General features: G+C 41.6%; 6 protein-coding genes and 1 non-coding gene across 11 annotated transcripts; 3 read left to right on the forward strand and 4 right to left on the reverse strand.

Moving 5' to 3' along the window:
• Window positions 1–2727: 2727 nt before the first annotated feature.
• On the reverse strand, window positions 2728–12612 carry LOC120108830 (peptidyl-prolyl cis-trans isomerase CYP59-like). Of its 3 annotated transcripts, none has more exons than XM_039122557.1 (6): window positions 12169–12603; window positions 11762–11866; window positions 10596–10713; window positions 7620–7670; window positions 7437–7534; window positions 2729–2860 (listed from the first exon to the last, which is right to left on the reverse strand). In XM_039122557.1, exons 1-6 carry the CDS (start codon window positions 12264–12266, stop codon window positions 2752–2754), a joined length of 579 nt encoding a protein of 192 aa, XP_038978485.1. In that variant the 5' UTR covers window positions 12267–12603; the 3' UTR covers window positions 2729–2751. The 3 variants fall into 3 exon arrangements, with proteins under 3 accessions (XP_038978486.1, XP_038978485.1, XP_038978487.1); XM_039122559.1 differs by lacking the exon at window positions 2729–2860 and adding an exon at window positions 3503–3696; XM_039122558.1 differs by lacking the exon at window positions 7620–7670 and having other exon boundaries at window positions 2728–2860; window positions 12169–12612.
• A 3238-nt stretch (window positions 12613–15850) lies between these two features.
• LOC103706824 (formate--tetrahydrofolate ligase) lies at window positions 15851–21673 on the reverse strand. The gene is made up of 5 exons (XM_026804527.2): window positions 21430–21673; window positions 21186–21335; window positions 17574–18749; window positions 16638–16784; window positions 15851–16260 (listed from the first exon to the last, which is right to left on the reverse strand). The coding sequence occupies exons 1-5, from the start codon at window positions 21589–21591 to the stop codon at window positions 15985–15987; spliced, it is 1911 nt and encodes a 636-aa protein (XP_026660328.1). The 5' UTR covers window positions 21592–21673; the 3' UTR covers window positions 15851–15984.
• A 4199-nt stretch (window positions 21674–25872) lies between these two features.
• LOC103706764 (thioredoxin-like 3-1, chloroplastic) lies at window positions 25873–29230 on the forward strand. The gene is made up of 5 exons (XM_039122556.1): window positions 25873–26396; window positions 28329–28403; window positions 28635–28701; window positions 28872–28889; window positions 28976–29230. Exons 1-5 carry the CDS (start codon window positions 26083–26085, stop codon window positions 29072–29074), a joined length of 573 nt encoding a protein of 190 aa, XP_038978484.1. The 5' UTR covers window positions 25873–26082; the 3' UTR covers window positions 29075–29230.
• Window positions 29231–51486: 22256 nt separating this feature from the next.
• Window positions 51487–58955, reverse strand: LOC103706822 (E3 ubiquitin-protein ligase RZF1-like). 3 transcript variants are annotated; one of them, XR_005510008.1, is made up of 3 exons: window positions 57804–58955; window positions 55459–55541; window positions 52018–52261 (listed from the first exon to the last, which is right to left on the reverse strand). XR_005510008.1 is itself a non-coding variant. In XM_039122562.1 (2 exons), the coding sequence occupies exon 1, from the start codon at window positions 58884–58886 to the stop codon at window positions 57834–57836; it is 1053 nt and encodes a 350-aa protein (XP_038978490.1). In that variant the 5' UTR covers window positions 58887–58955; the 3' UTR covers window positions 51487–51949; window positions 57804–57833. The 3 variants fall into 3 exon arrangements, 2 of the variants coding, with proteins under 2 accessions (XP_038978490.1, XP_038978489.1); XM_039122562.1 differs by lacking the exons at window positions 52018–52261; window positions 55459–55541 and adding an exon at window positions 51487–51949; XM_039122561.1 differs by lacking the exon at window positions 55459–55541 and having other exon boundaries at window positions 51487–52261; window positions 57804–58951.
• Window positions 58956–59097: 142 nt separating this feature from the next.
• On the forward strand, window positions 59098–59179 carry TRNAS-GCU. Its single transcript has one exon. It is a non-coding gene; the product is annotated as a tRNA-Ser (tRNA).
• A 175-nt stretch (window positions 59180–59354) lies between these two features.
• On the reverse strand, window positions 59355–64214 carry LOC103706763 (DNA-3-methyladenine glycosylase). Its single transcript, XM_008790974.3, has 6 exons — window positions 63845–64214; window positions 63651–63722; window positions 63283–63406; window positions 61081–61151; window positions 59820–59877; window positions 59355–59729 (listed from the first exon to the last, which is right to left on the reverse strand). The coding sequence occupies exons 1-6, from the start codon at window positions 64133–64135 to the stop codon at window positions 59566–59568; spliced, it is 780 nt and encodes a 259-aa protein (XP_008789196.2). The 5' UTR covers window positions 64136–64214; the 3' UTR covers window positions 59355–59565.
• A 2970-nt stretch (window positions 64215–67184) lies between these two features.
• On the forward strand, window positions 67185–69205 carry LOC120108831 (activator of 90 kDa heat shock protein ATPase homolog). The gene is made up of 3 exons (XM_039122560.1): window positions 67185–68298; window positions 68404–68483; window positions 68874–69205. The coding sequence occupies exons 1-3, from the start codon at window positions 67393–67395 to the stop codon at window positions 68965–68967; spliced, it is 1080 nt and encodes a 359-aa protein (XP_038978488.1). The 5' UTR covers window positions 67185–67392; the 3' UTR covers window positions 68968–69205.
• The last annotated feature ends 644 nt before the right edge of the window (window positions 69206–69849 follow it).

Here is a 69849-nt window from a genome sequence, read left to right on the forward strand (position 1 = left end):
CTAGACTTACCCTTAAGGCGAGGTTACTTGTTTTAGTTGCTTTAGAACTCCATTGTTTCAAGTTTTAGTTGAACTTTGAGAGACATACTCATCCCTTTCAATGTATCAGACCCCAAAGTAACGTCCGCAATATCAGGACCATGTACCATATCGGTACAATGTCGGTTTGGTACGGTACGGTACACCCTTGTATCAAAAATAACTCTCTGACCATATTTCTCAATATTATCTTGGTACGCCTCGGTATGGGACTTGTACCGACTTGAAATTAAGTTTCATACAGATTGGAAACTCATACGGTATAGTACACCCCGTACCGAGCGGTATGGTACACCCCGTATGGGAGGTATGGCAGGCCATGCCCCAAAGCCCATAAATACCCCATGTACCCTTGTGTTTTACACATCAATGAAGCTAGTTTTCTCTGAAGTACATCCTTAACTCATGGCCGCTTCAAAATCCTTTTTGCATGGTGGATTCAGTGCAAGATCCGATGGATTCCGAAGCAAAGCTTGGTAGATTCTAGGGATAGCAACATGGTCATTGGAGGAGTCCTTGGTCATGGTGTGCTTTAAAGGAGCTTGGCAGATTCCGACAATGATGAGGCCTTATTAATAGGAAGTAAAGAGCTGCTACTTATCCTTAGCCTTTTGGTACATGGTTATCTTTCTACCTTTACTTACCAAAGTTAATTGCTTTCTTCTAGACTTAGTTTAATTTCTTGCTTAGATAGTTTGATATTCTGCTATGTCACTCTGATGCTCACGCTAGGCCCCCCAGCTTGCATCACATATGCATGATTTACTTGGTTTTGTACATGATTTCTCTCTTTCTATACTCCAACAAAACAGTTAAAAGACCAACTTAACAAGGCACTATCTCCTCCTGAGAAAACAAAGAGAAATTCAACTAGTGCTATGCCAAAATTACGCTTGGTCATGCTTGCCATAGGTATGTTTTAAATAATTTCACATGACACTAAAGTTGCACAAGCAAGTAGAAAAGCTACTCGCACTAATGATTTTATGCTGTAAAGCCACAAGGACAGAAAAGCTTGTGCTCATGTTTAAACAAGTGCATAGAAGTTTCCAAAATTGCAATTTATAAATTCAGAGATTCAAATATGAACCTTATTATGTCGAATATTAACGTTTTAGGCATTCTATGAGACTATGACATATTTTGTACTATATGTTACAGCCTGACCAAAAAGCTTAAGCTAGTAGGTGGATGACTCAAGAGCATATGACACTACTTAGTCCCCAACCTATCTGATTTGGACTATTTCTTAACACCCCATCTCATGTGTAGATCCCGAAGAGGAAGGAAAACATGAGAGGGGTGACATGCAGATTAATGAGTGTGGAGGCATCAGCAGGCAAAGGATAGGTGGCTCTGATATCATGTTAAAATCAGCCCAAAAGCTTAATCTGATAGGTGGATGGCCCATGAGTATATGAGACCAATTAGAGTCCCTTACCTATCTAATATGGGACTATTCCCTAATGCTATACATTCTAAGCAGGTAAGTCAACTAGAGTCCCTAACCTATTCCATGTGGGACTATTCCTCAACACTATACATTCTAAGCAGTTAGGTCTATTCATTGCTTACATTTTCTGATAAGCGGTGCCCAAAACATAAACCTGGACTTATTTTCAAAAGTACAGAGTTCAACCCAAGATCTCAAGGTTAGAAGCTTATTATCATAATAGCAAAAAAGTTTGACCAACTTGCCTTTATAAAACTTAGACCATTCCCTTTCAGACAAAACTTTGAACTTTTCAGATGTTCACCGATATAATCAATGAAAAAAACACCAATCAACCCCTTCCCTAGACAGCACAGGGCTAGCCCACACACACACACACACCCAAAAAAAAACTCCAATCTTGGAGTTTTGATGCAGCCTTATGCGACAACAGGGCTGTGTTGAAGACTTTATTGCACTGAACTAAACTTTAAGTTTCACATTAACAGATTTCAGCTGTAGGTTACAGCAATATACGCCAAAAAGAGCAAAACATTCTGTTAGAAAGGGGGATGAGCAAGAAGATGGAGAGACTTAGAGATTTATGGATGAAAAGGAGAAGAGAGCGGCAACAGCCCATAGAAAGAAGAACACCTAAATCATTTAAAAGAATCATAAAAACATAAAAATTCAGGCCACTATTTGTATATACCAATCCTTCAGAAATCTTAAAAAGGACTCCAAACTTACCATAAACACTTATCATGGTCCCTAGGACTATATAAAACATTTGACTCATAATATGACTCTTAATTCCACTCAATCAAAAAATTCTCAATTTCCTAAAGCATGATCACTTTTAGATTCCAAATTCTGACTAAAATCAAGCAATTATAAGCCTACTAGGACTATCTAAATGTCATTACATATCCAATAAATCAATCAAAATTCTTTTTTTTCCTCAGAATCAAGTTACAGTATATCTTTTATTTTTCTTTACCTAATCCTTACACATATTCTTATATTAGATTATTTTTAACAATAGTGCTTAAATCTAAGCTTTATAGAGATCTGAAAGTAATGAACTCCGCAGTATCTGAATGAAGTAATGAACATTTACATTATCAATTGAAAAACAGTATGCAAAAGAAAAATGTAATCGAATGAAATGTGATTGTTAACAAAGAACTAGGACCTAACAAATGAACTAGCATTCTTAGAGACAAGATAATGTCAAGATCTTATAGGCCCCAGGCTATTAATCAAACTGGTAGTAATATTCAAGTTACCTCATCATGTGGTTTTCCCTCCGGAGATTTCTCAGGAATAAATTCTGCCAGCTGACGTGGATCATCAAAAGGATCATCCAAAATATATGTATGTTTGATTCTGTTGATGGAGAACGAAGCAGGCAATGTCAATAAAAGAAGGGGGGAGAGAGATGCAAGGTTACCACATAAGCGCTCATTCAGTGAATTGTTTCAAAGCAGTACATAAAAATAAATAAAAAAACATTACCCAGTTATGTTCCTGGCAATTTGGAGTCCCGTTTCAAGCAGTACGTATTACTTAAAAAACTACAAAATAATTGCTTCTTGTTTTATGAAAAAACCCTTCAGATATGGTTTCTAAGATCTTTCTAGAAAGTAGCAAGACCAGATTTTATCAACATGAAATAGCGACCTACAGGGAATCACAAAAGATGATCGAGATCAAGCTTCAGCAAACCAGATGGTACATTTCAGCTAGATGTTGCCAAGACGGATCACAACTAGCATGGTATTTATATACAAATTAGAACTGGCCCATCATGGAAAGGCCAGCCAGCTCAGGCTGCTTTAGGCTATTGAAAATTATGGCGTGTATAACTGGTGTATGCTTCTTTCTGTTCAAGAACAAAATGTTATTCTCCTATGTGCCAAAAATTAAATGATAATGATAAGCATAGTGCTGTATGTTGACAGTTTTCTCATATGTTATACCAACAGCAGGTCCCTAACATTTTCCAGTGGCATACCATAAAGATTTTCAGCTATATTGTCATTTTCACATTGACATTACCAAGGAAACTGATGGTAATATCCTTATGCTTATAATAATTTCTTGTTCATATCCTCAGGACCTTCAGATGTCCTTACCAATTAGTATGTTTGCAAGAAAATGTTCCAGTGATCCTTTTTCAAAAAATTTCTTGCTCGGGATCGATGTAAGGCATTGGAGAAAACCTGTTTCCAGCAAAATCAAGAGTCTAGACCTTCAGTTTCTTTCAGAAAATTAAGCATGCCAGAAACTATTGGTCTCACATCCATGCATGAACACATTCTTAATAGTAAATTTCCAAAGGTTTTCCTTTTTAAAAATTAAAATTTTATGTTAAGTGGGACTCAATATAAAGTTAAATCAAGAATTGAAAGGAGAGTTTTAAAATGAATTTGCACCAACCGATGTTTAGTCTATGCATCCTTTCATATATAGATTTTGGGATAATGAAGGTATTAAAGAGAAGTTGGTTAGTTATGAATTTTATGTATGTGTGTGTCTATATATACATTACAGACATTTATGCATACATATATATAAGAGCCTACATACACAGATATTTGTGTCTGTATCACTTCCCCTTGGCAAGTTACAATTGGAGGCCTCCTTGGTATAAGCAACTTGATTCACCTTCCAAAATTACATTAATGAAGACCCCAGTCATCATCCTCAAGGTCTAAACAAGAACTATAGCCCAAACTTCTTGCATAACTCATGTAGGTAGGCCCAGATGCCAGTAGATTGAGCAATTATAATACTCTCCAATGGTGTTACTGGAAGGACTAAGATCTGCCAAAGACATACCAAAATTGATCGTGCAACTCAAAATCAAATGTATCTAATCTCAGTTCAGGAGCCCATTTTTTGCATTTTACAAATAATTTTTCACTCACAGTCCCAAGCAAGATTCAGAACAACAGTAACAAACCACAAAATTGTATTTGTTATAATTGTCTTAGTGTAAAGGTCAATTGATTCGATCTTTCATCAGAAAAAAACATTTTCCTTCCAAGTGACACAATTTAACTGTTCGTAAGATCAAATTCCATAAAACTTTTTCAAAGTCTAACAAAATGCACCCCGTACCGTCAATTAAAGACATCATAGATATATGAGGAACTCCAAGGTAGATCAAGCGGCCAAAGAAGTGAGACTAGATAATTGATCAATCATTCCTCCTCCTCCCGCATAGACTGTTATGTACCAGTCTTAGAATACAAGATGCTGCCAACCAACAAAGACTTCCACTCTAGGTGGAGTCCACCCACTCCAAATGAAAAGTTATACGATTTGGCATCAGAATCATGATGCAACAAACCAAAAGGATTCAAAGCCTATATCCCCCACGACAAAGATTTTTTCGACCCTCATGAAGAATAGATAGGGCTGTTAACGAGCCGAGCCGAGCCCGAGCCACCGCAGGCTCGGCTCGGCTCGTTTCACCAACTTCCCGGCTCGGGCTCGGGCTCGGGCTCGGTACCGAGCCCAGGATTGGGATCGGGCTCGGGCTCGGGCTCGGGCGGCATAGCTCTAGCTCGGGCTCAGGCTCGTGAAGCTCGTTTGCCCGAGCCCGAGCCCGAGCCCGAGCGGCGAGCCCGAGCCCGAGCGGCGAGCCCGAGCCCGCCCCATCCCCAGCCCCATCCGGCCATCCCCGTCCCTGTCTCCGTCGACCGTCGGAGAGAAGAACGAGCAGCCGCCAGCCGAGCTCAGTTCCGGCGGTTCGTCGGAGAAGAATGAAGGAAGGAAAGAGAAGAAGAAGAGAAGAAGGATAGAAAGAAATTAAAAAAAAGGAGAAGAATGACTCACCTTCTTCTTCTGAGACGAACGAAGGGCGGCGGAGGGAGCTCGGATCTGGAGAGCTCGCGGTCGTTAACAGCCCTAACGACCGGTGCCTTCTTCTGAGACGAACGAAGGGCGGCGGAGGGAGCTCGGATCTGGAGAGAGGGAGAGGGAGAGACGAACGAAGGCGACTCAGAAGAAAGAAATAAAAAAAGAGAAGACTCACCTCGTCGGCCGGTGCCTTCTTCTGAGACGAACGAAGGGCGGCGGAGGGAGCTCGGATCTGGAGAGCTCGCGGTCGTTAACAGCCCTAACGACCGATGCCTTCTTCTTCTGAGACGAACGAAGGGCGGCGGAGGGAGCTCGGATCTGGAGAGCTCGCGAAAGCGACGATCGCCGGTGGAGGAGTCGGCAAAGAGGGGAAAAGAGAGAGGGGAGAAACGGAACCGAGCTCGGCATCGGCGGCGGAGGGAGGCAGCGAGTCATCGGCGGCGGAGGAGAAAGGCGAGAGGGGAGGGGAGGGACACCCGGAGGGGAGGAGGGGAGGGACACCCGGAAGAGGGGAGGGGAGGGCACCGGAAGCTTCTGGAGAAACCCAGAAGAAAGGAGAAGAAAAAAAGAAAAAAAAGAGAGGAGGTGGTCAGCCAGTCAGGTGGGAGGGAAGGATTAACGGATTGGGTTTGGATTAACGGGCTAAGTCCCAACCCAAACCAATCCAATTCGATTTTGGAGCTCTCTTTTGGGCTCGTTTGGGCTCGCGAGCTGCTCGGGCTCGAGCTCGGGCTCGGGCTCAGATTTAAACGGGCCTCATTTTGGGCTCGGGCTCGGGCTCGTTTGACTAACGAGCCGAGCTCGAGCCGGGCTTTTACCGAGCCGAGCCCGAGCAGCTCGGCCCGTTTGACAGCCCTAAGAATAGAACAGATTAAGATGCCCATTTCTTCATTCCCTTATAATAATCTTTCTAAACTTGTTATATAATAACATGACTCTTACTCACAGCATTCCCAAACAAAAGATTACTTAAAAATCTTTCTATTACCACCTCCACAAACAATAAAATCTTTTAACTGAACATGTATATTGCTTATTAGCAGAAGAAGCATTGTCTTTTCCCTTGTAATGATTTCCACCCAAAAGGACAGCATAATTCTATTTTTTCCTCTCTTTTTTTTCCTTTTTTGCTTGAAACAAAGATGGGGCATCCTACTGCCTTTTCATTAAGTGCATAAAAAAGGAGTACAGATTGCTAGAAGGGCAGCAAGAAAAATTACAACCTGGCTCAGAGGACAGGTGAGAGAGAGAAACACGCACAGAGAAGCCAGAGTAGGATTGGGGGGGGAAAGAGCCAACATCCTAGGGGCAAGAGAGGTGTGACAGTAACAACCCATCCAGAAAGACCAGTTCTAGTTTCTGCTTGTCCTCATGCTAGCTCATCATTCACTCAGGGTTAGAGTTGGCATACCACTACATGTCATGAAGCCTTCATAACATCATGCCTTTCCCCAGAGAATAAATTGACATCCCTCCACTTTATACTCAACTGCAGATGGCATAAGATCCATTTTCAATCATGTCTAACATTTCCACAGGAATTAAGAAGTTGCAGAAGTTAGGTATACTTACTTTTTCTGGTTTATTAGCAATACTTATTGTATGTGACATCTAAACTCATTTAATTTAAAACACATCAACACATATTTCCAGTCTTGCTAAAGCTAGGAAGATCAAACTAAAATACGAATAAGCCTATGATTCGAATTCTAGACCTGAATAAATTTACAAGCATACTTAGAAACCTCCCATGATGAGATTCTGTCAGTTTAAAATTCAGATCTGATCTTAAATTCTGTTACCTTCCAAATGTGGTGTCCTCTAAAAACATATCAGTCTTCAAAATAGGACTCATGTAAAATATGAATTCAGGTCTCTCCATCAATACTTCTTGTAACCTTTCTAAGGCATCAAAGTAGTAAGGAGTCAAAGACCTTGCCACAATACCTACTTAATTAAGATAAATCAGTCATTATTACTCCTAATAATCCACATAAATTTAAAAGACTGGAGATTCAATTGGTGCTGTAATTTCATAAATAGGCAAAAAAAAAAATCCAACAGTACAATCAAAATAAATAAGATGATAACAAACCTAATGTCTTTAAATGGTCTGCCTTGATCATCAACATATGCTTCATTTATCTTTGCCAATGTGTCCAAGCCTTCTTTTTCTTCAACAATACCAAATACCTGCATCAATGAAGTAAATATGTTTCGCTCAAGATCACTGTTTGGCCTATGAAATCACAAGAAAATTGATCATAAGAAGACTCACTGTGTGTTTTTCATCAAGATAGTCAAGGTCATCACGTAGTGTGAAGTAAAACTGCAGAGAGAGAGAGCAGATGACTATTTTCATACAACATCTGAAAATGTTACTAGTAAAGGAAAAATCAAAACTCTGATCTCAGCTCTGTAAAAAATAATCAATATTCACATGTTTATAATAACATTCCTGGAATGAAAACCAGCACCAGCTTTATATAAAGCACTCTCATCTTGTTTGGCCTAATATACATTGTTGACCCATTTCCTAACAACTTAAGCTTTTGGAGTTAATAGGCTAGTTAACATGGTAGAAGAGCTCAGGTTTAATGGAGGAAATGAATTCGAATCCCTCTAACTTAAGCATGTAACTATAAGATTGCTTCATTGTGATATTGAGGTCATAGGTTTGAAATACGGAAACAGCCTCTCCACATGCGGGGTAGGGCAATGTACATCTAACCCCCTCGCCCCCCCCCCCCCCCCCCCTCTTCAAGATCCTGCAACAGCGGAAGCCTCATGCACTGGGTCGCCCTTCTTATATATTTTTTACAGTTGTACCCCAGCATTGTTACCTAGATGCAGGACACAGTGTCAAGTGTCTTTAAGAATCCGACACGACAATCATTAAAAATCTGGACATGATGATACAGCAACATGCATGCTGCATGCATGTATGCATATATAATACAATATAAGAATATATATTATTTGAATAATGTTGTATTGAAACAGGCTAAACACCAAATTTACATAGCAACATTAATGCAGCTGTAATTTCTTCTCAAAAAGCTGTGCTGCTACTGCTACAATGACAGCTAACAGGCAAGCATTAAAAGCTGCTACAAAAAGAGAAAGGTGGGAGGAAGATTGGACAGCTCAGGCTTTGACTACTAACTAGTGAGAGATGTAAAATAAAAAAGAAAAAACAATAGAAAAAACAATCTTCAACGAGAATTCTCTTTTAAAAATTTATATAGATATATGTAACTCTTCTATCTCACTGACTGCCAGTACATGACACTATGCATGCTGCCAGTGTACAGAGGAATTTGGATGTTGCACATCGTCTGTGTAACTTTGTGTGAAGTTTCTATGTTACTAAAGCATTTCTGCAAAAGGAAGATTAGTAGCATTGTTTTTGGGGGGGGGTGCTGGGGGCACAAGAGGATAAGATATTGATGTTCCCTGAAGAAAAAGAAAAAGAACAAAGAAGAGTAAGAGATGAAGGAGACAGGAGAGGAAAAAAAAATTGAAAACGCTGACGACAAAGTCAGGGAGCAAAGAGAAGTTACTTACATGCCCTATATCTCCTTCTGTTCTTCCTTTCTGCTTTCCATTTTTTATTTTAGATGATAGAGATGTAGAAGAGAGGAGAGAAAAAAAAATTCTCGAAGAAGCTGATGATAAATGCATGAAGCAAAGAGAAGTAAATTAGATGCCCTAATTCTTCTTCTACTCTTCCTTTAAAGTTTCCTTTTCTTTCTTTTTCTTTTGTTTTTCTATTTTCCCTTTTTCATGGACTTGTTGGACTATTAGGAGGTGGCAATCGGACTCTATAAGAATCCAGGTGAACAAGGACTCTCAAAAGAGGCGTGTCCCATGCATATCATGCCATGTCACAAGTGTTGTATCAAATCCCCACAGTGAAAAACTCAAAAATCATTGTGTCTAGGTAACAATGCACCATAGCCATATCATATCCTACTTTTTCAAGATTTAATGTATCAGCATATCCGTATCATGTCGTATATATATATATATATCCCTCATTATTATGCTCCATAGCTCTCACTAGACCTCATACACACCTGAAATCTTTCCACTATTTACTCCAGCAAGGTCCTATCATGGAATCCAAATATTCCGGTACATAAATCTGTTGCAAGCTACTTGACCTTGAATGCATCTCAGCCAAGCATGTTCACTCCAACAATCTTAAAGGAAAATTTGATATGGTGAAAGCCCAGATACACGCCTTCATATTGATCAAATCACCAAAAGAAAGTAAGCCTTAAACAGATAACTGGCAAACTCTCTCCCTCCCCCTCTCTCTCTCTCTCTATATATATATAATCAAGAGAGAACCAAACCTACAAATTAGATCCAAGCTCACCTTCACCAATTTACTCTTTACAATGAGATAAGAAGACGTAATACCCAGGTGATTGTTTGGAGGAAAGAAAGAAAATCCAATAAGATGTTATTTCTATCATGGTACTATTGTACTGTTGTATTTAATTTTATATGAATCATTTTAAGGTAGCTCATTAAGTCACACCAGGCTTGTCTTCCCCAGATGTAGTTTGCTAGTTAAGTTAGCTGAATTTTTTTTGTTTAACATACAATGGGCCTCTTAAATCTTCTCTTTCATTTCATGCAATGTAGATCATCATGATTCCACAAAAATATTTATTTCTACTTGCCTCACTAGAAGGTACTAAGGACATATTACTAGACCTCAATTATGAGGTGCACATGCTATAAAAACTTTAATGGTCTGCCATTAGATGATATACACTCTTCCTAAAAAAACAACAATTACATGATGCAAATTAATATGCCGTATCATCAAATAGCCAACCATTAATCAGATGATACAATTCTATTGCTTTTTCCTTACTTAGATTTTACACTGATATGCTTTTATCTTCTATAATAACTACTTTGCTTGATCAGGTGAATGTTTGATCCAACTTAATCAACCATGCCCCTATGAAATTGGAGGAAAGATTTTGCTAAGGTACCTTCACAACTTCCAGATATTTCACTTTACTGAACTTATACCAGGTAAGTTGCAAGCATATTTCCTACTAGTTAAATGGGGGTTCAGATAGGTTTAAAATGTCAGCACAACAAAAGAAAAATTTTACAGAATAGATCCCTCCCAAAACAAGAAATTATATCTTAAAAATTTTAAGCAGTTTCTATAGAAACACAAATTTAAAAAACAAAAAAAATGGTGTGCAGAAAGATAATAGCATACCTGGGAAGCATTAAGATTCTCTCCAGCACTAGCCATAGCTACAGTTCCAGTTTTAGAATGTTTCAGATCTGGATGGATTTCATCCTCAAAAAAGCGTGCCTGCTCACCATACAGAAATCTAAAAGTACAACACCAATGGTAAGACAAATATCCAATCACAAAAATTCTCATAAAGTTCTGACAGAGAGATAACATAGGTATACAAGTATCTAGGCAGATAAAATACATAGCTTAGGTGGATACATAGCTAGATAGGTAAAGACCTCTACACTGACTCAAACAGAAGAAACTACAACTGATATGATTTATTGCTACTAGTAGAACAAGTAAGTGTGAATGTGGTTGAATATTATCATATCTAGAACTATTTCCGCAAATAATGACAGACAGCAATCTGCAAAAGTTGCTGTTGAAATTAAAGGATCATTATGTGTAACAGAAAATAAGATGAAATGAACAATATGAGATCTAGAAGGGGCTCCAACTAGGGAAACATGCAAACAAAGGAATCAAACATTCGGTTCATTCTGGCCTGACCATGAATTGTCCCAAAACAAAACATAACGGATGGTAAATAAAGAAAATCAAATCCAGAATCTGATGGACAACTAAGATGAGATGAACACTTGGACATAGAAAGACCAGCTTAACACATGGGATAAAAGCAATAAAAACATAAAGGTGGCAGCTGATGATGGATCCAAGGATGCATTGCAAGCCAAGCAATGTCATGTCCTAGCAAAATTTCCAGCTTGCTGCTTGCACAAAATTTTGATGACACATGTGGACAGAATAGTTATTTCTTGGAGAAGTTAACAGTTTGTTTTGTTGATGCATATTAGTTATTTCTTCTAAGATGCAGCTGTAATGCATATTAGTAGATGCAGTAACTGGACTTCCAGAAGAACTATTATACATCGCACACCCTTGATATTAGTATATGACTATACGCAGATCCCCAGCACCCCTGGGCAATCTCAGCAACAGTCTAATTGTAGCCCTTTAATGACAAATCTGAAAGCAAATTTTATAACAAAACTAGGAGAATATAAATTCATCACATAATCGCAGCAATTCCCCAGCAAAAAGCATGTATACCAATACTAATTTAGTGATAATTTACAGTCTAGCAACACTAATGCAAAAGTGAGGAGAAAAATACTAACTTGTACACTGAATCACCTCCGGTCCCAGTCCCCGTGCGGTCTCCAGTCTGTGCCAAGAAGTCCTTCTCCACCTTGTGAAACAGGCATCCATTGTAATACTTCATCCTGCACGCACCCACCCAACAACAACAAGACCCCAAAATAAACAAAAATAAAAATAAAAAAAATAGACTCATCAACCAAATTACAAAAAGGGTGCCAAACATATCAAAAGCTTAAAGATGGAAGCACAAAGAATGTAAAAACTGGATGACTACATGGTCGAAGAAAAACAGTGCTTTTCTTCGTGTGATTGGAGATGGTTTCCTTCGGATTTGGAAGAATCCATGATGAGAATTTGATGTGCGAGATCAAAAATGAGACCAAAGATCTAAGAACTGAAAGAGAGAAAGGGAGACGAGGAGTACTTGCAGAGCTTGAGGAAGTTCTTAGTGGTGAGGGGGCAGCGATCGGTGTGGAGATCCACCACGATGTCTCCCAGGCTCGTCACGACGAGGACCGACATCTCTTCGATTTCTTCGACTTCTTCTTACTCGCGTCGTATCACCTCCCTCCTTTCGGTAGAGGCTTCGAAGCCCAAGAGCACTTCCCTACCCCCGACCGTGCCCTAATTCTATTTCCCCGCTTCGCTCGCGCGCCCTCTCTCGAAGATCACCGGACAGAAGAGGAAAAAAAAACAAAATAAGAAAAGCTCGGGACCCGCAGGATCGAATTGTTTCGGCCCCAAAATGTTTTGCTTTCGTATCTATAAAGACAAACAAATGGCTGAATCTCTAACCCTAGCTCTGACGCATCTCCCGAACCAAATTTATAATTAAGTTTTTAATTTCTCACCATTAATTATTTTAGTGTCTTTTCATCATTTTTATGGAAAAACAGACAGATCCTTCTCATGTCTCCTTTCCTATATGATTCTGTTTTAGAACATGTGGATTAATGGAGAGATCTGCTTCAAAGTTCGCACCTTGATACATGGTCTTTTTTTTCTTTTCTTTTCCCTTTTTTTTTTACCAACTTCTCACTACATGTGGCCGTGAGTATGCTCGGAATAGCCTTTAGTTACAAAGTGTTATGAAAAGAAGAAAAAATTTATCGGTTAAGATATGATTTCACTGTCCCTAAGAATAGATCGCACCGCTCTGAAAATGAATCTCGATGTAGCAGCGACACCATCGAACAGCCCAGAACCGCTCAGGAACATAGAAAATAGAGAGAGTATGAAGAGAAGGAAGATAAGATTTTTCGATTTGAAAAGAGAAGGAAGAGGTGTTTATAAAAAAACACAATATTTAAATTCAAAAAACTAAAAATCGGGCTCAACTCCTGCGGGGTCCCCTCCTGTGCGCAATGATCGAGCGCGACGCACCTAATTAACATGTTTTCGGATCAGATCTGCTAATTTTGCCTTGGCTCGTGCGCGTATAAACTACTTACTTTCTTTGCTTCCCCAAGTTAAAAGGTTGAAGACTATATAAAGATCTTTTGAATTTCATATCTTTCTAATGTAAGACTTAAAGAAAGTACACAAGACAAAAGACAAAAGAAGGGTAGGCTTCGAATTTTTGAAATACTCCAACACAAAATCTTTTGTAATATTAAGATAGATGGCATTTCCTCTTTTTTTTGTTGTTGTTGTTGGGGATTTAAAAGATCGTATTGTTTTCATTCTGATTTCCATCATGACCAGTTATGTCTTCATGAAATCTTGCATAGCTTATTGTTCTTGTAGCTCTAATTTTCATTTTTTTCTTGGTTATGGTTTGGTTTAGCGCTTATGGTCAGGCTTATTCTTCTTTTGCATTCTATTAGACTAGAAATTAGAGGTCTCTAAGGCTTATATTTTAATTTCAAGGATTTTCGTCCATTTGATTTATTGAGAAATGGTTTGATAATTAGTGTGAAGCTGCTTGAGATTTATTTGTCGATGCATTCATGTGCAACACTTAAATGTTTTTGGGCAAATGCAATCACTAAACTTGATCGCCAAGAAAATGTATTGTTGTTGCAAATAAGAGATGAGAAATATAAAATGCTTAGTTGATGATTGGGGTTAGATTATGTTCCATTATAGTCTAGCTTTGCCTTAAAATGGTAATATCTAGAATTGAATGCTATTCTAGTGCTTCTACTAGTCTCTTAGAGAGCCACATAAAATTCTTTAGCTATGGAATCAAAATCCTTCTGATATATATTTTCATTTGCTTTATCCATATTGTCACTGCTTTGCTTGTGGATCTTTGGTAATTTCCATGGCTAATTCCATCTTTATATAAACCTGATATTATTGTTGGTGGTGGTGGTGGTGTTGCTCTTACTATTGTCAATGTTATATTTGTTACTTCTACGTAGAATGCTCGAAAGAGGTATTCATGCAAATAGGGTAATATTATCATACCAAAATGCTCCAATAACATAAAGATATGTGGAGATGTCATGTGTCTTTCTATCATTGTTAGGAAGCTAATGAAACTTGAGTTTTACAGTTAGCACTCCTCTTCACAATACATGAACTAGATAGGTTTTCCTGATTTTGAAATTAGATGATGACATTTTCATTATATTTCTTTAAAAAAAACTTGGCATCTTTCCAATTCAGGAGAGATTGCTGCTCCACTCTCACGCCTTACTTCCATAAAATTTTCAATCATCTGTTCATATATGTGATGTTGAGGATAATCCATATTTATTTTTCTTTTTCCGAGCAACATAGTAGTAATATACTAAAATACCTCCACCAAGGTTTGAACTTTGTTTCTCTCTTGAGCGCAGGTCATTAGCATAGAATATCTACAATCTTTTAAAAGAATGCCAAGAGTATGCATAAGGATATAAGATTTTGTTTATAGTGAAAATTTGTTATTATTTTATGAAAGGGCATGAGAAGAGAGAGGTGACATGAAAGAAAAATTTATTTGGCATCACTTTTTATTTTTATTTTTTTTATTTTAAAAAATAAAATTATAAACACCTATAAAAGAATATATTCAGCTCTGTTATTTTTATTTCTTATTTTTTAATGTAGACCATCCATGAGCCACAACATTATCTCTTCCCTGGAAGGAAAGGGATAACAATAGGCACCATCCATGCTCACCAGCCTATCATTTGTTATCATTTGCTGGCTTCACTAACCATAAAGACAACAATTAATTGACGGAACCAACCCTGTTTCCTCACAAGAAAAGGTGATCCTCCTCCGCACCCTAGTGGCTGCAAATATTTCTTCCCTACCTCCTCTGCCGTTAATAGATTCTAGGCATCTCATCATTTCAATTGAGTTATTTTCCAATAGTTCCACAGTTTGATTTTATAAACATTTTACCAGGGTGCATTTGCAGCAAGACAACCTGCAAAAGTGAGGTGCACTGTAGATGTGTCCCCAAAAAGTGCCACCAAATCAATTCATTTATCTTACAGACATGTTAAATAAAATTTCAGAAATCTTCAACCGGTTTGCTATCAGTATTCAAGTATTTCGGAAAAAAAAACATCTTGTCATAAGATATGTTGTCTTAGTACCAGACTCCATATTTGCACCACTCTATCATTACGTTAGTATGGTATGGAGCCGGTTTTGCATACCGAATGTCGGTATGCCTCCATACTAATGTATATCGATACCGAATCTATACAATACACTATATCTTGTACCTTCTGATTCGATACGGTATGGTAAAGTGTGCCATGATTATATCATACAGTGAAATCCAGTATCTATAAACGAAGGAAATCTAAGAACACCAGGAGTATATTACTTGGCAATGCCCTATATAAATATGATATAACAGACAGTGAGCATTCGGAAATTTGAGCCTACAAAAATATACTGGCAATCAATTGTTATAAGCACTGTCAAAAACTGCTTGAAGTTTTGTACAATTCCACCGCATCATCTGTCACAAGAATTGGACCCTCCAGTTATCTATCCTCACGACTCCGAATTGACCATTCTTTTTCTTTCCTTCTCATCAGGGTAGGGATCTTTCCGTGTATTCTAACCATCATTAGATAAATGTTAAGACAGAAGGAGAACTGTATAAGCTTCTTGGTCTAACTAAAGTGATATAATTGAACTCAAATATATTATGCTAGATCAGAAAATAGCAGGCTTTGATTTTATTCAATTGAAAAATACAGAACGAGGTTCATTGGACATTTGGCAAACAACAAAGATTTGAAGCAGATGCACAGTGATAGAGGAAAAATACAACATACAGAAGATTTTAAGAGAGCCCAAGGACTTTCCCAGTGGCAATGTCAATATCAATGTCAAAGAAACAAGGTCGAGTCGGAAGACCGGGCATTGTACTCATTGTTCCCACAAGTGGATATATGAAGCCAGCTCCAATGCTAGCCCTCACATCTCTGATTGGCAGCACAAATCCAGCAGGAGCACCCTTCTGAGATGGGATGTGTGAGAATGAGTACTGGGTTTTCGCCATGCAAATGGGTAGACCTGAAAACCCTTGCCTGCTGTACATCTCAATCTGCTTCTCAGCCTTTCACAAAAGAAATCATGTCAAGGATAATGAATTTAAAGAACAAGAAAATTAATGTCTATGGTCATCTGAATAAAAGTTCTCATTTCTAGTGTTCAATCAATACTAATCCACAGTCAAGTGATAATTAGTGCCTTCATATTGACCCTTAATGGTTCTTGAGATGCTAGAACAGTAGTGATCAAGACTTTAAATAATTTTGCTTTGCAGTTGTTCACCATATTGCATTATTTCAAGTCAAATAATTTTGCTTTGCAGTTGTTCACCATATTGCATTATTTCAAGTCTAAAATGAAGATTTAGTTTTCCACACAATTAGATTCGGATAATTTATGCTATAAGTTATCATAATTGGTTAGTAGTAAAAAGAAAATTACCTGTTTTGAGTACTCAACACCACTGGCACCATAGGACTTGGCTATTGCCCCAATCTTTTCCTTAATACTAATGTCCACGGGATATAAAAATTTCAGATGCTGCGTCTGATTCTCACATGCCCTTTGAACTGCGATACCAAGATCAACCTGGAGGTTTTGGCAGAAAGCCACGGCAAATTCAGTGCAACCAGAAGTTGGTAGATGATTATCAGTTCAAATACATGGTCAGAAAAAGCCAGAGGAACTAAGCAAATGTATCCACACAATTAGAAGCATTTAGTTTTGCACATTAATACTACAGAACTTAAATTACATCTAACAATAAATAAATAAACAAAAAAGGACAGAGAAAAAAACATGGCACTGTGACATGAAACATCAGATAAAGCAAGCTACAAAAATGCTACACCAAGTGGTGCTCTGTTTTAATATTTCCTTTTTGCTTTTTTTTTCATTCAATCAGTACAGGATGTATATCTGACCAAACAAATGCTAAGTCCCAAGAATGTAGCTAATAGTTTCAAGATACAGCCATGTAGCTTCTACTCTCATAAAAAATGCAATGGAAAACGATAAAAGAAATCAAAAGAAAAATCATCATTATAAAACATGGACAAAGCGTCTCAAATATTACAGGCTATAGTAAAACATAAAATTACAGAAACAGATGCAGGAAAACGAGTGTTTAAGTGAAACATGCCATAGCAGGAAACAGAAAAGAGTCATATAAAACATGCCAGAAATTTGTTGGTATGACATAAAAATCCATAAAGAAAGCACTAAGAAAGCAGATAGCAAAGGTTTTCCTAATCAAAATTCGGCAACAACGATGTCCCACATAAAATATGCTACTAAAGTGATGCATAAATGACATGTTTTTGAGATAAAACAGGTACACTATAGACATGCCATATCAAAAATGGACGTAATACTAACCGCTCCTTTTCCACCATGAGCATGATGAGTGCATACAACCGCATCAAAAGCACCAGCTGCCAAAGCTGCACTTCTCACAACATTCATCTCAGCCTCAGAATCTGTTGCAAACTTATTGATTGCAACCACAACATTCACACCATAAGACTTTGTGTTCAAAATATGCCTGGCAAGATTCACGCAGCCAGCTTCAACAAGAGCCACATTTTCAGTCAAATAGGCATGGTCGAGAGGCTTCCCAGCCACAACCTCGGGTCCACCACCATGCATTTTCAAAGCTCTTATAGTCGCCACAATAACAGCACATTGGGGCACTAAACCACTGTACCTACACTTAATATTCATAAACTTTTCTGTGCCAATATCAGCACCAAAACCTGCTTCTGTGACTACAAAACCACCTTTTCCAACCAGTTTGAGAGCAATCTTATCAGCCACTATCGATGAATTTCCATGAGCAATGTTGGCAAAAGGTCCAGCATGAACTAGAACAGGGGTCCCTTCAAGAGTCTGCATCAGAGTGGGGTTAATGGCATCTTTCATCAGCACAGTTAGAGCACCACCAACCCCAAGATCATCTGCAGTTATTGGTTCACCAGCCTTGCTGTTTCCTATTACCATTCTTCCAAGCCTTTCCCTCATGTCTGAAAGGGAAGTGGTAAGAGCCAGTACAGCCATGATCTCACTAGCAACTGATATGTCAAAGCCTGTTTCTCTTACCATCCCTTTTTCTTCAGGACCTTGTCCAATTGTAATTTTCCTCAAGAACCGATCATTGACATCCATGACTCTCCTCCAAGTTATGGAATCTGGATCAATATCAAGCCTAGCAAATCGTTTGACTTCATCAGGTGTCAGCTCATCAGGATTTGTCTTTGAGATGCCAAGCTTCTTCAGACGCCTGAACATAACATCAGCAAAGGTGCGTTTGCCTTCTTTGTTTGGAGGGCACAATCTATTAAACAGAGCTTTGTCTGATTGAGATGCCTCATGGAAAAACCGGGTATCTATAGCAGCAGCAAGAAGATTATTTGCAGCTGTGATTGCATGAATATCTCCAGTTAGATGAAGATTGAACTCATCCATAGGAATAACTTGACTGTAACCACCACCAGCAGCACCTCCTTTAATTCCAAAAGTTGGACCTTGGGATGGTTGACGTAGACAGGTGGCAACCTAATCAGAGACAGATTTAGTTGGTAAAATACTATAACACTTAGAAAAAATATTAATAAGCAATCTAGGACACGGTTTTGTAATGAAGTAGGTAGGAAAAAAACCAAATAGTATTGCTAGAAATAAGTTGTAAAACTGATTCAGAATTATTTGCTGGCATTCTTCAATAATGTAACCCAATAAATTTAGGCCATATTGGTTTTATCCATGCGAAGGACAATACCAATAGTGTTCAATTGTTTATAATGATTTCGTTCAATCTTTACTGTTTAGACATGGTGACTTTTCATTACTAGTTTTTGCTTTTGGCAAAAAACTTCAAAAACAGTTGAAATAAGACATTCTCTACTCCACACCCCATTTTGGTTAATAGTTCATATTCTCAAATATTTCATTGATCTTTTTCATCTCAGAAAAAGGTATATGAAAACATACAATTATACAAATGAGGTATTGTGTGTTGAAATTGCTATAATCGTGTGAAAAGGACGAAGAAGAATTATTAGAAAAGTCGATGTGGTGACAAATAAATTTTCATTTTTTGTGAGCCTACAATGTGTCTGAGCCCATCTATCATTATTTTTTCACACATAAGCTTGCAGCTAATATTTAAGAGAAGGTGTCATGTTGTATGACGTTTGCAGATTTTAAATTACTAATGGAAAACAAAAAACAGAGTTGAGAGCAAATGTACGAAGGACGAATTAGAGGATAAGGTCTATAAAAGATAAACTGGAGAATATGTATGCAGTTTATGGGTATAGAGGTAAAAAATGAGGCAATGAGCCTATGGCCAGAATTGGTGGCCAATCGATAGCCTATTGAAAACATTTTCCAAAAACTTGAATGTATCATACAGACAATTGGCGAGATAAACATATCTTAAAACAAAGCCAAGTAAACCTATGATTTGCATGGGCCTCTTACAGATGGCACAGGGTAAGGAATAATGCATAAAAAATATGGCTCATTTATGTGATGTACTTTCCTAACTTCATTTAGCCTGGTCCTGAGTTTTAAGAAATATTTGTATAACTCTCCCTGAGGTGTGAAGCAAGCCAAAAAAAAATTGAGGAGCTAACTAGCACAAGGTTACAAATCCCTGAAAGCAGACTCAAGCAAAAACATACAAGCTCAATTTGCACCTTTGCTAATTTAAAATGAAAGAAGAAGAAATCTAGAGAGATAAATATTACAGAAGCTATAAAACAAAATTCACAGCAGTTTTCATGAAAGGAGTAAGAGTAAAATGTATCCAAACAATACGAATGCTCATAAGAAGTATATTTAAGGTCAAATGAAATAATTTTGGAATTATTAACAGCAGCATACTAGTCATATATGACCTTAAATAGCATTTATAAGACCAATATGATCAAGAAACGTAGTACAATCCCGGGAGATTATATGTATTAGCAGTTTAGCACCATATTTAAGCTCAAAGTTTATTTGAAATCTTAATTAGCTAATAATTAGTACTTGCACCTTTAAGTTCAAACATTAAAAGAACAATTTTGCAAACCAATGGATAAGCAAGTAAATAAATAAATAAATAATGTAAACAAGATCTGTTTGTGTGGTTTCTTTCAGTTGACAATATGGGTCATTGTCAGTTCCAATTTCATTTGATGAAGTGAATATATAAAAAAAGGGCTTGAAACTCAGGAAGACCAGAAAAGCACCAAAACAACATGAGTTAAAGAGTATGCTGATTTAACTCTCCTCTCAACATGAAGATATAAAAATCAAAATAACAAAAGCCCTTATTAACGTTTGTAGATTCACAAAATCACAATCTAGATTATGTTTTACATACTCCTGTGCGTGGTCCAAACATGATGAGAAAGTGAAAAATATGCACCTTTGTTCTAGATCTGCTCATGCGAGTTAAGATCATAGTAAATGATACTGAAATAACGTCTCCCATGGAATATTAACAAAACCACATTTTATAGTAAGATCCAAAAAAAAATGAAGCACGTCATCCAGTAGTCTATCTTAAAAGCAAAACTTTCTCCTTTCTCTCTTGTTCTAAATCAGGGGGGAAAAAAAAGAAAGAAAAGAAATGCGAACCATATCGAACTCCGAGTACTTCATAAAGATGAGAAAAATTCCACGCTCATTCATAAGTGATTCACATGGTCGAATGAAAACAACCCCACAGTCCAAATTGGGATGACCGACCAGACATCTGTAGCTAAATCATCAAAGAAGTTACAGAAAACCCAACCCTGATCGATACCCAACACATGATTAGATCTACAAGTACAAGAAACAAAGTAGAAAACCCCTTCAAACCACGAAGAAATACCAAAAGGAAGAGACATCGAAGCCAAAGGCGGCAGCTTTTCATCATTAAAGCCCTCAGAGTTTGTCAGAAAGCATCCAGAAGGTGGGGGAGGGAGACCGAGAGGAAGAGGAGTTCAAAGGCGGCACCTTTTTATCAAGGAAAGCACCCAAAGCCTGGCAGAGACCCACCGTGGTGGTCGACTTGCCTTCCCCGAGCGGCGTCGGGGTGATCCCTCCGACCACGACGTAGTACCCATCCTCCGATCCCTGGAGCTCATCGAGCGCCGACAAGAGAACCTAAAATCCCACAAACCACCAAGCCAATCAAATAAGAGAAGAGAACCTAAGCGAGAAGATCTGCGATTGAGTTTGGGGACAAAAGGGAGAAGACCTTGGCCTTGTACTTTCCATAGAGATCGTAGTGTTTGGAGTCGAGGTTGAGATCCTCGGCGATGGTGGCAATGGGGAGGGGCTCGACGGAGTTGGCGATGTCGATATCGGCGGGCACCGGAGACACCACTTCCAGTCTCCTTATCGTCTTTGATGACCCCATCTCTCTCTCTCTCTCTCTCTCTCTCTCTCTGTGACCAGAGCAAGAGGACAGGAGTGAGCCTTGGCTCCGTTCTCTCTGCGTCCGCGATTGTAATCTAACTTTAGATATCACGAAGAAATGGTTAAATAGACTTTGGATTGCAAGGTTTTGACCGTATGATTGTGATCGGATGGACCACGTAGGTGCAAAATAGAGTGGTATATTACTATATTTGAACAATTCATGCTACGGGTTTCTTTATCGTTTTTTATCTTTTGGGGAATATACACTGTACTTTGCCCTTGTTATACTCAAATCCTTGCACTTCAAAATTTAATAACTAGCGAGGAACGGGCAGCTTATGCCCCACGACATCCCAAGGCTCGTCGAGAGTTGTAGCTCCTTCCGAATCATTCATATTTATCGAGAAACAAATGGTACAGCAGGTTGGATGATCTTCTTTGCGGTGCATCACTTTGGTGGATTATTCTGAGTGAATCAAACAAAAGCTTCTTATTTTTTTCGCCAGTTTTTTTTTCCTAACTTTGTTGACTGTACTTACATATGTATTGTGTGAGGTGTCGGCGTACAAAAATAAAAACTAAAAAACAAAAAAACTCTCGAATCGGTCCATATCTCGTATGACACCATCAACAGCTCTGCTAGAATGACTAATTTACCCTTTATCAATACCAGGAAGGAGTTTTAATAGGTTTATAATTGTATTAGAGCAAGTCTAATTTGAATTAAAACGAATCCCTCCATCCTTCTTTTCCTAATTCCCTTATGTAGCGTTTGATGACCCAAATAGGATCACCAATGATTTTAGATCACTGATAATTCTTATTCCAAGATAATCCGATCTTCGATTATCTCATATCACCACGTTTAGTACGATACGTTTAAGTCATTAAATATTTTGAAGTATCCAAGAATAACCTGTTCGGTATTTCATAGAAATTCAAAATCACTGTATATATAATACCAAAACTACTTTAATATATTCCATAAAATATATTTATTAGTCCTATAAATCATTAATCCTATAAAAAAATATTTAATACTAAATATTTAATATTTATATTTATGTTTAATTATATTTTTTAATACTAATATTTATTTTTAATTAAAAAATAAAATAAAAGTAAAAGTAATATATTATATAATTTTATTATATAAATATAAAGTACAATAATTATTTATAGCCCGTTGCACCACAATGAAAAGCTTAAATTAATTCACCCTCTAACCAGCTGCCAACCAAGACCAATAATAAGCCTCTAAGGGAGACTGTAGCACTACAGATCCACCCCATTGCCATTGACACCTACAGTGATCATCCAAGAAGCCAACGAAGACCACATCAAACAGTTTCTCCTGGTTCTGCAACTCTAGAGCTCAATCTCAAGCCTCCTATTCCTCTGGGGGAGCCTATTGATGACCTCCATCTCGTGTGCACAGAGTTAGAAGTTAAACTCAAGATCTATGTTCTAATACTATGTTGAAATCACCACTTGTCCTAAAAGCTTATACTTATAGGATGAGATAGATTTATTCATATATTTTTTGCATAGCTCTTCTTCTATAGTGGCATAGATGGAAGAGATTGCTTAAGGACATATTGAAGCTCTGGCTCAATTACGTGGTAATCTGTCTCAATTTTTGCCTATATTTCTTTCATTGCCTCCTAGTCATAATGCTGGACTCCTTAGGGTTATCCCTACCGCGCTCTTTCTCCATTGTCCCAAATTGTTGGCTTAGAAACTCTTCGAACCCTAGTTTTAAGTGGGGGAGAAGAAAATCACATGAGATATATAATTGACTTTGCCTTGGCACTAAAATAAAGATCAGTTGATGAAGGCATGGACTGGGGCACTTTATGGATTTCATAAGTTTAAGACACACACTATAGTCTTGTAAGCCTTTTGCGAAAGCCTGATGATGGATTGAAGGGCCAATTTGGAATGGAAAAATACATGGTGGACCGGTTTGAGATTTTTAAAGAGAGGGAGTCTAAGTGTAACCCAGGCAAAGTACATAAATGTAATTGTGTTTTTCTGTTCTTTTAATTATTTATGAATTAGCAGCTAGTGATTGAAGTTGAGATCTTGGTGGAAGCTACATTGCTAGATCTAAATCCCAACCTAATTTGCCTCCATAAGGATTCCTTTTTTTTTTTTTGTTATCTTACTATCGAGGAATGGGACCAATCACTACTCTAGATGTGGTTTAGATCAAAACATAAGAAAATGACTATAAGTTTAAGTTGAGCTTGATTAAGCCTAGATCTGATCACGCTTGGTTTGAACTTATTCTTGAACCTAATTTTTAAGATCAAACATGATTTGTTTATGATCTGATCAAGCATGATTTGAACTTAATTTTGAATCAAGAGGAGAACTAGTCCAATCAATTAGCTTGATAACCTCAAAATTGAGCAAAAATTGGTCCAGGTTTCTATCAAGCTTGAATTGACAATTAACTGATTCCAATAATTAAATTTAAAATTATTTCTCACAATATATAAAGCTACAAAATTATTAAATACATTATGAAATACATGAGCACTTAATTTAGACTTTATATAGTAAAATATATGTACATGATATATATCATATATTATATTATATAATATTCTTGTGGAGTCAAGCGTAATTGAGCCTGATTAATTTCAAGCTTGGTTTAAGATTATCTTAAAGCTCATGAATCATGAGTAGTTTGATTTAGTTAAATTTGAGTTGAACTTAATTGAATTTAATTTGAGCCAAACTCAGGTCAAGCTGGAGCGTCTCCAATCAATTGATAGCCTAGTCATGGCTTTTCAGCGCGCGATAGCGATCTTAAACCACATCCCACCACTTTATTCTCAACTTTTTTTTTTGTTAATCATTTAACTTATTCAGCTTAATTCAACTTATTGTAGATTAGATTAATGTTCAATAAAATGGTCAAATTTGAATTTAAATTTTTAATCAATATTAGATTTGGATTAATAGATCGTTGATCTATCATGCATCTAATGCAATATGCATCCAATCTCACCCGATTATAAACTTAAAGCTCTTGGTACAATTTAAGACATAATTGATTCAACTACTAAGAAATGCCATTAGGGCCGTTTGGTTCGCAGGAAAAGAAGGGGGGAAAGTGTGGTCAACGGGAAAGCAATGAGATACCTCTTGTTTGGTTGGAGTTTTCAAAGAAGAGAGATGGAAAAGTTATATTCCTGTGGGAATATGATTCTCACATTTCATGGGAAAGTCTTTTCCCATGAGAAACATGGGAAAGTTACTTTCTCATGAGGCGGGAATAACTCCATTTTTATTTTTTTCCCAAAAGGCCCTTCAGTATTAAAGAAACATTAAAGAGGCATTAAAGACCTAATTTTTATTAAGAGTATAATAGAAATTATACATAACTTTTACAGGAAAGTGGATGTTCAACCAAACATAAGCACTTTGGAAATTTGTCACTTTCCCATGGTCAACCGAACATGCCAAAAGTATTTTCCTAGGTATCTTCTTCCTAAGAATCTGCTTCCCAAAAATTATATTCCTAGGAGGAAAAATGCTTCCCGCGAACCAAACGAGCCCTTAAGGTTGCCTTTTCATCTTCTTGCACCTATATATACTAGAGAAACTAGATTTTTCTTTTTTTTTTGGTGAAACGACTGCTCACATTTCTCTATTACGAGCACAGCCAGCTACATCAGCATCAAGCAAACAACACAAAGCAAAAGGAACAAAAGACTGCTGCATCCAGAGAAGGTCTCCGGAGTGGTGCGCAATGAAGGAGGCGATCTAGCCAGTAGCCTGGTTCGCCTTCCGCAAGACATGTCTTTAGAGAACCCGATACTCCCGCAGTATCCGACGAATATCGCCGAGAAGCAGGTGCTCCACCTCCTTCCGCGCCTCCTCTCTCAGATGCGCCATCAGGAAAGCTGAATCTGCTTCCAAAATGGTGCAACCAGCCTGCAGAACATATTCCGCATAATAAGAAAGAGCCTCTGTAAATCCCTAAGAAATCGATTCTAAATTATTGCCACGTAAGTGCCGTGACATAATGAACCAAGACCACAAAATCAATATCCGCTTCCGTATCGTTTCCGGAGAGACTTCGGATTGCTTCACTGTATCCGGAAACAATCCCTTTGCACGGTGGCGCAGCAGCCCCGCACGGATCTCAAAGCTACAGGAAGGTGACTCGGTCAGAATAAATCCTGGAACATCATCACCGTCCAATGACCAGCTACAAGACCATCAGGACCGTCCAATGAATCCGAAGATATTTTCTCTTTGTCTGGGCCCAATCTCTCCTCTCCTCTCCTCTCCTCTCCTCTGCTTCCAAGTCCCATCCGGATAAGTCTCTCTCTTTTCAATCGCAAATCCCGGTTCCCATCACTCCGTCTCCAGCCAAACGTTCAAATACCCAGATCTGATATCAGCTTAAAGGCACCGTTTTTTTTTTTTTTGCCCCACCGGAAAACGAAGCAACCGAGCTCCAGGGGGGAAAATGGCAGCCTCGGCAGCGAATCCTAACATTCTCTGTTCTGATCTCTGCTTCAGAGAACAGGGGATCCACGCATCCAACGGCGGCGGCGGCGGATGCTGCTCGCTGGTGGCGGTGAACGGCGGAGGATTCCCCGCGTCCTCCGGAGTGAGGAGCGGGAGAAGGAGGCCGAGAGGAGAGGTAAAGGCGGGGTTGTTCTGGCAGCAAGACGTGTCGAGGCCGACATCGATCGAGATGGAAGCCATCGCCGGAGTGGAAGAGCTGGATGAGATCCTCCGTTTGTCGCAGGAGCGCTCTCAGCCCATCGTCATCGACTGGTTAAGTAGTCTCCAACCCCTCTCTGTTCTTATATTATAATATTACATTTTAGCCTCTCAATCTGGTTGGTATGTTTACCGGGCAGTCACTGGATGCCGAGGTCATTAATGTTGGTCTAATTTATATGGGCCAAGTCCATGGAAGGCCTGATATAATCCCACTCTAATCCATCTTAATTTGTGAACTAGGGCTTCTATAAATGGTTATATCCCTTGACCTTTAGTGTAAATCTGGTAATTATAGTTGGACCAAATTTGATTTCACACTTCTGATAAAGTAATTGGGGAAATTTAGGTTTTCCCTATAAATTGACAACAATTGGACTGGAAATTTTATTTATAGTCTTTGTTTATTTCATGATTAATCCATGATCTATTAGTAAAACATGCTAACTTGTGTTTAGAAGTATGCCTAATTGCATGACAAAATACAAAGACCCAAAACTATGTATGATGGACTAAAATAGAAATGGTAACTAGGTCAGGACTGCTAAAGAAAGGATCTGGTTTTTAGGTTTGACAAAATAATTTCAACTAGAAATTGATAAAATATGTACTTGCATCAAAAAAATAAAAAAATTAAAGAGATGAATAGGATATTAAAATGCATGCATGTAAGAACCAAGATATAAACATAGAGAAGGAGATATTTCATAAATAATAAGTGATATAAAATAAAAGTGGAAAAATAAAATGAGCATATTTAAAAGCCTTTAAGTTCCCTTTGGAAAATGCACATAAGAAAACATAGAATATAGAATCAACAAAGAAGAAATAAAAACAAAACAGCATAAACAAGAAGAAAACAAGAATAAGTGATAAAATATAACAAAAGAAAATATTAAAAAAATTAAAAACATAAATAATTTTTGAAAATAAAGTAGAATAAAATAAAAATAGAAAAATAAATCGAACATGATGAAATAAAAGAAATTAAACAGTGTAACTAGAAATATGTTAAAATAAATACAAAGTGGAAGGGAGATAGATGGTTAAGACCTATGAGGGCTGAGGCCTTGGGGTGAGAGATAAAGAGTGTGTCAGTTGGGACAGGGAGAGAGACATGGGATGGGGTGGGATGGCTACATGGAAACGTTGAGAAAAATAATCAAGAGAAACATATGATGGCAAAATTGAGGCATTTAAGACAGGGGAAAGAATTGTGACATTTAAGATGGCAAGGAGAAAGGTAATCAAAGGATAACTTCTTATACCTGATAGAAGACCAACCAAATTCGAGTAAGGGTGGGATTTGAACCCGGGTCATTAGTATCAATGCCCAATCAGACATTTGGCACCCTCAATATTGAAATAATTTTATAAATAAATTTTTGGTATCTTGAAGAATTTTGGGATTGGGAGTTTAATGGCCCTCAGCCAATTATTCCCACACCTTATCTCTGTCTGCTATATAATTCTGGCAGTCATCGGATAGAGGGTGATATGGATAAGATGATCAGGGTTCGAATTATGTGCTAAATATGTGACAATTATATGATGGTAAATTAGGCTTTAGGTGTAGAAGAATTTATAATGGATTCTCAACCTTTACCAACTCTTCCATAAGTTGGACTAACATTTATTGTCTATGCTAGCTAGGAAGTTGCTACAAGTAAAAGTGTAACTCTTTTTAGCTAAATCAGATGTTAGAGGATGCAGTTGGATAATAGCAAAAACAAGATTAGATTAGTATCTAGCAAGTTGCATCTCAAATTCAACATGAGTGCAGTACATCCCCACCTGCCCAACCCAAATGAGTCTGTGAAAGTTTGATCCAATTTGCATCATTATTTCTTTGCTCTAACAACCACTGGATTTAGTATCGTTGATAAAATTACTTAAAATTATCTTGTGAATTTAACTCCTGCAAGCTAATTTATGTCACCACTGAGTGCAGTAACATTGAAGTTATTGATAGTTGTCTTGGGCCAGGATGGCTGCTTGGTGTCGAAAATGCATTTATTTGAAGCCCAAGTTAGAAAAGCTGGCAGCAGAATACCACCCAAGGTGAGGATTATTCTCTAATTCCAGTGTATTCTCCAATCAATGAAGTAAGAAATCTGAAAAATGCACTGCAGCAGAATGATCGCAAGATTTAGGTAAAGATAGCATTCAAATCAATCGCAAGACAATGTGGTTGATGGTGCAAAGGGAATATGTGAAAATTTAACTTTCTAGCAACTCTTTTATGATATATTGCTGTGAATTTTGTTGTACCTTTCTTGTTCTTGTTTGCAGGGTTAAATTTTATTATGTGGACGTAAACAAAGTTTCTCAAGAACTGGTGAAGCGAGGGAACATTTCTGTGAGTTAACCATTGACTCTGTTTATCTTTTTCTTGTCACTCTCTTTACAATATAATGGTTGTCCAATTACAACTACTATATATCTGCTTTCTAAGTTTTATGTTTTATCTTTTCTTTTCTTTTCTTTTTTTCTCATTTGATGGACTCGATACTTCTGGGAATTCTTCAGAAAATGCCAACCATTCAGGTGGGAATTAATTTTCATATTTATTTTTTTCTTAATTGAAATATTTCTTTTAAGGAGAAATAATTGGAAATTGCTGCTACATGCAGCTATGGAAGGATGGAGAAATGAAAGCTGAAGTAATTGGAGGCCATAAAGCATGGCTAGTAATGGATGAGGTCCGGGAGATGATTCAAAAAAATATTTGATATGTTATTTCTTTTCTTCCTGCTTTCTTTTCTTTTTCTTTTTTTTTTTCAAAATAGGTAGGCTATTATATGTGTACATATCAATCAATAATATTCTTGATTTTTATATTCCCCATCTATGCTGAGATTTTTCTGAAGAATAATACTTTTATACCATTTTCTTGTTGTATCGAGGACATGAGTGCTCTGCTTAACGTGATTGAACAAGATAAAATAAAAATCCTAGGAGAAACATTTTGATAATTTTATGAATACGAAGGTTATACCTATAACAGCCAAAATTGTTCTTAATTCATCATTGTTGTGATAGACAGAAGGAATAATGAAACAAAAAGCTAAAAAAAAAGAGCACAATATTTATATGGTAGGGTCTATTGATCCACGTCCATAGGTAGAGACGATGCAGATATTTTACTATAAAAATTGGAGATTACGGAGTATAAGATTTTCTTCCAAACCCTAGCCTTCAATATATTGGATCTTTAGAATACTCAATTGCTCTCTTTCCTTAGGGTGATCTGATCAGAGGAGGAAAGAAGTCTCTCAAACCATTGAAATTTAAAAGAAAATGAAAGAATTATAAAAGTGGGCCTTAAGTCTTCTTTTTCTTTTATCTCAATTGGGTAATGTAGAACTAAGTTATGTCTTCCGAAGTTTGGCTTGGGATTTGGCTTTTCGATGTGGTGAATCTTACTCCCGAACTAATCATTCTTGATTTATAAAGTTGATGCATAGTATTTTATTATTATATATGCTTCTTTCTAGAATATTGTATGATTTTTAATTGAACGTATTGATTTTGATATGAATTATGTTCGATTGATTTCGATATCGTATGAATTTATTTATCTTATGATTTGGAACACTGAATATGAGAAATGAATTTTTGCTTCAAAATAAATTTGGACTCGCAGCCAGACTGTATTGATACCCTGTCAGTGGGAGTTATTCGTCGGTATATCAATACTCTGCTAGTGGAGGTTATTCGTTGGTATATCGATATCCTGCCAGTGGGGGTTATTTGCTGCTATATCGATACCCCGCTAGTGGGGTTATACATTGGCATATCGATACCTTGCCAGTAGGGATTATATATTGGCACTTTGATAAGCTCATATTCTGGCCCAGCTATATTATATAAATGTTGTCTTATGGCTGTCGATATGAACTTGATGATTTGAAAAATAGTTGATTTATGAAACAAGATTTGAAATTTAAAGTGATTGGATAGCGTATCGATTTAGCTTTGAATCAATGTATTTTACACGTTTAATTTCAGTATATTATTATTGTATTATTGCTTGATTTATCTAATTAAAATATTTGTTGCTTACTGGGCTGTCTAGCTCATTATACGGTTTTTTACTATTTTTACATATCCAAATAATTAGCTCAACTCAGAGATTTACCATGAAAGAGCAATTAGAGACAAGATTTTGACATCTTTATTTAGATTAGATTTTGTTTTAGAGTTGATGCAAGTTTTTGGAATATTATTGGTTTTGCAAAACTTTTAATTTTGTTATTTAATTAGAATTAAATGTTATTATTTGAATTATTTCCGTTGCGGGATTTTGATATCATAATGAGATATTTTACATACTCGTGGAGAAAGTTTCCTATGAATGTGCGACAGTTCCGCAGCCTCCGACCTAGGCACATATTTATGTACCTTTTTCTCATATAGTAACAAATTTTTCGAAATACAACATAGCTCTCTGAACTTTAACAACAACTTAAGCAGCATACTGCCGCATCAACTTGGAAAAGAGTCGTCTTTAGAATCAAACATGAGGGGGACAATTTCCCTGTTCTCCATCGTAATCATAACAAACCCTAATTAAATTTTTTATGTACCAACTTACGTAGAAAAAACCATATGCATGCACGTAACTGTTAGGAATAATTCCTAAACGGAGGTAATCTTTTAAACCATGCCATGAGACATATTCATCAAAAATATTGCATGAAGGATCACTTTCAGTCATTAGTAGCCAGAAATTGTTAAATTAATACTCCAAAAAAGCACGAACTCAGCTATTTTTCATAAATCATATCACCTCATTTCATTACTTCAAAATTTAAACTCTTAGAATCCATAAAAGCATCAAAATCGTCAGGCCATCGACATCTTACAAAGAATTAATCTACTGGGTGTTTCAAAGAAGCCTCTCCAGCCGGGGAATTGGAAGGGGATGGCTCGTCGGCGCCAACGGGCACGTCGGAGAACCAAGCCAGCATCCGTCGAACGCTCATCGATCTCACACTCCGAAAACTGTGAGATCTCATTGTGGAAGAGGAGGAGAAGACATTGGATGAGTTGATGAGGATCAGATACACCAGAGCTTGGACCAACAAGAAGATGGCCAACTTTTTCAGGAGGTCCTCAAGGCCATGAAAGAAGAAGTCCTCTATCGCCATGGCTATGGCTGGGGGAACGAAATATGAAGGCAGAATGGGAATGGTATGAGAGAAGTTGAGAGACTCTTGGATGGGTTTATCAGGCCTCATATATAGTTTCTATGGTTTACTTTTAGCTAGTAGAAGAGTTCATGCTTCGGCTTGTGGAAAGAGTAAAAGGAGACAAAAATCTATTACTTTACTCATGACTTTGATTTTTTCCCCTCTTGGAAGCAATAAAATAATTTTTTTTTTTATTGTATAGATATGCCTTTGGTTCATGGCATCTTGGTGGCGTCTCTAACCATTCCTTTGATGGAGTAATTTTTTTAAAAAAATATTTAACACCCAATTCATTCTTTGACCGAGTTCAACACGCGGTTATTACTTGATCATGCATTATCATTTGATTTTTAATCACATATTTATTGTTTGTTCTTGCACATAGTTATATTTTATATATATATTTTTTTTTAACTGCGTAGCTATTATTTTGATAAATTTATATAATTAGTTTCGAAAACTTGGTCAAACTCTCCTTCAACATATGCGTATGAGGATGACAAGTATGCCACCTTCTGAATTTAAAATTTAACCATTGAAACTAATTGCAACAATCAACGATAATCTAAGCACCTAATAGCATAATTATAAAATGGCTATTATTAATATGTCACCATGATGATGATTAAGACTGCTGTTTTTTTTTTAATCAATATCTATAGAATATTATATTTTTATATTAATAACCTTGAAAGAAAATATTTTTATTTTATTTGAAAACAAAATAATATTATTAATATATAATTTTATAAAATTAGATTTTTGCTACTATTAGCTGTTATATTCTATCACAAAGATCATCAATGACTCTCAACGTGCCGAAATATGAAAATATGAAGGAGCAGTTTGGGAGTACTCAAATAAAATAATCATGAGGTAAGAAATTTGAGCATGGTTCTTGTGCACATAAAATGCTGCACAGCTACATATGGATGAGAATCAAGGTGTAAGAAAATATAAAAATATATAAATAAATCTACTTCAGTTTATAAGCTTAAGCTTTTAGAATAAGCGGTGATTTCAACATGGTATCAAAGCAGCACTCTTTAACCTCCATTAAAAGAAAAGTCCGGCTCACATGTGAGAGAGAGTGTAAGAACATATAAAAATATATAAATAAATCTACCTTATTTTATAAGCTTAAGCTTTGACTTCTGATGGCAACCATCTAGAGATGTATAATATTCTGTGGTGGATGGGTCGCACTGCAAGCATTAAGCTGCGGTCGTCCTGATCGAAGTCTAACTTCTTCTAAGCTATGCCTGTCAGGAATTTTGGGACCCCTTCTCGAATGTCGACGGCAATGCAGCCTAGCACTAAGGTTGATGGCAACGTTTGTCTTGCTGGAAAATTATATATCGGACTCGGTTAGGCAAACTTGCAAGGCTTCAAGAAACTAAAGGATCATGTGAATTGAAAAATATAGTTTCTAGACTCCCAAAATCAAAATAGTTTCCAAGAAGGTCGAACACTATTAACCAGAAATGAAAAACTAAAAGTGATCCAAATTTGCTACTTTTTTCTTCTTATGTAGGAGATAATTTACCAATTACCACCCAAGTGCCGCTTCCTGGCGTGGATGGAGGGCGATATTTAAGATTTAATGATGCCTACGTATGCATTGCACCAAGTCTGAGATGCAACGTAGAAGCAATCTATTGCGATGGCAGTCTCTAAACAAATTTCTGTCTATACTCCTACATGATCCAAATTTGAATTGGACGTTGGTTGAACTTGTAGTGCATAGATGTGCAACCCTACCATAAATTTTTCCTATATATATATATATATATATATATATATATATATATATATATAGAGAGAGAGAGAGAGAGAGAGAGAGAGAGAGAGAGGATAATAAAAACTCATCCATATTATTTAGACAATTTAAAATCTCACAACAAGAAAAGTTTAGCCACCAGGCACGGATCGTCTATAATGCGTGGTCTGCATCACAGAATATTATGTAACGCTCAATAGCCATCTTTATATGCCATACATGGCACATCACTGTTGATAACTGTCCATCTCTTATTGGTGGTCATCAACTGCTGTATAGCACTCTATACGCAAATTGCACACCATAGTCATGCATTGCATATAACGGGCTCTAATCAAGCACGCTGTTATTAGTTTGATTTAAGTGGTTTGAAGAAGCTCATAATAAGTGAACATCTATGACCTTGGTAAAGGAAAAAGGATTAAGACTATTAGGTATGCTCCTTAAATTTCCATATGTTCTTTAAATTTCTCATGGAAGGCTTTGTAGAGAAAACTGTTGAAATCACCACTTGTTCTAATGGGGTTAAAGAGTGCGGAGACAGGATTCGAACTCAGAACCTCTGCTTTGATACCATGTTGAAATCATTCCAAAAGCTTAAGCTAATAGAATGAGGTAGATTTATATATTTTATAGTTTCTTACGAAAACACTACTAATTCCGTTTCTACCGTCAATCTTTTTCTGAAGAGCAAAACAAGAAAATAAATGATTGCTCGATGTGTGAACTCTTAGATTCCTGTAGCAATACTAAAAAAATTTGCTATGCATTGCTTGAAAGCCTCATGGCATGAGAAGATTGTTTTGCACCAATTCTCTTGCGCCATGCGGCATTCCAATAGTACAGATCTGTTGCTGGTCAGAACCACTGCTCCTCCTTTTACATCAACAGTTAAAGAAATTGATGAATTCATGACCTCCTTTTGGAAGGCAATATGCACTCCCTCCGTTTACATCTCTTCAAAGAGCATCATCCCCCAGGATTTAGATGAGGTAACAGTTCATAACACAAACCGCAAACCAACCTTATTTTTTATTTACATACCAAACTTTTATTCAGTGATGCAGCTGCAGATATAATTCTTGTGGTGCAAGGACAGAGGGAAGAATATAAATAAAAGCTGGACACAGTTTTTTAATCACCAAAAGATTGAATCTATTCGATCCATTGATAAAACAATTCCACACCAATTAAATCACACGTATCATGACCAAAGAACCAAACTATAATTAAAAGAATAGCATTCCTATGTCTTCATGAACAACCAAAACCGAGGCCTTCCATCTTTCCTATAGGGAGAGGAGGCTCTAATTAAGATGTTGACACAACTAATTCTTAATATCAGAGCGCCGGGGCGATGGCTCGGTGCCTGCAGGCAAGTCAGAGAGCAAGTCGATCATACGTCGCAAGCTCAGCGATCGAATGGATTGGAAGCTTGAAGATCTCATCTTTGTATTGGAGAAGACACTGGAAGAGTTGGCCAGGATCAGATAGACTATAACTTGGACCAGAATGAACAGGCCTGCCTTCACCAAATACTCGCTTGATTCATCGAACGCCATGGCTGTGGTTGAATGGAACAGTACTAAGAAATCAGAAGAAGAGGAGGAGGAAATGTGTTGATGAGTGCTATGAGCTAACAATTGGGAGGAAGGGATTCTTTATATAGGATACTAGTCATCAGAGTTTTCCAGCCACCGCTTTGACTGTCACTGTATGAAGAAACTTCATCATGAGTTTCTCATGCCTTAAAAAATAATGGCTAAAATACTCTTGATGACTCGTTCATAGTTTGACTCTAAATCAGAACTTTTGATATTGATTTAAATCTTATCTTAGCCCTTAAAGCATCTACTAGGATTGCCTGAACCGATTACACGTCGACTTTAGAAAAGGTCTTCAAATCATCTCTTCATGGCTCTTGACCACTTCTTCTTGCTCATTCTAATCTTTAGGTAAGAGTCCATATCATCTATCTGGATGGCTGCAGATATGTGACACGCCATCCAACCGGCTCAGGACATGAAAGCGAATTCTAATCAAAATTTGAAGCTCCATATGTGGGACTTGGTTAGGTTTGAAAACATATAAAAATTGAAACTTGGCTTATCTTTGATTGGATGTAGGTCAACTAAATCTTTGTCTTCATTTCATTCTTTGACTGCTATGAGCTTGAGGCAGAGTCGGCTGTGATCTTGGGAATCATAGTGAGAGTGCTTTCGTGCTTGAGCTTGAGAGCTGGTAGTTCACTCTACCGTGTAATTAGTAACTAGTTGAAAGGCCAACCAGTTATCGATGTGGTAAGATGTCTTATACTAAAGTCTGATGGGAGAATGGCATGCAATGCGCATTCTTTTCGATAGCTTTCACATTTGCGGTAGACTGAACACCCACCCAATCTCGAATGGAAAAGACAACTACTACGTAGATTCGCTAGCGACTACGGCGTAAGCTTTGATGCCGTAGTTTGTTGGGCGTGGTCCAGTAAAGCCTATATCGCTTGTTTTTAGCCTACTCGACCGATCAAAAAAACCAATTCTTCTTGGAAAAGGTCGATCGATGAGTTCTTTCTTCTCCTTCATGAAGAGGAGTAGGGAAAGAGAGGAAGGTTCAACAACCAACTCATCGCTTAACCGGATACTGGTTTATTCCAGAATTCGGGATAAGTTAATTCCTAAATTTGTTCATCATCAAAAATAAGTCTTTCAACTATATATAAACCAAATTTAGAATTGAGATTGTCATAGACATGCTTGATGAGTGATTGACTTCCTAAGCACCATAACCAAACTGTTGCTGGGGGTCCAAACCGAGAACGATTGGCACAGCGGTGTGAACGGGGTTCCCTTTGAATTGCTTTGGTTGCGCTCCGCCCTCCGCCGGGAAACCTGCAAGCAAGCCTCGCACCACCTCCAGGGTAGTGGGGGCCCTCCGACGATCAAGTCAGGGAAGATCGAAGGAGAAGGAGAAGGAGAGGTAGCAGGTAAGATGATACTCTGGAAAATCTTTCTTACCCTCCCCCTTCCCCCCCAGCCCCATATATATCAGGCTGGGGGATTTTTCTGGGGGTTGGTCATCGTGTGGCACGATGGGGTTGCCACTGACGTGGCCGTTACAGGGCGTCGTGGGGCAGCGCTGGGTACGGCCATGGCAGGGCGTAGTGGAGCTCCGCTTTGTACGGCTGTTATAGGGGATTGTGGGGCAGCGCCGGATTCGGCCGTTGCAGGGAGTAGTGGAGCAGGGGGCCGCGGCGTGCCTCAAGGGAACAGTCTGTTGTTGTCAAGAGATTGCCGACCCGAGGTCGGATTGCTGGATCAAGGGGCAACCGACTCGGGGTCGGACTGCGGAGCCGAAGATATCCGACGCAGCCGACTCGGGGTCGGGCTGCGGAGCCGAAGATATCCGACCCGAGGTCGGATTGCTGGATCAAGGGGCAGTCGTAGTCTTCCTGGGCGCGCGTGCCGGTCACGTGGGGCATGGTGGCTAAGTTCCCCCGTAACAGTAGCCCCCCACTTCCGAGCCTGGAACCAGGAGGGGAACGGGTGAAGGGAGTGACGCTTCGAGATTGCCGCCATCCCTCGGAAAGGCGCGCGCGCTCCGAGCTCCCCGCCTTCTTTATGGCGTATGGCGGTTGTCGCTGATCTGGCAGTCTGCGGATTTCGGCGGACATCCTTCCTTAATGGGGTCGATTCGCCTTTGGGGCGTGAACGATCCTTCGGCAGCCAGGCGTCCTCTGGCGTCACCGAGGCGTCACCCACCTTTCCGCCTATTTAACCGGGGGCCCTCGAGAGGCAACTGTTGGAGGCTCAGGAGCAACTCAAGGTTGCCTCGGGTCTCGAAAGCGAGATCAGGAAGGCGGAGGAGCGAGCCGAAAAGCAGTCCCGGAAGGCTGCCGACTTCCGGGAGAGGTGGGAGAAGGCCCAGCAGTCGGCCGACAACGCCCGCAACCGAACCCGATCTCTTGAAGCCAAGATGGCCGAATTGGAGTCGGCCTTGGAGGGGACTCGTGCGAGCAACCAGGAGCTTCATTCGCGCCTGGAGGAGGCTGAGGCTGCTCGCGTCGCTGCCGAGGCGAAGCACATGGAGGCTCGGGCCGATCTGCTGAGGGTCTCCTCCGAGGCGGACGACCGGATTGTGGCGAAGGTCATGGAAGCGAAAGCTCAGATTACGGAGCGAGCAGAGGCGGCGCTGGCCGAGAAGAGCGCAGAAATCGGGCGTCAGGCGGTACAGGCCTATCGTCAGTCCGCCGAGTTCATCCGTGACATGTCGGATGCGGGGTCCGACTCCTTTGCCTTAGGCTTCGATGAAGGCCTGGCAAGGGTGTCCACTAAATACCCCGGAATTGACCTGAGTGGGGTCTCCCTCCTCGACTCCCCTCCGATGCCATTGCCTGCCGGTTCTCCAACCGTCTCCCTACCCTTCGCGGACGTGCTCGCCGTTCCCGATCCAGGGGTTCCTCCAAGCTGACCCTCTGTACTTTTTCTTTGTTCTTTTCTTTGTATGTTGGCATTTTGCCATGTTGTATGGGTCTCGGCCCTGATGCAACGAAAGTTAATGCAAACAAAGTGTTTCCCCATTTCACTTTCGTCCTTCCTCTTTTTAACTCTTGGTAGCGTCTCGCCGACTCCTGACTCTTGAAGTTCCTCCGGCACTAGGCCAGGCATCCGAGGGTTAGGCCTCAGGAAATTCTTCCGGCGCTAGGCCAGGCATCCGAGGGTTAGGCCTCAGGAAATTCTTCCGGCGCTAGGCCAGGCATCCGAGGGTTAGGCCTCAGAAAATTCTTTCGGCGCTAGGCCAGGCATCCGAGGGTTAGGCCTCAGGAAATTCCGCTCATTGGTCGGCCAAGGCTGGCGCAAGCCGAGGCGACCGGTCGGGGCTTCAGGCTAGTCTGCTCCCGGGATGATCATTGGGTTAGCCTGGCATCCGAGGACTGAGCCTCGGGGAATTCCGCTCGTTGGTCGGCCAAGGCTGGCGCAAGCCGAGGCGACCGGTCGGGGCTTCAGGCTAGTCTGCTCCCGGGATGATCATCGGGTTAGCCTGGCATCCGAGGACCGAGCCTCGGGGAATTCCGCTCGTTGGTCGGCCAAGGCTGGCGCAAGCCGAGGCGACCGGTCGGGGCTTCAGGCTAGTCTGCTCCCGGGATGATCATCGGGTTAGCCTGGCATCCGAGGGCTGAGCCTCGGGGAATTCCGCTCGTTGGTCGGCCAAGGCTGGCGCAAGCCGAGGCGACCGGTCGGGGCTTCAGGCTAGTCTGCTCCCGGGATGATCATCGGGTTAGCCTGGCATCCGAGGGCTGAGCCTCGGGAAATTCCGCTCGTTGGTCGGCCAAGGCTGGCGCAAGCCGAGGCGACCGGTTGGGGCTTCAGGCTAGTCTGCTCCCGGGATGATCATCGGGTTAGCCTGGCATCCGAGGGCTGAGCCTCGGAGAATTTCGCTCGTTGGTCGGCCAAGGCTGGCGCAAGCCGAGGCGACCGGTCGGGGCTTAAGGCTAGTCTGCTCCCGGGATGATCATCGGGTTAGCCTGGCATCCGAGGGCTGAGCCTCGGGGAATTCCGCTCGTTGGTCGGCCAAGGCTGGCGCAAGCCGAGGCGACCGATCGGGGCTTCAGGCTAGTCTGCTCCCGGGATGATCATCGGGTTAGCCTGGCATCCGAGGGCTGAGCCTCGGGGAATTCCGCTCGTTGGTCGGCCAAGGCTGGCGCAAGCCGAGGCGACCGGTCGGGGCTTCAGGCTAGTCTGCTCCCGGGATGATCATCAGGTTAGCCTGGCATCCGAGGGCCGAGCCTCGGAAAATTCCGCTCGTTGGTCGGCCAAGGCTGGCGCAAGCCGAGGCGACCGGTCGGGGCTTCAGGCTAGTCTGCTCCCGGGATGATCATCGGGTTAGCCTGGCATCCGAGGGCCGAGCCTCGGGGAATTCCGCTCGTTGGTCGGCCAAGGCTGGCGCAAGCCGAGGCGACCGGTCGGGGCTTCAGGCTAGTCTGCTCTCGGGATAATCATCGGGTTAGCCTGGCATCCGAGGGCCGAGCCTCGGAGAATTCCACTCGTTGGTCGGCCAAGGCTGGCGCAAGCCGAGGCGACCGGTCGGGGCTTCAGGCTAGTCTGCTCCCGGGATGATCATCGGGTTAGCCTGGCATCCGAGGGCCGAGCCTCGGGGAATTCCGCTCGTTAGTCGGCCAAGGCTGGCGCAAGCCGAGGCGACCGGTCGGGGCTTCAGGCTAGTCTGCTCCCGGGATGATCATCGGGTTAGCCTGGCATCCGAGGGCCGAGCCTCGGGGAATTCCGCTCGTTGGTCGGCCAAGGCTGGCGTAAGCCGAGGCGACCGGTCGGGGCTTCAGGCTAGTCTGCTCTCGGGATGATCATCGGGTTAGCCTGGCATCCGAGGGCTGAGCCTCGGGGAATTCCACTCGTTGGTCGCGCGCCTATCACTTGCCGCTCGACGGGGTTTCTCCGTGGCCAGCTGCGATCGTATTTCTCCTCCTCTCGAAGCGTCGCCTGGGGAACACCAGAAGGCTATTAAATGCTAATTGAGGCGTTACCTGGGAAATCGGATCGGCCAGTTGCTGCTTGCGAGGAGTGCCAGTTAAGCGGCCGCGATACGCGCGTTCTTCGAGGCGGATGCGGCCTGGGCGCGTGCGGAGATACGTGGGCCGTGGGATACACGCCGCCCGGAGTGTCCTGCATGAAGAATGCAATTAAGGAGAACGACGCTTAGGAGGTCGTGGGAGGATACGCCTCGAGAGCCGGAACGGCTCCGGATTCGATGCGCCCGCATTTATTGGAGCCACCCGCATCGGAACGACCGGGGGGCCACAGTTTGGCTATAAATATAAGTGCAGGTGCGGTGGAGCCTGCCAAGCCGAAGCTGTTCAGGTTGCCATGGATCGTGGACCTCCTCTCCGGTGCGTGGCTGGGAAACCCCTGCCGGAGGAACGGGAGGCGCGCCCCTCGCGACTTCCGCCAACTAGCCGTTTCATCTGGGATCAACAAGAAGATTCTCCCCGGCGGAACTCCGCTCTAGGCGTTTCATCCGGGATCACACATCCCCCCTCTTTTCAGTCCCACCTCCCGATTGAGCTCTGCGCTAGACGCTTCATCCGGGATCGCGCCTCCTCGCGCTCTTCTCCCTTGTATTCCTTTCCTCCCCTTCTCCTGGGGAGGACCGGAATATCCCTTGGAGGTGGCGTTCCTCTAGAAGCAGTGCGAACTTCTTCTTCGTCCGCGCCGGCTCTTCGTCTTTTGCGTGAGGCGTCGATGGCGCCTCCGGGGGGAAGCACCCACGCCCGGTGGGATTGCAGCTGCTTCGGATGGAGGGTTCGGGATCCCAGATCTTCAGCTTAACGGAGTCCCCACCTCTTCCTTACTTTCTTTACTCCCCAATTCCCCTCTGGGAATTCTTTGTAATCACACGAACACGCCATTGTAACCAGGAATTATTGAGATGAAAAGGACTATACATTTTTTGAACTGTCTTTCTGGCTTTGTCTTTCTACTGGTAATACACCCGTAGGTTAGCGGAATTCCAGCTCCTTGGAATTTTTCGACAATCTAGGGCCTCCAACTGGTAGGAGCCAGGTCGGTTTACCCAGCGAACCCTATACGGGCCTTTCCAATTTGGCGCCAGCTTCCCACCTTCCGCGGGTTGAGATGCTTTGGCTCGCCTTAGCACCAGATCTCCGATTCTGAAAAGTTTTGGTCGGACCTTGGAGTTATAATATTGGGCCACCCTCCGCTGATACATCGCCATCCGAACCTGCGCCATTTCCCTCGCTTCTTCCAAGAGGTCCAGGTTTCCTCGGAGTTGCTCCGAATTAGCCTCGGGTCGGTGCGTAGCCACCCGGGGCGAGGGGAGTCCGAGCTCCACGGGGACAACCGCTTCCGTGCCATAGGTTAGGCTGAAAGGCGTCTCCCCGATAGGGGTCCGATGCGTGGTCCGATACGCCCAAAGGACGTTCTCGAGTTCTTCGACCCAAGCTTGCCCCGTCCGACCGATTCGCGCCTTAATTCCTTGGAGGATTGTCCGGTTTGTCACCTCGGCCTCACCGTTGGTTTGGGGATGCGACACAGATGTGAACCGATGCTCGATCCCGAACTCCTCGCAGAAGTCACGGAAATGCTTGTTGTCGAACTGTCGACCATTATCCGAGATGAGGACCCGGGGTACCCCAAATCGGACAATGATGTTTTTCTTCACGAACTTCCGGACTTGCGCCTCCGTGATAGTGGCCAGCGGCTCTGCCTCCACCCACTTGGTGAAGTAGTCGATTGCAACAATCAAGAATTTCCGCAGGGCGGAAGCGACGGGGAATGGTCCGAGGATATCCATTCCCCACTGTGCGAAGGGCCAGGGTGCGGTGATTGGTGCCATGGGGACAGAAGGGACTCTCTGGACGCTGGCGTGGCGCTGGCAGGCGTCGCATTTCCGTACGTGATCCTTTGAGTCCTTCAACAAGGTAGGCCAATAATAGCCTTGCCTCATGATCTTGTGCGTCAAGGACCTAGCCCCCGAGTGCGATCCGCAGACGCCCTCATGGACTTCGCCGAGGACGTAGGCCGCCTCCGAGGGGCGAAGGCACCTTAAGAGGGGGGCGGTAAACGAGGTCCGATACAGCCTCCCTTCATAGAGTACGTAATGGGCGGACTTCCTGACAAGTCGCCGAGCTTGATCTTCATCTTCAGGGAGGATCCCTTCGGCGAGGTAGGCGACGAGCGGGTCCATCCAAGACGGCTCCGGATCAATCGCCATCACCGCTCCAGCCTCGCCGATGCTCGGGGCATCCAGGGTCTCCAGGTAGATTGCCCTTGACAAGTTGTGCGCCTCTGCGCCCACCAAGCGGGACAATCTGTCGGCCCTGGCATTTTCGCTTCTGGGGACCTGCTGGATGCCGACACTGCCGAGGTCGGGAATGAGTGCTTGCACCTTCCGAACGTAGTTCTGCATGGTCGGGCTCCGGGCCTCGAACTCCCCACGGACCTGCACGACCACCAGCTGGGAGTCGGTGAAGACCTTCAAACGCCGGATGCCGAGCTCCCCGGCGAGTTTGAGTCCCGTGACTAGGGCCTCGTACTCCGCCTCGTTGTTGGTCACTGGAAATCCAAACCTCAAGGCATACTCGGCTATCACTCCATCAGGACTGGTAAGGACCAGCCCGGCCCCTCCACCCTCGGGGTTCGACGACCCATCGATGTGAAGCGTCCAGGTCGGGAGGTCGAGGCTGGGCGTTTCCGGTGGACTAGGTTCCGCCTCCTGCACCGTGCACTCAGCGAGGAAGTCCGCGAGCACCTGGGCCTTAATGGCGGGTCGAGGCTGGTAGCGGATGTCGAACTCACCGAGTTCTACTGCCCACTTCACCAGCCGTTCCGCATTCTCGGGGTTGCTGAGGATCTGTCGTAGTGGTTGATCAGTTAAGAGGGTGACAGAATGGGCCTGAAAATAGGGGCGGAGCCTCCTGGTCGCGGTCAGCAGCGCGAAGGCGATCTTTTCAGCCTTCGTATACCGCGTCTCGGCGTCCCGTAGGACCCGGCTGATGTAGTACACAGGCTTCTGGAGCTTTGCCTCTTCCCGAACCAGCACCGCACTAACCGCGGTTGGGGAGACCGCCAGATAGAGGTAGAGCATCTCCCCTTCTTGCGGCTTGGACAGTAGGGGAGGAGACGCCAGGTATTCCTTGAGCTGGTCGAATGCTGCTTGACATTCGGCCGTCCAGAGGAAGTCTTTCGGGCGTTTTAACACCTTGAAGAATGGTTGGCAGCGTTCGGCCGATTTTGCCACAAATCGTCCGAGCGCGGCGACCCTTCCAGCGAGCTCCTGAACTTCCTTTACTTTGGTCGGAGGGGACATACCTTGGATGGCCTTGATTTTGTCCGGGTTGGCTTCGATACCCCGCTGGTTGACAATGAAACCAAGGAACCTCCCGGCCGAAGCGCCAAAGGCGCACTTCGCTGGGTTCAGCTTCATGCGAAACTTCCGTAAGGTGGTGAAAGTCTCCTCCAGATCCACGATGTGCTGGTCTGCCTGGCGGCTCTTCACCAGCATATCGTCCACGTACACCTCCATGTTCCGGCCGATTTGCTCTTTGAAGATTTTGTTGACGAGGCGCTGGTAAGTGGCGCCAGCATTCTTCAGACCGAAGGGCATTACCTTGTAGCAGTACAGCCTCCGGTCTGTTATAAAGGCAGTTTTCTCCTCGTCCTGTGGGGCCATCATTATCTGGTTGTAACCGGAGAAGGCGTCCATGAAAGACAGCAGCTGATATCCGGAAGTCGCGTCGACCAGTTGGTCTATCCGCGGAAGCGGAAAGCTATCCTTAGGGCACGCCTTGTTCAGGTCGGTATAGTCGACGCACATCCTCCACTTCCCGCTCGCCTTCCGGACAAGTACGACATTTGCCAGCCACTCGGGGTAGCTTACCTCCCTTATGAATCCTGCCTCCAAGAGCTTGTCTACCTCCTGGTCGACCACCCGGATCCGATCCGGGGCACAGTGTCTCTTCTTCTGCTTTATTGGTCGGTGGGTCGGGTCGACGTTGAGGGCGTGAGAAATGACCTCCGGGTCGATCCCAGGTACATCGGCCGCCGACCAGGCAAATACATCGGCATTGGCTCGGAGGAATTCCACCAACCGGGCCCGAGCTCCCGGGTCGAGATTGGCGCCGACCCGGACCACCCGGTCCCGGCGGCCTTCCTCGAGGGGAACTTCGACCACACCCTCGGCCGGTTCTCCCTGCCGCAAGGCCACCTCGTCTCTAGCATCAAGGGACTCGACGCTTAGGGCTTCTGCGGGCTTCTTCCCTTTAAGGGTCGCTAGGAAACATTGCCGTGCGGTCGGTTGGTCGCCTCGGACCTCCCCGATCCCGACCGCCGTGGGGAACCGCATGAGCAAGTGGTACGTAGAGACCACCGCGCGAAGGGCGTTCAGTCCGGGTCGTCCGAGGATAGCGTTGTAGGCCGAGGGAACACGGACGACCAAGAACCCGAGTCGCACCGTGGCTTCTGCGGGTGCGACGCCCGCAGTCACAGGCAGCTCAACGACACCTTCCGCCGGGACAGCGTCACCGGTGAATCCTATGAGGGGGGTGGATATTTTGTGCAACAATTGTCTGGACAAGCCCATCTTTTGGAAGGCCTCGTAAAACAAGATATCAGCTGAGCTTCCACTATCCACAAGAACACGCCTTCCACCATGGCGTCATCGTGGGGGGTCTGAACCCCCTTTACATTCTCATCACAAAAGGTGATTACATTGCCGACCCTCTGCCTCTTTGCGACGGCTGCCCCTGACGCCTCCGTCGAGCCCCCTGCGTTCCTCACGGGCCGGGGGCAGCCCCCAGTGATAGTGTGGATCACCCCCGCAACGGGTCGATTCTGCTCCCGAGGCTCCGGAGGAGCCGGGTCGGCCGGACGCGGGTCTGCGGGGGGACGTCGGTCGCTCACATATCGACCGAGACGCCCCCGACGGATGAGAGCCTCGATCTCGTCCCGAAGCTGGAAGCAGTCCTCTGTGTCGTGGCCGTGGTCTCGGTGGTACTCACAGTACGCCCGGGAGGGCCTCTTCCCAGGTATCCTCCGCATCTGTCTCGGGGCCGGGAGGTCCTCCCGCCCCTTGATCTCCATAAGGATCTGGGCCCGGGGAGTCAGGAGAGGGGTGTACCGGTTGAAACGTCGGGGCGGAGAACGAGGGCGTGGGGCGCTGTGGTTCTTCGCCGGCGACGGGCTTCTGCGCCGACGCTGGGGCGTCGGGCTCCTCCTCTGGCGTGCCTCTTTCCGCCTTTTCTTCCCAAGCTTTGGAGGGATCTCGACGGCCTCCTTGCTCCGGTGGGCGGCCGCCTCCTCGGCGTCCGCATACTGGTTCGCCCGGGACAACAGCTCTGGGAAGCTCCGCGGCAGGCGTTTGTCCAGGGAGAAGGTGAGTCTGCCCTTCCGGAAGCCACGCTTCAGGGCTGAAAGAGCTACCTCCTGACTCAGGTTCCGGACCTCCAGCGTAGCCCTGTTGAAGCGGGTAAGATAATCCCGCAGGCTTTCTCCCTCGTTTTGCCGGACATCAAAGAGGGAGTCGGAGACCAGTCGCCGCCGGCTACTGACGGCGAAATGAGTGATGAAGAGGCGGGTGAACTGGTCGAAGGACCGGATTGAGTCAGCCTCCAGCCTGGCGAACCACGCCCTCGCCGGGCCACGGAGGGTTGCCGGAAAAGCCTTGCAGAGAAGGGGATCTGATGCTCCGTGGAGGAGCATAAGGGTCCTGAAACTCTCGACGTGATCCCGCGGGTCCGCCGCCCCGTCATAGGGCTCGATCGCCGGCATTTTGAACCCCGGCGGATTCGGGGTCTGCAGGATCCTCGAGGCAAGCGCCGGCTGGGAGGAGATCTCTAAGTCGGCGAAGGGATCTTTGGAATGGCCCTTCAGGACCTGGAGTTGTCGGTGGAGATCGTCCACCCGCCGGTCCAGGGAGCGCGACCGGTGGGTGGGAGACAAGGAGCGGCGAGAGGGGGACCGACTGGAGCGCGGGTTCCTCGAGGACTGGGGGGTCTGGGAACGCGCCCGGGCCCGCCTCTCGTACCCCGCGCAGCTCCGGTGGGAAGGTCCCGGCAGAATGGAGCGTGCTCGAGAATCCTCCTTGCGCCGGCGCTCCTCCCCATGGGAGAGGAAGGAGCGCGGGTTGAGGAGGACAGGCGAACGCTCAGGCAGCAGCGGCTCCTGAGCCCACTGCGGCGCCCGGGACATCGCACCCTGCAGATTCTGCAGATTTTTGTTCATCATCAAAAATAAGTCTTTCAACTATATATAAACCAAATTTAGAATTGAGATTGTCATAGACATGCTTGATGAGTGATTGACTTCCTAAGCACCATAACCAAACTGTTGCTGGGGGTCCAAACCGAGAACGATTGGCACAGCGGTGTGAACGGGGTTCCCTTTGAATTGCTTTGGTTGCGCTCCGCCCTCCGTCGGGAAACCTGCAAGCAAGCCTCGCACCACCTCCAGGGTAGTGGGGGCCCTCCGACGATCAAGTCAGGGGAGATCGAAGGAGAAGGAGAAGGAGAGGTAGCAGGTAAGATGATACTCTGGAAAATCTTTCTTACCCTCCCCCTTCCCCCCCAGCCCCATATATATCAGGCTGGGGGATTTTTCTGGGGGTTGGTCATCGTGTGGCACGATGGGGTTGCCACTGACGTGGCCGTTACAGGGCGTCGTGGGGCAGCGCTGGGTACGGCCATGGCAGGGCGTAGTGGAGCTCCGCTTTGTACGGCTGTTACAGGGGATCGTGGGGCAGCGCCGGATTCGGCCGTTGCAGGGAGTAGTGGAGCAGGGGGCCGCGGCGTGCCTCAGGGGAACAGTCTGTTGTTGTCAAGAGATTGCCGACCCGAGGTCGGATTGCTGGATCAAGGGGCAACCGACTCGGAGTCGGACTGCGGAGCCGAAGATATCCGACCCGAGGTCGGATTGCTGGATCAAGGGGCAGCCGACTTGGGGTCGGGCTGCGGAGCCGAAGATATCCGACCCGAGGTCGGATTGCTGGATCAAGGGGCAGCCGTAGTCTTCCTGGGCGCGCGTGCCGGTCACGTGGGGCATGGTGGCTAAGTTCTCCCGTAACACAAACCTTCTTAAAAGCATGCGGCTGCGAATTTATGCATGACTTTTTTCTTATTTGAAAGCATTATTATATGGCAAAACCACTGAATAACTTGAATTCTTTTTCAGAGAGAGACAAAGAGAAAGGGAAGGAGATCCATTTGAATTATAATTATTCATGAATGCACTATTTAAGAATTGAATCCACAACCTCTAGTTTCTAAACACAGGGGTGAAACCCCCGGTCACAATTTATAAGTTAATATATTCTGAACTCTACCAGTAACCAAGGAAAGATGCCATGGATTGACATCCTAAAGATCACTCGTTTAGATAAGAGAGATTTGGCCCGGTTTTGGAATTATCCGCTTGACGAATGAATGGATGCCTGGTGGCCGTACAAATTGGACCCTCTTTCTCCCTCTAGTCTAGCGGTAACCTTTCGCGAAAGGTGACGTGGCATTTGATGCGTTTGACGTCGACGGATGAGCCTCCACCAATATGGCACGAGAAAAATAACCAAAAAGTTGCACTTATCCCCTTGCACTTGCCTAGTAGGACTTGAGTAATTCAAGCACTTCATCCTCCAACTTTGGCTTTTTTTTTTTTTTTTTGTTGCAGAATGTAATACCTGCAGCATCTGCTCGAAGAAGATGAGCTAGATGAGGAGAGAATTCATCCTCCAGCTCTATTTTTAACATGCAGACTTGTATAAAAAGAAAGAACCCCCTAGCTGAGGTTGCATGAATAGGTTCATTCTTTCGTGCGAAAGATGGATCAGTCTTTCTTCGCACAAATTTATTGTCGATTCATTTGTTGAAAGCTTTGAGATCTGCACAGATGGATGAATGATGGAGTTTGAAGTGCTTTGAGATCTATGTGGTGGGTGCTCCGATGGTGAATTTGTGTGAAGAAAAGTAAAATTCTTATAAAAACCTCATCCTACACTGATATATAGGTCCCAAGTTTGCAGCCATGCTGTTCTTGGAACCTTCAACCTTTTGATGAGGGAGAGATTGAGATATGTATGGACATCCTCAAAATTCAAATATTGGTGCTAATACCATAATTAAGCACTAATTTTTATGTTCTAATCTAAGATAGAGAAGCCAAGCAAGCTTTTTGGCATTTTTGGAATTATATTTGTTGGTGCTGCCTTAAAAAGCAACATCATTTATTTATTTATTTATTTATTTTTTGGTACATCGGCAACTCACACACATCGGACGTGAGTATAGCTCAAAGAATCAGACAATAAAAGACAATGCAAAGGAGCTAAGACAGAAGCGTGGTTCTCTCAGATAAAACCACTGGAGTGATGAGCCGCATAAGAGTCGATGAATGTGATGAAGTAGTTGCATCCCCCTGACAGCACTCATGAGGCCTTGGAACTCCTCGATCACCATCGCGGAATCTTCCTCAAGGATGAACAAGTCACAATCATAACCATCCAATGTGTATCACTTCTTATTATCTACAGTGATAGAGAGAAGCATTGGTAAAAACAAATTAAAAGTAGAGATGGTCCCAAACAACAAGGCCAAAAAAATACAACGAAATTTCTATCACCTAACCCTATAACCTATGCTAAGAGAATACAAAAGAAATCAATTAAGGTTGCAAGAATGAAAACAAATAAGCTTTTAATAAATGATTCTCTTCTTTTTCTTTACTAAACCTCCCAGCCTGGACACTCTCCTAAAGATTTCGTTGCTCTAAGATTTTGGAGAGCTCCAATGTTCCATCCTTGGTCGCCGGAAGAAAACTAGAAGTCTTTCTACACATCCATGAAGGATATTTGGTAAAACTAACTAAAATTAAAGAAGGCTCTTAACATTATTTAGGGTTCTTTTATGCTTCCTAACTCATTTCTAAACAATGAAAATAAGTAGCTGCTATTCAAAAGTTTGCCTAAAAATTGGTATAAAAATTTAAAAATACTAAAAATAGAAAAAATATATCACATGCAGATAGAAGGTGAAAGAAAAGGTTGGGGAATGGGAAACTCTTCCATCAATGAAAGGAAATAAGTCTTCTTGCATATAGGATAATCTAGTTTGGATGAAGAAGGGATGTTTAGGTTGGCAAAGGAAAGGAGTAGGCATGGCCCCATATACGGTGTTGGCCGAAGGAGGAGAAAGGTGTAAGATCTCAAAATGGTGAAATTTTCCCTAGCTTAAGCAATTTCTCCTTTATTTTCAACTGGATTTTGGGGATATTTATAGTTGTGAATGAGAGGATGGATAGTTGTGATTACATATTTTGGAGGATGCCTTAAAACATGCAAATAAGATTAAAAATGTCAATATGATGGGTTGTTGTTGCTTGGCTTAGTTTGCGCGAGTGCATTTGTTGTGTTTCTTTTGTTTCAAAGGCTTGGGATTAAAGTTGGCACCTCTCTTTTATTTGGTATTTTAGATGTTGATATCTAAGTATATAAATTAAGTACAATCAAGCACTTGAATTTGAAATAAATCACTGTGCGATAGGAAAATCCAACTATGGAAACATTCAAATAAAATCCCCTCGCTAAAAGATTCCCAGCATATCCAAACACTAGATAGAAATTTCATTATTTTGAAATCTTTTTTTCTCTCTGGCTTTTTATGCCTTCCTTGCTTCATAGAGTCTATCAAGATAAACTTTCTGGCTAATAAAATTCTGGTTTTTGAGATATATGGAGTTTATCAAAAACTCCCCATATCTCACTGATGTATCACGGATCAAGATAGGGAACGAAATTCACAAGTTACGCACTGATCTTAATATTTGGTGCTAAAAGAGCCTGTCCTAAAATAATAATAATGTAAAACAAGATACCCAATTCTTTTATGCACTAACTAGTGATAACATGTAGAAAGCCAAAGAAATCTCGCCTAACATATTAATATTGCATTAGCTGTTGCCGCGGGACGGTAGTAACAAAAGCAATGAACTTCACAAAGAAAAGTTAATCCACTGATGCATCACACTTAGCTAACACCCTGTTTGGATTATTTGGATGGAGAGGAGGGAGAGAAAGCAAGCATTCCCTGTTGAATTGAAAGAAGAGAAAATCAAGCTCATTTCTCTTATTTGGTTAGAAATTTATTCCGAGAAGAAAAGAAAAAAATTAAAATCTTTATGTTTGAATAGATAAGTGGGGAGAGTCAAAAATGGAGAGAAGTGTTTCCTATCCAGATCTCTATTTTAATCTCTTTGGAAATGGAGAGATTTGAAGAGAAGCACCTGCTTATTTTCGTTTCCCTCATGTCCATGGTTCTCTTCCCTTCTCTCCTCTCCCTCATATTTGACAGTTATCTTCTCTCACCTTCTCCGCTTTCTTCTCTCTCCTTCCCAATATATCCAAACAAAACATAGAAGTTCAGATTCTCATACTACACAGACGGGGTACGTTTTGTCCACAGAGGCAACTAGGAGCTTAAAAGCACTTGGCCATGGCTGTTACCGTCTTCCCAACAAGTGCATCACAAAATAAATCTGTAATTCATGCAGGCAAACTACTGCAAACTAACATTTCAAGTAATTTCATCCAACAAATAAAAATTTTCAACATGATCCGTATGCAACTTGCCTTGAAAAGAATGCTGTAAGTTACAATCTATTACTATCATTTGCGCAAATTTCATCAAGCAATATTCACAAATAAGCAGCTATCAGGTAAATTGGTTCAATTACAGAACATCAATCAACTAAAGGGGGAAACAAATTGTCACAGAAATACTTATTCCCTGGGAAACATATGTTTAATCAACATACAAATGGCAGTGGTATCATTATTGCAGAAAGTGCACTAAGGAAATCAGTGCATAAAATTGCAAAATTACAACATCTAGTCAGAACGTTATAGTTGCAGACTGCACTCATCCAAATATATTTAAAAGTCTTTTGAGGCTGGTGGTGGTGGCTCTCTGGTAACTGTTACTATACATGAGCGGCAAAAATGACTATTGAACCAAATTCTTAGGACCACCGATGAAAGGCTGGTAAAAGGACTAATATAAATCATCAAAATAAGAGTTGAAAAGCTGTAAAAATCCATCCAAGTGGCGGTTTCAACTTTTAATAGATCATAGCAAAACAATAATCAGTGAAGCAGTCTAAACATATGCAAACCATTGGCAGGACTAACAAATGTGTCAGAATAAAAATGCATAATCTTAAGGAGCTCCTCAAGTACAACATTATTTTTGTCTATTTTAGCAACGGTAAATTGGACACAGTGCCGGTATCATGATTTACCCAACAAAGTGATGTGTCCAAGTATCGTAATAAAAGCAGCTACTCAGATATATCAAAGTTTCTTTCGTCTATATTAGCAACAACAAAAGCTGGGCAGATAGTGCAGGTAGCATGATCTAGCAAACCATGTGATATGTAAGCATCCTAATAAAGGTATTGCGCCTCAAGTCGGTACCCCTGTTCGGTGTTATGCACATACCAAATAATAGTGGGCTTCCTGGGCCTGCAACAGAAGACTGATCATTTGTGCAAGAAAACAAGGAAGCATAAAGCTTTGGAAAAAAATAAAAAAAGAATGAACAAGTGAGAGCACAGAGAGCCAGATGACACTGATAAGTGTTAGCTGGAAAATGCAACTTTGGTTTTTTTTTTTTAAATGTTTCCAAACACTTAGATACTTGCACATTTCATAACACACCATATGACACTTGTAAATCAACAAACCATAATGTCATCACAGTTAGATATAACCTGTGGACGTCATACCTAATTCAACTATAACAAAACACTTAGTGAAGCTTCTGCAAGCTCTGTTGAATTACAAAGCAATTGGTACAAAAAAATTATTCATCATAAATACATTTGTACATATCTAAAATACATCTATTTAACATGGGCCTGTCCCTGATATCTGATTTTCTTTTTTTAAGTTTCCTGTGTCCAAATCCTATGGCACTTGGACACTTGATACCTGTGTCACGTGTTGGAGAAAAGTTGATACTGGGTCAAGCAGTCAGTACATTACCTGATTATGGTCCAGGTAATCTGAGGTTCTAAGGAGGTAATGTTACGCCCTGAATCCAGAGCGTAACAGACGCCGCATACCTGCAAGGCAAACCATACAAGCATGCAAGGCTGCTGATCAAATCATAATCATCTCCAAGCAGCAATAATAATTCTTCAATCTTCAAAAATTAATCTAATCAAGATCTAAACAAATCATTCTCATAATCAATTATCCCAAAGCAACATAAATCAAAATATTATAACTAATTATTATTATTATTCAAATCAAATAAAATATCCAAACTAAGATTAATTAATCTAAACAAAGCTGAGCTAGAAATCCATATAATCACGAATATCTCCAAAAGATCTAGCGCATTCTCCCAAGTCCCAGCAATCATGATTCAGGATCTGAAATATAGAAAAGAAAGAATAATGAGCTACACTAACAAAATAAGCAATATAACACATCAAAGTGGGATTTAAGCATACCAAACAAATAAATAATCAAATAGCTTGATGCCGACTGGAAAAAAATTAAATCTCGAATAATACATATATTTTTTAAAAAAATTATTTTTCATAAACTGATACTAGACCCAATATCAAACTATAGTAACATAACCCAGTGGCATGAGTCAGATGATAGATACAAGGTGCACAAAGTGCCAAATAATAGTTACCATTATCCTAATCACCAATGGCTCGGTATCGAATCTAGTTTCTTAGATTACAAGTCGACAGGCCAACGTATAATCCTGATTGACATGGCCAGACCATAGCTACGCTGAGAATACACACATATAAATTACCTAGTCATATTTTCCAAAATTCATCTTACAAAAGTATTAAAATACACAACATATTTTAAAATAATTATTACCGTAATAATAACATGCTTGACCCGTTTAATCAAACATAAAATAAAAATCACAATCAAATTTAATAAACTAATTATAATTTTACCAAATGTCAGAAAATACACTTTGAATCGTTAGGTTACTTACCTTGCGAGCGAAACCAAACTACAAATCCAATTAATTTCGAAAATCCCTCTTAAAATCTAAGACTCCAATGAGCACTCAACCAAAATCTCCGATGAGCTTTGTGAGCTACGGCCATTGGACGCCAAGAGGAGAAATAGAAGGAACCAATGGTGGTCTAGTGGTGGTAATCAGCAAAACCTATCGGCGGTGAGGCAAAAAAAGGTATGGGATTTTAAATAGCCGTTGGAGGCTAGGTTTTTAAATCCCGTAGAAAATCAAGATGGAGGATGAGTCCGTCTCCTACTTCAAGTCGAACAGGTATCTTTTTTTTCCGTCTCCTACTCCAACCCATACATATAGGCCGGTCAAGTGGACTAGGCCCAGTTCCTTATTAACTGAGTTGGGTGTTATAGGCAAATTGGAGACAAATCTAACTTTTTGCATTTCTTTGCACAAAAATGCTGCCCCAGGACTCGAACTTTCGTGATTGCACTTGTCATCCCAAGACTTTTATAATTGCTGATGTATTTGATGTATTATAAAGTTAGAAGATATTGTTTGTATGTGAGTATCTAACATAATCTTCATTTTTCGACTTTTGAAATGACCCAAGCCCACTGTGCACCTAACTACTAGAATCTCTAGAACAAAAAATGTAGTAGTGATTCTATCCTTGTAATAGGAGACCTTGTAGAGAACCTAAAAATGCCAAAGACAGTTGGGGTTCATCCTCAACGACTGCTGGAATCATCTCAATTGGCAGCTACTCAGGACTACATATATACTTAAATTAAAGGGATGGGCAACCGAATTAACTGTGCACATGTATCGTGGTTAATCAAACCTAGTGAGAAGTCTTAGCATCTAAAATTAAAGCAACTGATGAGTGAGAAGTTTTAGTATGCATGTTCTCTATATTGCTTGTTCGAGCCTTATATGCTGCATGAAATGAAATGCAAGAAATTAAAAAAAGAAATGATAACAAAACCTCTTTTAACAAGTGGAAACAAAATTAAAATAATCAACCATGTCATTAGAACTTCACCAGAAAAGTTGAAAGAATTTCTCTTTCTTCTTGTCCCCCTTTTGGTAAACCTTCTCTAATTCTGTTTAATATAGGTATATAATCTTCCAAGAAGACGGACTTTGGTGCAATGGTAACGTTGCACTATTATGACCTAGGTATCGTAGGTTTGAAACATTGAAATAGCCTCTTTATACGTAAGGTAAGGTTGTGTACATTTAACCCTCCTCAAACCCCGTATTAGCGAGAGCCTCATGCACTGGAATGCCCTTATAAGTATAATCTTACAAGGAACAATATTATTTGACACTAGATCTATAATGCATTATTACTCACCTTCTCTCATGAGCTTATTTTGAAGTGCTTACACCCATTTACATCTTACAACCATCCACACAAAAAGTCCAAGCGGCATCCACTTTTGTTTAAGTGCACAGATACTCGAGGAGAAATTAGATACTAGCTTTTATTTGTTTCTCTATCTACATATCATTTTCTGATTTGTTGAAGAATCCAAAGGTTGGTGGCATTGCCCTCTTTTAGTTGGCTCCATCCACCAAAGGACATTTCTCCAAGAGGAGAAATTTATTTTCTTAATGTTTCCAGGAAACTGCCTCCTAATGACAAATTCTGTATGCTATCAACTATTGCATCACCACAAAAATAAAAGTTAAAAGTTAAAAATTAAAAGTAACTCTGAACCCATCATATCAGACAATGACTCAATATGCTATTGCAAAATGAAGGGACAAAAAACTGATGACCATCCAACTATTGATATCTGTGGCTAACTAACAAAATGACTCCATATATGCCAAAACATTTAGCAAAGATCAAATGGTTATTATCCAAAAACTTCGATTATTCATCTTCTACAACATTATGTGCAATCACATGTTTAGATTGCATATTTGGAAGGCCATGAGTAGGGGCGGACCAAGATTCATCCCTTTTTTTTTCTTTTTTGTTTTTTTTGGGGGAGGGGGAGGCAATGTACTTGTTCAACTAATTTAACAGCCCTGATCTAAAACATATTGTTTTTATGTTATTATTTTTTCTCCTATAAGACATTACTTATGATGTGAATCACCATAATGTATTTCCTATACACACAAAAAATTAAGTTAGAAACTAAAAAGCAAAGAGCTATATATCGAGTACTTTTAAAACTAGAAGGCTAATCTATATTATAGACAAAAAATGAATGTTAAGGACTTGCAATATACTTGTTTTTTTATTTTTTTTAAAATGCACAAAACTTTGATCAAAAGGAACCCAAGTAATATTTGCTAAAAAAAGAAAAAGAACCCAGGTGACATATCCAATTAAATAATGTCATTAGAACTATTTTGACAAATAAGTTCATATGTGCAGGGCAAGGATCTCGTGGTCAGCTTATTGAAACATTTTCTATAAAAACTTTAATAAGTAGGAATTAGGAGGACAGGTAGAGACACATTCCTCATGGGAGGCAAGTCATAGCATAGCAGCCAACTTCAGGTCACAATAGAGAGAGAGAGAGAGAGAGAGATGATCCCCACAAAAGAGCAAGAAATTTGTTATGATGAGAAAGTAGGCGTCAGCGTAGGAGGGCCAACCTGGTGAACCGTCATAATAAGTAAACAAGTGTAAGCTTCGCTGCCCGACAGTATGGAGTACTGACCACACCGAGGGACAGGCCCTAAGAAGAGAAAGAGAGAGAGAAGAGAGAGAGAGAGGAGTTATGCTTGGTTTAGAAGGACAGCTTGGGGTCACATGAGATTTAAAAGGTAAGTGGACTGTTAACATATTTTAAAGATAATATTAGAATGATATGGAGGATACACTTAAATGATTGGAGGATACAATAAATGGTATGCAAGCAACTAAAAATAGCTACGCTACTAATAAGCAGACAGACAATATTAGCAAATGATCTGATGTAGCTATAGAAATCCAAAAGTGATTAGACAGCGGTAACTCAAATAGCACAGCCCTTTTCTTTGATTTTAAAAAATTAAGGTCCAGATTAAGCCCCATGATGCATGTGAAAAACAGTCACTAGATATGAGTAAACAATCTAATTGTGATTTCTAAATTTTGGGGCAGCAACATGCCGCCTTCTCTCCCCAAAATTAGTCACAAGATGATCACAACTTCCCAAGGTTGTCGACTCCTACAAATGGTACCTAGAAATAGTCGAGACATGTCAATGATTTACACGAGACAGCAAAATTAGAACTTTCAAAACCATGGACAGAAAAAATAGGAGATTTTAAAGGAGAGAAACAGCAAGATGAATAATATTCTAGAGTTTCAAGGCTACAAATTATGGGAGAAACATTGGTTGTCTATTATAATCAAGGCCCTAGAGTTCGCCCTATTGGTCCCTATAGGTTGTCTCAAATAACCTTGACATGCAGACAATACAACAAGGGGTATTGTCAAGGTTTTAGAGAACTATGGACGACGAATCATGAGCAGTTTTATGGGTTTTGAACTGCGAAGTTACAATATATTATTATGAACTTCGAAGCACAGAAACTACATGACAAATGGCCCCAGGAGTCCTACAAGCAAACGTGGAAACATAAAATGCCAATGTGGATAGAGATGCAAATCTTTATGAATAAGATCCACAGAACCGGTACCAGAAATCTTACCAGTATATTATCGATTCGGCATCGTACAATCCTACAGCATGCACCCCCAGCTGAGACAGGCTTCCGACACTTTTTCTCACCCCCAAACATGGTATTGCACAAAACTGAATGGTACAAGTTCGTACCGGGTGGAACAAGATGCTTCTGCTTAGTTTGGACCATATGGATTGGTTTGGATATACCGAATCAAATCTCAGTACTATATTGGTATCTTGCCAATACAGTATCGTATGATTAGTGCGGGACGGTAGCAAGCTTTACCTATAAAGGATAGTTCCTTTCTATGGAGTACCAATGTTCTTTATTCATCAAATTCTATTGTGTTTATCATGAAGGGAGCAATATGGATGAATACATTTGAAAATTCTACAAACTATCCTTACAAGCAAGAGTGCATGAGTTTAAGAAGATGATGATAGTGAGGTATTAGACTGGTCTTAGACTCCATAATCAAGACAACATGAAAGCTTTCAAACTTTCCACCATCAAAGAGACCTAATAGATAGCATTATGACATACTTCATAAATTTATGACACCACAAAGATGCATCTCCATGTTGTATAATTAGCTGCTACTTAGTTGAGTAGCCTTGCCAAGGTTCAACATCAAACAAATCCCCCCCCCTTCAACAAAAAAAAAAGAAAAGAAAATCAATCATATTACCGAATTATCGAAGCAACAAGAAAGTTCAAGTAAAACGGAGCATAAGAACAGGGAAATAACTTGTAAGTTAAAGACCAGCACTAAGTGGATCGCATTACAGCCAACATATGCCATCCTTCTCATACCACAATTCAATAGGCCATCACCAAAAGTTTACTATCTTATTAAGGTGAACTAGATCATTGTTAAGTGAAGACCTTATAGCAATTTTAAAGACTAAGGGGCTGTTTGGGTGCAGGAATTCATGGCTTGGGCATTTTATTTCGATATGGCACATATTGAATCAATATCCCTGTAGCTCAAATGACTCAAATCTTATAGGAGCAAAAAAAGGACCTCCATGAATCTTTTTTTTTTCCCTGCAGATCAACAGCCCCACAAACTAGGATATAGGCTAGGACTCAGGCAAGCTCTTAGAAGACTTCGGGCTAGGCAGGCCAATAGGCCCAATTCATGTAGGATATTCATGCAGGAATATCCACATAGGCTCTAAAAGGAATCAATTTTAGCCGGATCTCATTTACCCTTTCCCTCCAAATCACATTCAAAAGTTCATCACGTGACATAGAATGAACGACCGTATTGGACTATGTAAATGGAGTTAAAGTTTCAAAATAATGCATAAAGCAAATTGTACCTGGAGTTTAGCTAATGGTACCCTCGCAAGTCAATCGAACAAATCCACCCTAATATCTGACATCACAGCATCCCCCTCATCATCCACCCTTCCACCAGCCGATCCTCCTCCCCCTTCCACCGGCCATTCCGATGACACCGTCTCCCCACTGGTAGCCGGCCCAGACGACCCCGTCTCAGCCTGCGCCATCTGGGTGGGGGACGCCTCACCCACCGCGGACGCTGACGGCCGCGCTCGCAGCATCTGGCGGTGCCTCCTCCTGATGCGGTGGAGCGCGGTTCGGATGGCCAGGACTCCGCCGCCATCATCCCCATCATCATCATCATCAAAGAAGCTCCCGAACCGGACAGACATGCGGGGTCGGCGGTGGTCCGCGGCGGCGGGGGCGGCGGAGGAGTCGACGGAGGGGAGGCGGAAGCGGCAGACGGGGCAGGAGTTGTGGAGGGAGAGCCAGGGGACGATGCAGTCAGAGTGGTAGAGGTGGGAGCAGGGGAGCTGGCGGGCGTTGGAATGGAGGGGGAACTCGTCCTTGCAGACGGCGCAGAGGAGGGAGGGGTTGGAGATCTGGACGGAAGGGAGGGCGTCGATGGAGGCCTGGGGGGCCGGCGATGGGCCACGGACGGGGAGGGGGAGGGGGAGGGAGCGGCCTTCTCCGGCGGTGAGTTGGCGGATGAGGCGGCGGAGGTAGGACTGGTTTAACGCGCGCCGGCGGCGGCGTCGGTCGTCGCCGTCGGGGGAGTCGCCGATGCCGTCTACGTCGTCAGGGTCGTCGGAGTCAGAGTCGGAGTCGGAAAGGGAGAGCGTTAGGGTTAGGGTTTGGTCGTGGCGGGGAGGGGGGGAGGCGGGGAGCTCCATCTCCTCGAGGAATTCGCCGCGGCACTCGGGGCAGAGGAGAGGCGGAGGGGAGGAGGAGGATGAGGAGGAGGGAAGGAGCGTCACGCTCATGTCGCACTCGTGGCACCAGAAAGTCAGGGGTTGACGGCCCGCGGTGCTGCCGCCGGAGTTGGCGGCGTAGCCCTCTCCGCCGCTCACACCAGCGGCGTGGTTGTTTTGGTTCGGCGGAAGGGCGGCGGAGGACGCCATGTCTCTCCGCCTCTCTCTCTCTCTCTCTCCCCCTCCCCTCTTTTTTCGAGAAAAGAAATGAGGAAAAGAAAGGCTGGCTCTTTCTTGGAAAAAAAGAAATGAAAAGGAAAAGACGGGACTCCAGACCAATGGATGACTCGATGGAACGAAATCTGTGGCCGGTCTCTTTGCATGTTAACTGATTACATTAGCAGGCGCAAGAAACAGCAATGTCGCTTTGGCCGAGTGGTTAAGGCGTGTGCCTGCTAAGTACATGGGGTTTCCCCGCGAGAGTTCGAATCTCTCAGGCGACGTTTACTTTTTCTTTTTTAAATACGCTCATGCACAAAAAACTTATAGATTATGCCTCAGATAAATCTCCAATAAAACTCGCCAACTTTTAGATGCACCCTTAACAAAGTCCACTTCAACAAAGTATCGCCTTGCTATTAATTTTGAACATGATTTTTTAAAACATAAAGAAATAAGTATTTTCAGCACCAAACTCATTGCTGTCGAATAAGATCAGCTCATTTCTATCATTAGAATGCAAGTGTTTCATATTGTTCCTGAACATACTTCTAAGATACTCATGGCCTCCATACAGAATAAACAATAAGACTGCAGTGTAGGTTGTAAAAGAAGATCACAAAAAGCCGAGAAACATTCTCAAAGAAGCTTATGCTGCAGTCTCTTGCTATCATGGTGGCCTGAAAGTGTTCTTAGGGGCACTTATCCAGGGACTACCAGCAATGGCAAACCTCCATGGAGCACCGACATGCTCAGGCAATGCATACTCAATGCCAACGCGTGGACCGATCAAAATTTTCTCCGGCTCAGGTCCATCTAATACTTCCAATCCCCCTGGAAACGAAATAATGCAACAAAAGTTGAAGGAACACCGACTAATATGCATCGATAAGAGATTTATTATTGCAAACCCGCCGCTCTTACCAGGGGTGTAGAGAGGATGGCTTGACCAAGCAGTCGTAATGCCAAGTGCCTGACCAACCTAGCGATAAAAATAAACACATAACATTTAGGAAAGTCAGACCTATTGCTCTTTTAAGAACTGAGTGTGGAAAGTAACTTAAATGATGGCTCTTTTTCGACCCCATCTAATAATATTAACAACCCACGGCATGAGAAAGTGAGAGAGGGGGAGGGAGAGATTGCTTTTGAATTGTCGAAGCTGTCGGATGTTAGAAGTTTTGCAGCTAATTCACAACTACATATTTGCCACCCAACTAACCAGTTATGCAGCAAAGAGAAGGCAAATAATTCCTTATGTTCCTGATTTTCTTTTATTTCCCTTTCCTTTCTCTCTGTATTCACCCTTCTAAGAAAAATCTTACAGATGTACCAACTATAAGAAATTCCAGTCAACAACATTTGTAGTTACAACTTAGATAACCTGGAATCGGTAGTTATAGACCTCCTTGAGGTCGTGGCAATGTGCTAAATGTTTCAAATATAATTTTACCTTTTTTCTCTGTGTATCTGCATTAGATGCTCAAAACGTATTTTATTTTGCATGAGAAAATACATGATAACTGCACAGGGCTTGTTACTCATGGTCTGAGAAGGTTGCATCTTAAAATAGTGCAGGCTCATGAGAATGAACAGCTCTGAGGGTAAACTTAACATCACAATTGTGTAAGGGACTAAATACTCCACAGCGCAGAGCTTGGTTGGCAGCTGCGACAGGTGAATGTGCTTGTTCAGAATTTTGATGAACATCTTAAGTCACAGGAGTTATCTCAAACAAAGAATACTGCCCTAGCACAAAACAGAATAGCAGAATAAAATTTTAGAGGATCTTCTGTTTTTAGCTAGAGCCTAAAAATGGCATTCAAATAAATTATAAAAAAAAATCTACAACTAACAAGCATACCACCAACAACTAAGATACAAATGTGAACTTATTTTAGAAAAAAATATAAAGTTGGATTATTAATTCATTACTTTCATTCACATATGAAAGTTTATAAATCACAAATGATCCATAATCATAAAACAGGCCCCCTTTGATGACCAGCCATTACAGTCTCCAATAGGAACACTTCCAAAAGTCATAATTCCCTCAAGATTTACTAAATTTTGATCTTTGGCAAAAACAGAAAAAACAGACTTGATGGCAAAAACTAAGTTAATGACATATAGTAAAAACAGAAAAAAAAAAGATGGTAAAATATATTGAGGGTGAATTACTAACTTTTCCTGGCCCAGTCAGTAGGACAGGCTTGTCAGTCATCTGACCTCGACGTTCCTTAATGGTTTCCAAACCTGCAGTTCATGATGGTGTCAAAAGTGATCTCCCCAATTAGCAGTGAACTGCTGACTCAAACAACTGAAGGCACCATTTGAGTCATATGTGCCATATCAAACATAACGGTATTATTGATAGGGAATCTGTTGTGATAATAACTAGATGCTCAATTTTTACAAGAACCATATAACAGTGATTCAACACAGACAATCATCAAAGCTGCTCATAGAAGGGCATATAACTTAACAAGGTTAGATCTAAACAAAATTATCCTATTGTGAAGCTCACAAAATAGTCTCCAAATTATGAAAGAATTTATTAAGATATTTGTTGATAGGTGTTATGCATAATTAAGGTTTTGAGAAAAAATGGAGCTTACAGAGAGAAGAATGCATTCTGGAAAAATTTGAAATTGTTTAGCTTTTTTGAAGAAACAAAAAGCCAAGATCTTTTCAAGCTTCACCATCCTTTCTCAGGAAAACAGGAATTTTAGGTTATATTCAACTAAGGAAATAACTGAATACTTCGACAAAAGAAATGGATTCTTAGTTTCTGAATGAATGTCAATGAACGATAACTTTTACAGATGATGAAGAGGGAATACATAAAGAATTAAAAAAAGGAATTTCAAATAATAAAGATATTAGCAGAGGAATGTCACGTGATTCTCAATATATAGTAGTTCTTTATGTGTACATGAAATTTTCAATTTTACCTTTTTAATTGCACTGAGAATCTAAAACTCTAAATTAAACTGCTAGTGCTTTCCAAAAATCAAGCATGATAAAGTCAAAGGTCAAGTGGTATTAAACAACATTTATCCAAGGACTTTCTTCGAATTCAACAGCACAAGAGTGGAATGACAATTCAATTTATTCAAGTTCTTCTTTCGCAAGTGCACGCCATGTTACATAACAAGAAGAGGGATACAAGGAAGTACCTGGTAAGAAAGTGATCAACAGGTTCTGATAACCATGATGAACAAAGATCAAAATTATTTCATTGAGAGGACTGATGGTATAAACCCATGAAGTTATAGGTTACAAATGAAAATGGAAAAATGGCAATGCGACCAAGTATTTAATAAGTGATATGAGCAAGAAAGAAACATAGAAGCTCGAGCATAGACACCCACACCCACATCCACTCACGGATGCGATAAAGAGTGATGGAGAGAGGGAGGAGGACAAGGAGGAGGCAGGATAGCCAAACCAAGACGAACAGAAGAACATACTTGGGACATCAGCCAAGATCTTTGAACTCTTCCAAATTATTCCAGCCAACAGCACCAAGAGCTCACTAAAAATCTGGAGTAACATTGGAAGTTTCTATAGTCCTCCTGATTCTATTACATGTCCTATTGTTCCTTCCCAACCAAATAGAGTAAAATTTCAAAGAATTTACTTCCAAAAAAATGTTGGTTTTCCTAATATTAAGTGCTGCAGAAACTAGTTAAATCCTCCAAAGATTCTGGCTGAAGGATAGGATGATTACATGGCACAAATATCATAATTATCACACAATGTTAAAAGAAAAGAAAAACGATTCCCGAATCCACAAACTCCTCATGCTCATTATAGGAACTGGAAAGTGCATTTATCATCCTTATCCTGAATGATGACTTCATCCAAGCACCACACTAGTTGGCAGTTGGAGGATGAATTTATAAAGATGGGCAGTTGGAAGATGAGTTTATGAAGATGGCTATCTCTGAAGCAACAAAATCTGCCTTCAGCCAAGAAGATAGATCAAAAGTTGATATGAGATGTTCAAGGAAAAACAGCAAACATGTTTATAGAAAGTAATGAGGAGTTAAACCATCATGCAACAACGGAGGATATGATTACCATAGGAGTACAATGGTTTAAAAAGATCTGTAGAGACAAGTTCCACTAATTGGAAAGAAGCTTGTTACATATGCATACAGTTATCTTTTTTATTTAAGATTCCAAAGATTTTAATCACCATTGCATTTATAGTTCACTAGCATACAACACCACATATATTATTAACACATTGTCCACAGAACAATCATGAAGAGAAACATTTGGTGAGTGTTGCTTAAAAACCCATGAAGAATGGAATTTTGACACATTCAAGTGAATTCAGAATGTTGAAACTACTTGACACAATTACGTTTCCACGTACCACTGACAGGAGAACACGAACGAATCAAAACTGCAGCACCCACTCCTTGCTTATCCGCCACAATGTTGAGCATCACGTGGAGGCCATAGCACAGATACACATACGCATGCCCTCCCGGCCCAAACTACCCCACCAAAACACCCATCCATTCATTAAAATCTAAACATACAACTTAAACATCAAAAAAGAAGTTCTTTTGGAGAAGCATAACAGAAACTTAAGAAAAGTTTAAGAAAAGAAGGATTTTTTTTTGGAGAAAGCTGAATTAGATTATATGTTATATATTTAAATACAGTAAGAATGATCTCTAAAAAATATTATGATAATTTTACAGGTAAATAGAACATGAGGGGAAAATTAGAACTTACAACTGGTGCTGTCCGCATTGTAATGCCGAATCGACCATGGCATGCCGAATCATCCGGCCTGTAGGCCTCCACCTACAATTCAGAATTCAGAAGCATCGAAGGCCTAATCAATAGAAAAATCGAAACTTTTTCTTCCACTATTAGCTCAGAAAGCAATTAGGGTTTCGTAACAGGGGTGAACGAGAGAGATATACCTCGGTGATTTGGAGAACGACTTCGTCTCGTCGAAGGAACTTGCCGAGGAGGCGATGGGCGAGGTCGAGGGAGTCAACTAAAAAGAAATCTTGCGGCAAAATCGCCGCCGGGGCCGGGAGAGAACGAGGTCGGGTAACGAGACTCGCCCCCGGAGGCGGTGGAGCGGTGGGCGGCGCTGTGATTCCGACTCGGACGCCGGCGCCGGTGGCTCCCGCCTTGATCGCCGTGGCCTTCTTGCCGAGCTTCCTCGCCGTTCTCTTGAACCGCGGAGGATTCCTACCGGTGGTCATCCGAACCCACCGTCCACGGAGGCGGGGGCGCACTAGGCCTGGGTGCCCGTTCCCGCGTTCCCGCGAGGAAGCTTTTCTTTTGTCTTCGCCAATAGGAATAGAGGCATGGACGGCCGAGATCATCTGATCCCTCCCTTCGTTTCCAAGTAATTAAGAAGAAAAGTTGATGAAGGAGAAAGAAGAGAACTGTGTTGGTGGAGCAGGCACTAATGCATTAATGGTGACTTTAGGAAGTTGAATGTTACCTGCATCAAGAGAATAGAAAAAAATGGGAATGAAAGATTTGGAATCCGGATTACAATTTCAATTATATTGTTTGGGTGTAAAATGAAGGAATGCAAGGAAAAATTAATGACAATTTTATTGTAATATTTAATTTAACTATATACATATGTATGTGAGAATGAAATCAACTTTATATTAATATTTGAATGTTTGGTTAAGGGATAACACCAATTTTTAAAAATGATCACTATGGTTCATTTGATATAAAGAACCTGTAAGTAAGAGCTGCTACAATATTTAAATGGTCATTAAATTAGATTTTTCAAAGTTTATCCAAATTTGTCTAATTTTTATAATTGTTATATTTTATCTTTTGCTTCATATCATTATTTTATTTTTTTATTTTCTTATATATGTTTTCTTTTTTTGATTTTTATCACTTATTTAAAAATATTATTTTACTAGAAATATCAAGTAGTATATATTATAATGGATTATTGGTACTGTATATATACTAGCAAATAATGGATTAAACATTTCATATTGCTTATAATTTTGTTTTGTATTTAATGTATGCAATTGATATCTTAGTTGACCTCTTTCATGGTTATTATATTTATTTAATTTTATTTTTATGTTAATATAATTTAATGACTTATACAACTGTTCTTGTGAAGATTTTTTATTGGTGTGCATCTCATTATTTGCCAATACACATAATAGACTTTTACAGAATAATCCATTACAATATAAATTATTTATTTCCAGTAAAACAATATTTTAAATAAATATTAATTTAAATTGTTTTTATTTTATATTTTAATTGTAATTGACTTATATTAGGCTCTATTGGGTATCACCTTTTCCCCTTTTTATTTTTAAAAGCAAAAATATGAAATATGATGCAAGAGACATATTTGGTTTGCTTATTTTTATTTTTTATTTTTAAAAATAACTTTCATAATTTATGAAAATAAAGAAGTATTTATTATTATTATTATTTTTAAAAGTAATTTTTTTGAGCCATAAAATCAAATGGCATATCAACACTAGAGATTTATTTTTTTCTTCGATCCTCAATGACTGCTACCTTGTTACCTCCATCCCTATTTACTATACCAAAGAAGTTCTTTTTTTTTTCCTTTTGCCCGCCTCTTCTATCTCACTGTTTTTCCAATCAAAAGTGGTCTTTTTTGTTAATAATGAAAACAATGGCTACAATATCCTTGATCAATAGATATCTACGAGATGGACGACATAAAATCGATACTGTAATTCGTGGTGTATCTCACATCATGTATCCTCCATCTAATAATCATCAGCAGCTACATGCCTAACATTTATCATTAAAAAAGTATTGTAAAACATTTTTTTATTTTGGCTTTCCAAATATGTTTTTTTTGTTATAAAAAAATATAAAACAACAGTCAAGTAGGTTTCTATTTTGTTTACTTATCATGTAAATGAGACCGCTACCACTTTTCCTTACTTATAAAATAAAAATATAAAAATATAAAAATTATATATCTTACGTTTATTTATATGAACGCCTAGCAACATATAATGTTTAAAAATTTTAAAAAATCTGCTCTAAATAAAAAATCCGAGCCTTTAGCCAGGCGGAAAAAAAAAGAAAAACAGAAAGAAACCGAGCCAATTTGGCTCAGATGCAGCTTGAACTGGACCCGATTCCGAAAGTAGCTCCAAGCGATCGACGTACCGAAATTGACGGTGGATCCGTATTCCTATATACAAGAATTTCTACACGGACGTCCAGAAAGCATTAAGACCACTTTTTTTTTTTCGCTTTGGAAGCATTAAGACCGCTTTAGCTTAAGGCTGCAAATGGGTCGGGTCACCCGTGACCCGACCCGACCCGACCCGCGTAGACCCGACCCGACCCGAATTTTAGGACCCGCGGGTCCGGGTCGGGTCCTAAAATTGAACCCGAATCATTTTCTGGGTCGGGTCTGGGTTTACCAAACGGACCCGACCCGACCCGAATGGACCCGAAGAGAGAGAGAGGAAAAGCAAAAGAAAGTTTTTTCTTTTCTTTTTTTTTTTCTTTTTTTTTTTGGCGTGGGTTGTGGTACTGTTGGTCAGTATGGGAGGATAGCAAGTTAGCAACAAGCATAGGTTCACAGAATCCAAAGGAACGTCGGCCCGTCAGGATTCTCTCTCGATCTATTACACTGTTGAGACCTCTGGTGTCTCGGTAGCTGCCTTTTTTTTTTTCCTTCTGTTTTTTGGTTTTTGTTTCTTTTAACTTTTGAAGGGAGAAAGTGAGGGAACACTGCAACTGAATATGGGTCATGTGCCAGTTTTCTGTAATGGAATTGGATTTTGGAAGAAGGTCTTGGATTTTTTTGTCCTCGTGAGAGGGGAGCTGGGAGACACCGAGTTCCGTCCGATCAGTCATATAGATAAAAAATAGTGTGATATGAAATTTGGCTTGTAGACCGACTTAGTTAGTAAGTCATGGGTCATCTGTTCTGACTGGAGCTCAATTGCAAAGTCTTTCAAGTCATGGGTCACCCAGCACCTCATAATTATGATATGACCAAATTAGATTTGCCCAAATTTTTTCCCAAAAGCACAAAAAATTGGACCCGATCGGACCCGGACCCGACCCGAATCAGACCCGGACCCGACCCGAACCCGACTCGGACCCGACCCGACCCAACCCGATCTTCAACCGGGTCGGGTCCGGGTCCAAAATTGGAACCCGAACAAAAAACCGGGTCGGATCGGGGTCACCTAGGACCCGACCCGATCCGACCCATTTGCACCCTTACTTTAGCTCACGCCCTTTTATCATAAAAAAAACAGCGCATTCTCCAGTCTTTTCTGAACCGAAGCATCCAGAATTCCTCCTCCCCACTTCCCCCCAAACCCCCCGCCTCCATCCTCATACTTTCTCTTCTCCTCTCCTATTCCTTTCGATTTTTTTATCGAACACCTGGCCTTCGTCGTTCTGTGCCAAATTCTTGCTCTCTTAGCGACTCCGTCGAAATCCTAGCAAGCTAGCGGCCATGGCGAAGTTCGGCGAGGGCGACAAGCGGTGGATTGTGGAGGACCGGCCGGACGGCACAAACGTCCACAACTGGCATTGGGTGGAGCGGGACTGCTTTGAGTGGTCGCGCTCCCTCCTCTCCTCCCTCCTCTCCAACCTCACCATCCTCGACGACGAGGGCGGCCTCGCCATCCGCACCAAGACCGTCGACCGCGTCGACGGCGAGGCCTACGTCAACGTCCGCAAGGGCAAGATCATCCCTGGGTACGAGCTCTCCCTCTCCCTCTCCTGGGAGGGCGAGGCCCGCGACTCTGCCGACGGCCCCTCGCTCCTCAAGGTCTCCGGCTCCCTCGAGGTCCCCTACCTCGCAGATGAGAACGCCGGGGAGGACCCCGAGGTCAAGATCACCGTCCGCGACGATGACGGCCCCGTCGGCCGCCGGATCAAGGACACCTTCATCGCCAAGGGCAAGCCGCTGGTGCTCGAGAAGATCCGGGCTTACGTTCAAGCAATGGCGAAGGGCGGGCCGGTGAAGGACGAGATCGAGGTCAAGAAGGCGCCGTCAGACGCCGGGAAGGCCCCGGCGGCGGGTGGGAAGGCTGTCCCGGCGGCTCCTGCGTCAAGGAATGCGGCGGCGGGGGCGGCGGCGGAAGCAAAGAAGGAGAATAAGGTGAAGGAGGGCTTCAGGACGATAACTCTGACGGAGAAGTTTAATTGTAGGGCGTGCGATCTGTATGAGATCTTGATGGACGAGAACCGGTGGAAGGGATTCACTCAGAGCAATGCAAGGATCAGCAAGGAGGTTGGAGGGCAATTCAGTCTCTTTGATGGCTCGATCACTGGAGTGAACGAGGAATTGCAGGACGGGAAGCTTATTGTTCAGAAATGGAGGTCTGGGAGCTGGGCTGAAGGGATCCATTCGACGGTGTGTACATCAACGATCTTGAATCCCTTTTCTTTATTTTTTCTTTGAACCGAACCGGTTCTTGCTAATTGGATCTTTTCATTGGTTTCTATTCTTGGAATGCAGGTGCGGCTCATATTTGATGAGCCGGAGCAAGGAGTCACCATTGTAAAACTGACGCAGACTGAGGTGCCAGAGGAGGACAAGTAAGGGTTTTTTTTCCATTTTATAAAAAAACAGAAACTGCTACCAAGGTGGTAGCTCAGTGGAACTGGGCGTAGTCTTCGAACCGCAGGGTTTGAAGTTCGAATCGTCCCGCGCGTCGATTAAAATGTGGTGACACTGCTTGGATTTGGGGTCTAGGAGCATTTATTGGTCTACTGGTAGCTTTGGTGTCAACCCGCATCGAACGTTCTTCTGGCGGGTGGGAGCCCAATGGAGGCTGCTACGTGGGGGTGGGCTTGTCCCTTCCTCCCCCTACCCCCTTTTGTTTCAGCCAAAAAAAAAAAAAGAAGCAACTAAGATAATGCAAACTATTGATTTATTGCTATCTGTATGTTTGTTTGTTTGAACTTAGTAGCTAGACGCTCTTGCAGGTATGGGAATGCTACAGTGGTGGAGAACACCGAGAGGGGATGGAGACAGCTCATCTTTAACAAGATAAGAGCACTCTTTGGCTTTGGAATCTGATCATTCTGGCAAGACTTCTGTTTTCCTTTTCTAGAAGTCAAGAATCATCTGAGTCTATTTACGCAGTATGATTTTTTGATAGTAGGAAATGCCTGAACTTTAAACATAGTGTAATCATTGTTCAGCCTGCAAATGCTGCTGCGAACTTCGAGGATGTGTTTGATTATAATTTTCATGTGACTTTGATAAACACATTCAAATCTTTAAATGGATATTAGTTTTCTGCCTTTTCCTTCTACTAGTGTTTCTGATTTAATTTATTGGGACTTACAATTCCTAATTCTCACAAAGTGGGAAACAATGCTGGTTTTCTTGCTCTCTCTTGCTTATTGTGTCTTTATATTTAGCTTTCCCTCTCTTAGGGCTCGTTTTGGTTCGCGGAAAGAATTTTCCTTTCTAGGAATATGATTTCTGAAAAGTAGATTCCTAGGAAGAGCATGCCTGGAAAAATACTTTTGGCATATTTGGTTGACCATAGGAATGTGATAGATTTCCAAAATGCTTATGTTTGGTTGACCATCCACTTTTCTTAAAAAGTTATGTGTAATTTCTATGATATCCTTAATTAAAATTAGGTATTTAATACCTCTTTAATGCTAAAGGGTTTTTTGGAAAAAAATAAAAATGGAGTGATTTCCTGCTCATGGAAAAGTAACTTTCACATTTTTCTCATAGAAAAAAAATTTTCAATCAAATATGAGAATTATATTCTTATGGAAATACAACTTTTTCATATCTCTTTTTTGAAAATTCTAACCAAACGAGAGGCATTTCATTATTTTTTTGTTGACCACATTTTTTTTCTTTCTTTTCCTGCGAATCAAACGAGCCCCTAATGTTTGATTCTTTTTCTTCCACAAAGAGCTAAAGAAAAATGTTATT

The sequence above is a fragment of the Phoenix dactylifera genome, unplaced genomic scaffold (assembly GCF_009389715.1).
Source record: "Phoenix dactylifera cultivar Barhee BC4 unplaced genomic scaffold, palm_55x_up_171113_PBpolish2nd_filt_p 001576F, whole genome shotgun sequence".
Lineage (NCBI taxonomy): Eukaryota > Viridiplantae > Streptophyta > Magnoliopsida > Arecales > Arecaceae > Phoenix > Phoenix dactylifera.

Excerpts from the sequence above, each read along its gene's own strand:
- LOC120108830 (XM_039122557.1), bottom strand. The coding sequence starts at position 12,266 with ATGTCGGTCCTCGTCGTGACGAGCCTGGGAGACATCGTGGTGGATCTC. Across the intron at positions 7,671-10,595 it reads AGAATCTTAATGCTTCCCAG|TTTTACTTCACACTACGTGA; the intron begins GTATGCTATTAT and ends CTCTCTCTGCAG. Across the intron at positions 7,535-7,619 it reads ATCTTGATGAAAAACACACA|GTATTTGGTATTGTTGAAGA; the intron begins GTGAGTCTTCTT and ends TCATTGATGCAG.
- LOC103706824 (XM_026804527.2), bottom strand. The coding sequence starts at position 21,591 with ATGGGGTCATCAAAGACGATAAGGAGACTGGAAGTGGTGTCTCCGGTG. Across the intron at positions 21,336-21,429 it reads ATGGAAAGTACAAGGCCAAG|GTTCTCTTGTCGGCGCTCGA; the intron begins GTCTTCTCCCTT and ends GTGGGATTTTAG. Across the intron at positions 16,785-17,573 it reads CTCATGGTGGAAAAGGAGCG|GTTGATCTTGGTATCGCAGT; the intron begins GTTAGTATTACG and ends CAAAACCTCCAG.
- LOC103706764 (XM_039122556.1), top strand. The coding sequence starts at position 26,083 with ATGGCAGCCTCGGCAGCGAATCCTAACATTCTCTGTTCTGATCTCTGC. Across the intron at positions 26,397-28,328 it reads CAGCCCATCGTCATCGACTG|GATGGCTGCTTGGTGTCGAA; the intron begins GTTAAGTAGTCT and ends GTCTTGGGCCAG. Across the intron at positions 28,404-28,634 it reads GCAGCAGAATACCACCCAAG|GGTTAAATTTTATTATGTGG; the intron begins GTGAGGATTATT and ends TCTTGTTTGCAG.
- LOC103706822 (XM_039122562.1), bottom strand. The coding sequence starts at position 58,886 with ATGGCGTCCTCCGCCGCCCTTCCGCCGAACCAAAACAACCACGCCGCT.
- LOC103706763 (XM_008790974.3), bottom strand. The coding sequence starts at position 64,135 with ATGACCACCGGTAGGAATCCTCCGCGGTTCAAGAGAACGGCGAGGAAG. Across the intron at positions 61,152-63,282 it reads TTCGTGTTCTCCTGTCAGTG|GTTTGGAAACCATTAAGGAA; the intron begins GTACGTGGAAAC and ends CATGAACTGCAG. Across the intron at positions 59,730-59,819 it reads CCATCCTCTCTACACCCCTG|GGGGATTGGAAGTATTAGAT; the intron begins GTAAGAGCGGCG and ends TTTCGTTTCCAG.
- LOC120108831 (XM_039122560.1), top strand. The coding sequence starts at position 67,393 with ATGGCGAAGTTCGGCGAGGGCGACAAGCGGTGGATTGTGGAGGACCGG. Across the intron at positions 68,299-68,403 it reads CTGAAGGGATCCATTCGACG|GTGCGGCTCATATTTGATGA; the intron begins GTGTGTACATCA and ends CTTGGAATGCAG. Across the intron at positions 68,484-68,873 it reads GAGGTGCCAGAGGAGGACAA|GTATGGGAATGCTACAGTGG; the intron begins GTAAGGGTTTTT and ends ACGCTCTTGCAG.